The sequence below is a fragment of the Nicotiana tomentosiformis genome, chromosome 2 (assembly GCF_000390325.3).
Source record: "Nicotiana tomentosiformis chromosome 2, ASM39032v3, whole genome shotgun sequence".
NCBI classification, from domain to species: Eukaryota; Viridiplantae; Streptophyta; class Magnoliopsida; order Solanales; family Solanaceae; genus Nicotiana; species Nicotiana tomentosiformis.
In genome coordinates this window covers 54168096-54222893 of record NC_090813.1, presented here as the reverse complement: position 1 = coordinate 54222893, position 54798 = coordinate 54168096, and the positions used below count along the sequence as shown (strand labels likewise).

General features: G+C 36.1%; 5 protein-coding genes across 6 annotated transcripts; 4 read left to right on the top strand and 1 right to left on the bottom strand.

Moving 5' to 3' along the window:
• Positions 1-4626: 4626 nt before the first annotated feature.
• LOC104089813 (glycine cleavage system H protein 2, mitochondrial) lies at positions 4627-9211 on the top strand. The gene is made up of 3 exons (XM_009594797.4): positions 4627-4953; positions 7560-7819; positions 8793-9211. Exons 1-3 carry the CDS (start codon positions 4878-4880, stop codon positions 8919-8921), a joined length of 465 nt encoding a protein of 154 aa, XP_009593092.1. The 5' UTR covers positions 4627-4877; the 3' UTR covers positions 8922-9211.
• An 804-nt stretch (positions 9212-10015) lies between these two features.
• LOC104089821 (chaperonin 60 subunit alpha 2, chloroplastic) lies at positions 10016-15083 on the top strand. Of its 2 annotated transcripts, XM_009594813.3 has the most exons (9): positions 10016-10222; positions 10307-10481; positions 10859-10980; positions 11059-11266; positions 11374-11519; positions 11853-12159; positions 12702-12952; positions 13704-13904; positions 14260-15083. In XM_009594813.3, the coding sequence occupies exons 1-9, from the start codon at positions 10169-10171 to the stop codon at positions 14545-14547; spliced, it is 1752 nt and encodes a 583-aa protein (XP_009593108.1). In that variant the 5' UTR covers positions 10016-10168; the 3' UTR covers positions 14548-15083. The 2 variants fall into 2 exon arrangements, with proteins under 2 accessions (XP_009593108.1, XP_018624144.1); XM_018768628.3 differs by lacking the exon at positions 14260-15083 and having other exon boundaries at positions 12702-13014; positions 13704-13843.
• A 2481-nt stretch (positions 15084-17564) lies between these two features.
• Positions 17565-18005, top strand: LOC138904824 (uncharacterized). Its single transcript, XM_070193325.1, has one exon. The coding sequence runs from the start codon at positions 17565-17567 to the stop codon at positions 18003-18005; it is 441 nt and encodes a 146-aa protein (XP_070049426.1).
• A 7740-nt stretch (positions 18006-25745) lies between these two features.
• LOC104089827 (protein NAP1) lies at positions 25746-44279 on the top strand. Its single transcript, XM_033654470.2, has 24 exons — positions 25746-26118; positions 26684-27149; positions 27252-27326; positions 28402-28482; positions 28709-28789; positions 28917-28999; positions 29288-29372; positions 29914-30039; positions 30203-30310; positions 30768-30812; positions 30908-31050; positions 32937-33069; positions 33524-33634; positions 33751-33829; positions 34211-34404; positions 35043-35188; positions 35725-35806; positions 36077-36187; positions 40644-40769; positions 40850-40989; positions 41069-41165; positions 41446-42437; positions 42965-43177; positions 43530-44279. Exons 2-24 carry the CDS (start codon positions 26730-26732, stop codon positions 44014-44016), a joined length of 4158 nt encoding a protein of 1385 aa, XP_033510361.1. The 5' UTR covers positions 25746-26118; positions 26684-26729; the 3' UTR covers positions 44017-44279.
• A 416-nt stretch (positions 44280-44695) lies between these two features.
• On the bottom strand, positions 44696-47186 carry LOC104089833 (sulfiredoxin, chloroplastic/mitochondrial). The gene is made up of 5 exons (XM_009594833.4): positions 47028-47186; positions 45682-45836; positions 45196-45229; positions 44985-45078; positions 44696-44889 (listed from the first exon to the last, which is right to left on the bottom strand). Exons 1-5 carry the CDS (start codon positions 47098-47100, stop codon positions 44874-44876), a joined length of 372 nt encoding a protein of 123 aa, XP_009593128.1. The 5' UTR covers positions 47101-47186; the 3' UTR covers positions 44696-44873.
• Between the last annotated feature and the right edge of the window lie 7612 nt (positions 47187-54798).

Here is a 54798-nt window from a genome sequence, read left to right as displayed (position 1 = left end):
CAAAATAAATTCGATTAAGTTCGATCTATTATTTTAACTCAAATTCTATTAATTAAAAATTTAAAAAGAAAATAACAAAGTAAAATGATATTTTAAATAATTCATTCAAATTCTATTAATTAAAAATAAAAATAAAAATAAAAAGAACATAACAAATTAAAATGACATTTAAATAAGAAATTACACCCCTTCAAATATAATGTAAGTGAACCACGGTCACAAATAAGTTAAACTTTTAAACAAGCACGTCGCCCGAACAACGGTCGGGGACGGGATCTTTGGCTAAACACATAAAAAACACCCTAAAGATAACGTCAAATATCAACGTCTGAAAGCTTTGGCCGAGGGGAAAAGTGTACCTAGTCCTAGTCAGACTGACCCTAGTACCGATTCAAATCAATTTCAACCGGGAATTAACATTGTTACCGGTGGTATTTTATATTATGATCCAAGAAAAGATCGGGAAGAATTGGCAAAATTGGTAACTGTTATGTGCTTACCCTGTAGCTTTCCTTCTGACCCTCCGTTTGTACATTACATTAGAAAAAATTATAATCCTACTTACAAAGGTTTTCCTTGCACAACCGTAAAGAGCGATATTTATAAATATAAGCATGAATATGAACAATATTTGTGCTATTTATTTACTCATATAAATTATCGTGTTGCTATTACAATTGATAATGGTAGAAGTAACAACGACTGTGATTACCTTACTGTTACATGTCATTGGATTGATGATGATTGGATAATGCAAAAGCGCATAATTGCTTATAGAATAATTGTTTCACGACACGCATGGCAGTTTATTGCTAGCACAGTTACAGATATTTGCAGATATTTTTGCATTAGTGATAAAATAATTCTGGTTTCAATGGATAATGCTACTAATAACACAAATGCTATAGACTTGCTTACCACTACGCTAAATTATGCATTTAGTAATATTTTTCATGTTAGATGTATTTATCATATTTACCATTTAATTGTGGGTGATGGTAGGAGAATTTTAAATATTTAAATTGAAAGGGTTAAAATAACTGTTAACTGACTTTTTCATTCAAACAGTAGAAGTAGACTTAGAGAATATTTTAAAAGATGTGATGATTGTGCCCTAAGAGAAAGAAAGGTTCCTAAACCTTGTAACTAGATGGAATTACATGTATGAAAGTTTGGTTGTTGCATATGAATATAGAAGCCCCATAAACTCAACTTTTAATGCACATGTAAGTGATGATGATTACCTTACGAATGAGGATTGGACTAATGTTAAAAATACTTATTGATTTTTTAGAAAAAATTTATATTGTTACAAAAGAATTTTCGGGGCAATATTATCCTACTATTTCTAATTGTTTAGTTTATATTGCAGAACTTGCAAATTTGTTTGCTCATTTTTCACATGGTGGAGAAATTTATCAATTTGCTATTGATTCTATGAGAGCAAAGTTTAAAAAATATTTTTTTCATATTCCTCCTATTTATGGTGTTGCTGCTTTGTTAAATCATTGTGTGAAATTAGGAGGTCCTCAATTTTGGTATGAAACTATTTATAATGGTTTAGCACTTAAAGATGATGAGTTGCCTAAACTTTCGGAGACAATAGCCTCAATTAGAACAAATGTTGAAACTGTTTATAATGCTTATCAAGTTGCATTAAATCATTCTATACCAAATGTTCCAACTCCTTCTTCTTATAATTTTCAATCTTCTAAAAGAACTGCATGAGTAAGAAGACTTAGTGTTTGGGGGGAAAGGGGGAGGGGGGAGGGGTATAGGGGTTCTTTTAGTTGTAGTAGTAATGATTTTTCATAACTAAATGAGCTTGAAGTTTATTTGTCGCAGCAACTTGAGGGAGTGAATCCCGACGACACCTTTGATATTTTGCAATGGTGGAAGGACAAAGAAAAATACTTTCCGGTTCTTTCAAGGATGGCCCGGAATATTTTAACTATTCAAGCTTCAACAGTGGCATTAGAGAGCATTTTCAGTCAAGCAAAACTTCAAATCGGTGATCATAGACAATCCATGAGGGATAGCTTGGAAAACAATACTTTTCAGAGATTAGATCCGTTCAGAAAGAATAAATTTTGGACTTGTTGAATCACAACCAGAGGTAGACAAAGTTTACGAAGAAATGCTAGCTGAACTTGCTGAGGCTGCTGCTTCGCCCGACAATGGAAGCGGCGATGAACAAGCTACTTTTTCACTACCACAAACGGAACTTCCTCTGAACCTTGAATGATTTATGAAGTTTGTAAGAGATAATATGTAACTTGTATGAATAAAAATTAGTATGTAACTTGTATTTTGGCACTTCTTGATTAGTTCCTTTTTCTTCTCAATGGTGATATTAGCATCTTGTTGTGCTCAATTTATATGGGGAGGGGGGATGGGGGGAAGACTAAGAAAGATATTGCCATATTTTTTATTGCTATAATAAAATTACAAAGCATTATTTTGAATATTTTTTTACAATATTTTTGTCTTTAAATTTGAATTAAAAAATTAGGTCACAATTCTATAATAAAATTACAAGGCATTGCCTTAGATGTTTTTTAACATTTTTTTGTCTCTAAGTTCTATTTTTTTAAAAAAATTACTGCTTAGCTGTTGGGCTCATTTAGCCCGTTTGGATCGTGGGCCCCGACCAGTTTAGCCCGGGACCATGAGTTCGTAGGCCCGAGATCGTTTAACATGTTTACTTAGAGTCCGGGCCCGCGCCTCGCGAGACCGTCCCGTCTAGGGCCCGACCCGTTGCACTTGCCAGTTTAGGGGTATTTTGTAATTCGCTATACTGCTCAGTGTTGACACCTAGGTCGCCCCGTCAAAAAAATGGCCTAATATTAAATAGTGTGAGTAGGGGTGTGCATTTGGATCGGATATCTGAAATCCGAACCGATCCGCTCAATTTCAGATATTTGGATCGTATTTCGGATTATGTTTATTAAAATTTTGGATATCCAGATCAGGACTGTGATTGGTATAATTTTAATCCGATCCGATCCGAAATCCGAAATTATTAGGGCATGTATAAATACTAAACTTTAATTTCGGATATCTAGTACTTTCTTTACATCTTCCTCCAAGTTATTACCTTTACAATTGCTGGATTTAGTTATACTAATACCATAGTACCCTCATAATTGCAGAAACATGAATTTTTCTTACTGTATTGTCTCTTCTACAAAGAAAATATAAGTATGAGTTTTGCAACTTAGAGGCATAACAACTCGAACCTCGAGAGAAATATTTTCTTCGAGATGTAATGCTGATAAAATGGATGAAAAACAAAGAGATGTTTGTATTAGCACGGAACACAGAAGAAGCATAAGCATTAGCCGATTAGATTAGCAATAGCCTTAATAATATGTATAATCCGATCCGAAAATTTGCAATATTTATCCGATCCAAACTTTTAAATCTGATCCGATATTAATTCGGATCGGATTCGGATTGCATTTTGTAGAATCCGAAATTCAAAATGTGCTAAATCCGATCTGATCCGATCCATGCACAATCCTAAGTATCAGGGGTATTTTTGTACTTTGCTATACTGTTGGCACCTAAGTCGCATGTCGAAAAAGCGGTAATGCTAAAAATAGTGTCAGGGGTATTTTTGTAATATCGTTTTATACTAGTTGAGACTAGGGGTGTACACGAGTCTGGTTGGTTCGAATTTTTTAATTACCAAACCAAACCAATTGTATCGGGTTATTAAATCTAAATACCAAACCAATAAAAGTCAGATTTTTTAATCTCGGATTTTTTCGGATTTTCGGATTTTTTCGGTTTTTTTCCCCATAAAGTCTTCATAGTACAAAACGCAAAATTAGTGCTCCAAATATTTTTTTAATCTTAGTAAGATAGAACTATATAAGGTATTTTTCAATAAAACAATATAAATATGAGGCGAGTCATGGCATTGTACTAAAACATTCAACAATAAAGATAATAAAATCGCATAAAATAAATATTATTAATAAGTCATAATGAAAACAAACATAATTTAAAATTATGACTAATAAGTACTATTATTTTACATGACTGACCACTAAAAGAAAAACAAATTATACATTTTATTTAACTCATGAAAAAAACTAAAAAATAGATATCCAACATTATTTTCATTTATAGTACAATTGAATTGAATGTCTTTTATTAGCATTAGTATTGATTTGATTTTGGTTAAGGATTTATTTGAGTTACTAACATTTATGGACTATGAAACTTATTGGAGCATCCAAAAATTATAAGCCCAAGTTTGAAATAATACGTTAAAAGATAAAACTATAAAAAATTAATATTACGTTGAAATATTAATATTTATAAACTACACTACAATAAATATTTTTATGTATTAAATATATTTAAAACTTTTATACATATAATATCGGGTTGGTTTGGTTTCGTTTTGACTTTTTTTAGTTAAAATCAAACCAAACCAAATATGATCATTTTTTTTTTCAAACACCAAATCAAATCAAACCAAACCATAGTCGAGTTTTTTTCTCGGTTTGACTCGGATTATCGAATTGATACGGTTTATCGATTTCATTTGTGCACCCCTGCTCTCCTAGTTGAGACGCTCCTAAAAATAAAGCTAGGAAACAGGACATCTTCAATGAGGCCCTCCTCATGGAATCACAATCGGCTACCAACAAATGTTAGAAGTGACACCTACAAAGCACTCCTCAGTCCTCACCAACTTCTGCTGAATGTGTTTGTTGACACCTCGACCCACCAGCCACCACCTTTCTCTTCCCTATTTTTATTGCTTCCACTTTACCCTTCAATACACTAATTTATTTTCCACTTGAAAAGCTATTTCCCTAATACATTACACGTTTGCCACAACTCTATTGAACTGACAAAAAATGGCAACACAGTTGTGGGCTTCAAGGGCTGCTTCATATCTCAGGATCTCAACAATCCACAGAGCTTTTGCCACTGGTAATATGCTTATGCAGTTATGTTTTTATTTCTGGGATCACCCATTTGTCTTTTTCTTTAATGTTTTAATGCTTGTTTTTTATTTGGCTTTGAGTTGTGTGAATCTTGTTCATGTATTTTTTGTAAAAGAACCGGCTTGATCTGTCATTTTCTTGATTAAAGATCCGATTTTTGGAAGTGGGTTGTGAATTTTATGTGGTTCCTTAGATCAACAGAAGGTTTTTTGGGTTGTTGAGGGATTTGTACTTCATTATTTGATTTTGCACTATGTCACTTTTTGTGTTCTGAAGTGTATCAGGTAGGGCATTGTTTGTGTTCTTTTTCTTTTTTGGTAAGTAAGTATGGGATTGTGTATTTGTCAATTTGTTTACAAATGTTGATTGAGAATGATATTTTTGTTGTTTGCTCAGTGAATCTGTCCCTTAGACGCATCTGGAATTTATTATGATGGAGACTTGATAATGACCTGTGAACTTGTACTTGTGTCTGATATCATCAGCCTGATGTAGGATTGGAAGATGGTAATGCAATGAAATTTTCAGGACTAGTGTTCTTATTTTAATTGTACAACTCTAAATTTATGGACAGCTTTTAAATTTAGAGTAACTATATTAGCTACCATTAGTCTCTGAGCCGAGGGTCTCCCGGAAACAGCCTCTCTACCCCTCCCGGATAGGGGTAAGGTCTGCGTGCACTCTACCATTCCCTGACCCCACTAGTGGGATTATTACTGAGTTGTTGTTGTTGAATATTAGCTACCATTACCGTAAAATGTATCCATGTTTTTTTTTCTTTTTTATTTGCATTAATGTATTGCAAATATAAAAAGTTCTAAAGCAAAGTCTATGATGATGCTTAGTGTGTTAATCATCGTTGTTATCCTTTTTCCTTCAAGTGCCAACCTCTCTAGTAACTGGTTGTAAATTCTGCAGATTCTGTAAAGACTTCAGGAATGGTAGTTGTGCATAATTTTCTGTAACTATGTGAAATTCTCCAGTTCAGATGTCTCTTTTTTCTCTGTCGAGCCTGTCCTCTATATTTGCACTGCAAAACTGAAGGCATCTTACTAGTGCAGTACGGCTTTTGAACATTAGTATATAGAGAACATGCTAAATTCCTAATTAGGTGCACTGCTTAGTGGACTATCAGGATAGAGTTCGCAGGCTTAGTCTTTCGTTATATGACAAATGTAACACATCTTAAAGTTAATTCCCCATATTACCTTGATTTGGTTACGTTTGATCCTTATAGATGCAAGTTGTAGGGAACCTAGTTCATACTCTACAGTATCCTTCATTCCCTGAACATCAGAAATAAAACATCCAGGAAAAATGAATTTAATAATAGCGTAGTCCTATTGCTTTCTGTTGACATAGTTGTTCTGTTCAAATTAAGTTGGGCACAAAAATGTTCGTTAATTGATTTATATTTTTGATAAATTGGGCAGAAAATATTTATAGTCTAAAAAATCTCAAGGGATTGTTTCCTCGTGCAGCATATGTTTTTGTGTTATATTTTGTATACACAATTTTTGGGTGAATTTTTTTCCTATCGTGATACTTTTAGTCCGTTTTGACTTCCATGTTGTGTCTGAATCCAATGAATAATTGCCAGTGTTTTAAAAGGCGTGGGCGTAAGGCGGGGCGTTTTACATATGCCTCAGCGGGGCGTAAGCCCCGAGGCCCGGGGCGTAAGCCCCATAGATATTTAATTTTTAATATTTTATAAAATAATATAATGACAGTTAATATTTATAAACAGGTAAAATTGCATAAAAATTGAAAAAAACTATATATATGCGTGCTCCATCCCCACAAAAACTAATCAAAACAATCTATTATACGTTACTTACAAGCACAAGTAATTTGAGTCTAAAAGAATAAAATTTTCTATATGGAGGAACAAAAAGGATAATTAACCTGCAATTTGAACTTTGAATTTGCTGCTATGAAGAAAAATGTAGTTCTCTTTGTATTTATAAAAAAAATCAAATATTCGTTGCGTTTGGGAGATATTAGCAGACTAGCGGACAAGATAAAAAATTGGAAAAACCATGAATTAGGGCTTAAATCAATAAAAAAGGTCTTTACTTTTAAATTTAATACTTTTGAGTTCCTTTTTAAACTTTTTGAGTAATTACCAAACTGACTTTTGAGAATTTGGGTATTATATGAAGGACTAATTCAACAAATTTTGTTTTAATTTGAAAAAGTTTGTGGGGCTTACTCCTTACTAAAAAAACACGCCCCGAACGCCCGGGCGTACGCCCCAAATTGCGGGGCGTACGCCTCTTGAGACTTTCGCCCCACACCATTGCCTCGGGGCGTTTTTGGTACGCCTCGCCCCGGGGCTCGCCCAGAAACGCCTTTTAAAACAGAGATAATTGCCTGGACATGTAAAAGGAACAATTTTGGACTGAACCATAGATGGTTGAGCATTTGACCCCTAAAAAAAGGCTCCCATTTGAATAATGTAGCAACAACCTATGGCTATGCAACTGATCAAAAAAGAAAAACAAACAAACAAACACAATCGACGGCTACGCAGATGCATATCACTAAAACTCTCTCTAATATAACAATGGTTTGTGTTCAAATTCTTTGCAGTGGCCAAGGATTTAAAGTATGCAGAGTCTCATGAATGGGTTAGAGTTGATGGTAGTTCTGCAACAATTGGCATCACTGATCATGCTCAGGATCATTTAGGTGATGTTGTCTATGTTGAATTACCTGAAGTTGGGGCTTCTGTAAATCAATTTGGCAGTTTTGGTGCTGTTGAAAGTGTCAAGGCCACCAGTGATATCAATTCCCCTGTTTCAGGGAAGGTGGTGGAAGTTAATGAGAAGCTCGACTCCTCTCCTGCTCTGGTGAGTTATTCCCCCAAGGAAAACATTTTCCCTCATACCAAACACACCCGTAGTGTATATATTTTTGCTGTCTGCATGGATGTGATCATCTCTGTAATGCATTCCCCCTCATACATATAGTGTTGGGCTAGTAGGAGAAGAAGATGTGCTTGCTTGTGTGTATATCAATACTGCGTTGCATGCTTTCTTAGCTCTTTGACTTATATCGTGTGCAAATGATCTCTTTTTTTCCTTCTAGTTGGTTCTTTTCCAAGAATTTCTTCAGTTGATTGTAAGTTGGGAATGTAAAGGGTCCAAAATGAGTGAATGGATAGTGAAGATTCACATGACTTGACTCCAACTAGTTTGGGATTGAGATGCAGTAGTTGTTGTACCCTTGTACTACCGTCATAAAAATTTAAGAGCCAATTTGTTAGCCTGCAGAGACTAACTAATAGGTCCGAGCTCTATGAACTTATCAAATGTATTATTAAGTCAATATGTTATCATCTTAATCAAACATGTATGCCATGATATGTGTAATACTTTACCCAAAAAGAAGATGACATATGAATCTACTACTTCGTCAAATATTTCTGCTTTGCAGCGCCAAGTGTTCTATTATGTACCTCTTTGGAGTTAATAATGAATGATACTTAGCAGCGGGCTTACAGGTTTATATTTTGGTAAATACTCCAACTCTGTAGTCTTCGCAACTTCATATAATCAGACCACTGTTTCTTAGAGAATATGTGGCTCACTAGAATCTGGTCTCATCAAAACTTTTCCACTTCACCAACATATCATCAAGATATTGATGTTTGTAGCTCAACTCTACGATGCATATGCTCCACGAGACTTTTATATGGACCTTTTGCTGAATTCAATCGTCAAGTGTTCTTTATTTTAGTTCCAGCTCTATGATACTGCTTCATGTTTCATCTTTACTTGTTCGTATATGGTATGTGATCAACTTTGCGATGTGTGTATTAAGATCAATGGGAGCCCGTATCAAGAAGGATGGATTATAAAGGTGGAGATGAACAACCCTGACGAGCTCAAATCGTTGATGGACCCTGAGCAGTATTCCAATTTTTGTGATGAAGAAGACGCCAAACACTGATTGAAACCTCACAAAGCTGAGCAAGAACACACTTTCCTGCAGGATTTTTCGTAGTGCATAAAGAGGCTTTATTTCTAAGCCCCAGAAGGTGGAGTTTTAGTAGTGCTATTTGGTCTTTGATACAACATCTGTTACCGTTGCTGATCTTCTCTTTCTTTGCAAATAATTCAGTGCTCTGAACGTTGAATCTCTTCTGGGCTAAATTCTAGTTTTTTTCCTTCTGGCATTCCATTGATGAATTGATGTATTAAACTCATAAATTAAAATGTCAACCTACTTTCACCCTTTCATCTCTTTTGCTTAACCGATTTACTCGTACCTTTTCCGACAGCCTTCACAATTAAACTTCTTCAACCTATTGAAGCGGAATTGGAACCTTACAAACATTAATAATGCAAGTATAGTTGCAACTCTAATGTTGATCTGACCTGCAAAAAGAAAAAGCTCTAATTGTTGGGAGTTCTTTAGATTTTTCATATAAAATACGTTTTGGAAAAATGACTGGACCAGAAAATCTACAGTTAGAAATTCAATTACTTCTAGACTCCCCAAAAGAATCCCAATAAACTTGTTTAGTTAATTTGGTCGAGAAAATGACAGAAACGGTCTCTTATGTTTGGGGTATGTTTAAACTGTGAAAAAAGATATATTTAATAAAAAAAACCGGGAGATCCTGTCAAATCTTTAAAATTACAATACCAAAAAATGCACTAGACACTAATACACCAAAATAGCAAAAACTATCTAAAAGAATTACACCAAAGTAGCAAAAACTACAACAACAACCCAGTAGAATTTTACTAGTGGGGACCGGGGAAAGTTGCAAAAACTATCTAAAAGAATTACTAGACTGCAGAAATACATCAAAATTAGCAAAAATAGCAAAAACTATTCCTCCAAATATAACTTCACCTTAATACTTTTTTTTTCTCACAGTAGCCATTAAATTTAACCGCTCCAAGTTTGTAAAACTTAAAAGACCAAAATTGTTTAAGAGTACTCTTAAGGGACTATTTTAAATATATTCCAAAAAATAAGGGACCATTTTTGTCATTTTCTCTAACCTGACCAGAGTAAAGGTTAGCGCTGGCATGCCCTTCTTCCTCTTCGCCCCTAAAACCTCTTTGAAAAACCTCAAGGAAGAGCTCCACAATCTGCAACTGCAAAACCTCATCCCGCGCGCGCGCGCACACACACACACACACAGAGACTCTCTCTCTCTCTCTCTCTCTCCACACCATTACAAGATGTCACTATCAATAATTTCACCTTTATACTTCCCTTTAAAGCTTTCTTTCTCGGTAACTCTCACAATACAATCTATTTTAGCACCTTCTCTCTCATGTTTTTAGCTGATTTTTGCAATGTTTGGCTTGGATTTTCAGGAAGAAAAAGGAATGTGTAATTCGTGGGCGTTGGGGCAAAGCTTAGGGAAGAAGAAGATGATGGTGGCGAGAGCTGGGCCAAAGAGAATAGCTTTTGATAAAGAATGCAGAGAAGCTTTACTTTCTGGTATCAATAAGATTGCTGATGCTGTTTCTGTCACCTTAGGACCTAAAGGTATAATGGGATTGATTTTACGCTTCTTTTAAACTCTTAAACGTGCTTATATTATTTGTATTGGTCTATATTTCCATTTATAATTCCTATAAAGACCTTAGAGGAAATGGAAAATCATGCAAAAGGAGAACAAAGTTGTTAGTTAATTCAAAGTTGTGTCGCTCATGTGGGCTGACCCGACCCAGTTAGGAGGAGTTAAGAAAGAAATTTAAATAAAAGGAACCGTGTCCTTAACACTTGGCTGGAAGAAATAAGTTGGTTTATACCTTTTCTTGTCAATGAAATGTATATGAGGAGCTTGTTTTTAAACATAGTGTAGATGATATGTTGTTGGCCTGCTTGTTTTGAAATGAATGAATGTGTGACTAATTATGCAGGTCGCAATGTAGTTCTCTCTGAATCTGGTGTGCTGAAAGTAATTAATGATGGTGTTACCATAGCTCAAGCCATAGAACTTCCAGATTCAATTGAAAATGCAGGAGTGACACTTATCAAGGAGGTTATTATTTGAGCCTGAAACTGTAGTTGGATTATTGAATATTTGAGAAACTCCTAATCATTTTTATGTCTATTTCAGGTTGCAACTAAGACCAACAGTTTAGCTGGGGATGGTACAACTACTGCAATTGTTTTGGCTCGTGAGATGGTCAAAGCTGGTTTGCTAGCTGTTGCTTTTGGGGCTAACCCTGTTTCTATGAAGAAAGGAATGGAGCAGACAGTAAGAGAGCTGGTCAAAATTTTGAAGAAGAAAAGCTATCCTGTTAGAGGAAATGATGATATTAAAGGTAACTTGATTTATTCTTTATATTTATTCAACTTAGAAAATTCCTTTATTCACTTTAAAAAATTAAAGGTTTTGATCTCTCTCCCTCTCTCTTCTTACTATTTGCAGCTGTAGCTTCAATATCAGCTGGAAATGATGAGTTCATTGGCAGTTTGATTGCTGAGGCAATTAAGAAGATTGGTCCCGATGGCGTCATATGTATTGAGTCTTCCTCATCAGCTGAAACCTCAGTCATGGTTGAAGAAGGAATGAAGGTAATATCTGCTCTTCAATGTGTACTCTCTGACTTCGAATTAAAGAATTGCAATTAATCATACTGTATCGAAAAATAAGCTATCAGGTTGGTTAAAAATGATGCCTCCTTAACTTTTCCAAGCCTTTCAGGTTTGAAGCAAATTTCAAAGCTCAAACATAGTGCCATAAGAACATTATTTGCCTGATTATAGTTCTACTAAGAAATTGAATTAACCTCTAGTTATCCATTTATATTCTTTAGCTAATTTCACCATTTCATTTGTAAAGATTCTTTTTCTTCCATTTGTTTTCATTATTTTCTTGATTTGTATTCAGGCATTCTTTTCCTACAGATTGACAAGGGGTACATGTCACCCCATTTCATCAACAATCCCAACAAATCTATAGTAGAGTTTGAAAATGCCAAAGTTCTGGTAACCGATCAAAAGATATCTTCTGTCAAAGAAATTGTTCCTTTGCTAGAGAAGGCCACACAGCTGAGTGTGCCACTGCTGATTTTTGCTGAGGATATTTCAAGCCAAGTGCTAGAAACACTAGTCATTAACAAGGTGCAAGGAGTGCTTAATGTTGCTGTTGTGAAATGTCCAGGATTTGGAGCAGGAAAGAAAGCTGTATTGCAAGACATTGCCCTGTTGACAGGTGAACCAAATACTTCATTCTGTTTTGAAATAGGTTAATAAATGTATCCAAACCCCCCAAAAAGTGTCGAAATGGAATTAGTGTATAGAGTGGTCTGGCTTTCTAGCGCCACCAAGAGAGAGAGAGAGAGAGAGAGAGAGAGAGAGAGAGAGAGAGAGAGAGAGAGAGAGAGAGAGAGAGAGAGAGAGAGAGTTTATCATGTGAAGCTTGTAAACTCTTGATATTATGTGAACTTTCCCTGTGAGTGAACATTAGTTTTAACTCATTGTGAGGATAGATTTGAAGCCTGGTGATATTATCCACAGTGCATGTATACACAATTTCTTGTAATGCTTCAGCACTAAAAACATTGGTTTTTACAGTTAGCCAAATCAGTATTTTCTGTAATGTACAGTTGCTCTAGCAATGCTCATAGAAGAGGTTTGACCATTAATAGTTTTTGTATGCTATATGGGCGTCTCCAAGACATAGTGTTGCAAGTGCCAAGTATCTGCCATGATCTCCTTTACCATCACATCTAACTGACATTATATTGCAATTAGGTGCTGATTTTCTTTCTGGAGACTTAGGCCTGAATCTTGAAGGTGCAACCTCAGATCAGCTTGGTATTGCTCGGAAAATAACAATAACAAGCAATTCTACGACCATCGTGGCTGACCCCTCCACAAAAGCTGAAATACAAGCCAGAATAATGCAGATAAAGAAGGATCTTGCAGAAACAGATAGTAAATATTTGTCAGAGAAGCTTTCACAAAGAATAGCAAAACTCTCTGGTGGTGTGGCCATATTGAAAGTCTGTATTGATTAAGGCATAATTTTTCGGATCAAACATCCCTATACAACCATTTACAACATGTTTGAACCTTATCCTGCTTGTTATATCTGTTATAATCAAAGATATATTCAAGTTTATGTTCAGATCACTGCAAAATTAGAAGCGAATAAATTTTAAATGTATAATTGACTTTTTAAGCTGTTAATATGGTTCATAATATTTGGAATGACTTCCCATTATAATCAAATAAGAATAACTCATTCAGACTGTAGCTGTTGCATTTTGCTGGTAGATGTGTTTGCTCTGGGATGATGACACTAAGGGCTCGTTTGGTACGAGGGATAAGAGATAATTAATCCCGGGATTAAATTTGAGATGAGCTGTATAACTAATCCCGGGATTAGTTATCCCCGGATTGTAGTGTTATTTTTATCCGTATGGGAGGGTGGGATAACAATCTCGGGATAACTAATCTCGGGATAATTAATCCTGGGATAACTTGTTTTCGAACCAAACGAGATCTAAATGTTAACCTGTGAGCTGGCATACTGATTAAATTGAGGTAAAAATCTGATCCAACGGAAATTGATTATCCTTCATATCCAAATGGTAAAAGATTTTAGCTTTTCCTAGGGTGCCAACTTCACACTTGTTATCTTTATATTTCCAAATAAAATATTCCCTCATTTTGTAGATGTATCCTTGCACTTGTATATTTGTTTCTCTTTTCAAAAAAAATATCCTCTGATAAGATCCTTTATGGATTCAGGTAGGAGCACATACTGAAACAGAACTGGAAGACCGAAAGCTGAGAATTGAGGATGCAAAAAGTGCTACATTTGCTGCCATGGATGAAGGAATAGTGCCTGGTGGTGGTGCCACTTTTATTCATCTCTCTGAACACGTACCCTTCATAAAAGAATCGTTTCAAGATCCAGATGAGCAGATCGGTGCTGACATAATAGGAATGGTATGGCATATTGATTCCTTTTCTTTTATGCTTATTGCATTCCTCAATTTGAACATGCTTACACATTTGTTGGGTAGTTCTCTGATTGAGAAGGGGTAAGGACTAAGGAGGGATCAAATATTGGATCGCGTTTTACAAGTGGGAAAAAGAAACATCTATGTTCGTTATTGTTGTGTACAAGTCTATTTTCTCTCCGACTACTATCTTTTGCTTCTTTTCTCTTATATGTTTGCCCTTTAAAAAAGAATCTTACTAAGTCAGTATAGACGAGTGAATTTTGAAGAGACTTTCTGAATTTATACTCATGAGTAACCTTTCTAGCTTCCAGAATTCAATGGTCTACAACCTATTTCAGGCACTTCTTGCGCCAGCAAAGCTAATAGCCGCAAATGCAGGAGTGGATGGAGATATAGTTGTGGAAGAAGTTAGAGGTTGTGACTGGCAAATGGGGTATAATGCCATGACTGGAAGATATGAAGACCTTCTTGCTTCTGGGGTTATTGACCCTTGCCGTGTTTCAAGGTGTGCCCTTCAGAATGCTGTCTCTGTTGCTGGTATAGTCCTAACTACTCAAGCAATAATGGTAGAGAAAACCAAGGAGCCCAAACCGCTTGTCCCTCAGATTCCTGGTATAACTCCTTAAAAGGATAAAAGATAAACCCTGGTTGAAGCACCTTGACAAGGAGAGGGTCAAATTCATGATGTTGTCATAGTAAAAGGCAAGCTCTACTCTGCCGTTTTGAATTGGCTGAGACATTGGAAAGAGTTGAGAATTTTGGTCCATGTTGATACTACTGATTGTGTCATTGTAGATAAAATTATATCCAAGCACAAGCATTTTCTATTGTTGATTCTTGGTAGGGAAATATGGATATCCTCGAGTATATGGGAACTGGTTTGATCCCAGCAGCACAGAGCCTTCTTGTTTTAGTGGTACTTGTTCCTGCAGGAGGAGCATCATCATTTTCAGGTTTCTATAAGTAGTCCGTCCAGTAGATTTCGGGTACCAAATGTTTAAGAACAAAAAGTAAGGAAAAAACAGCTGCATATTGCTGACAGGTTTCAGATGAATGGTATGAAAATGAAAATCCTATGTTAATAAAATGGCTAAATAGCTGTTTTACTTTGTAAACCCTGACCCCCTCTTTCTTTAAAATCATTTTTGTTCTATTTCTATTCTGTTTCATTTTGCATGTATTTGGGTTCATTCTGGACTTCATGGTGTGTAGCCGTAGTTTCATAGCTCACACTAATTGAAGTTTTCAATTGTGAGCTGGGAGAATGTTTATGTTTAGCAAAGCTAAGAAGAGTTTAACATTTAAATCAAAGTTATTTCTACAAAAGATATGGCACTAGAGTTTATATTGTAATGCAAAATGAACTTGGAAGCAGGTTCCAAATAATAGTTTTGTTTGTAGATATTCTTGTTGCAGGCCCTCCATTTAATAGTCATGGTGTCACCAACTTTTCAAATATCAAAGAACATCTGGATTCATTTAGTTTTAACAGCAGGATATAGTGAGATGGATGGGATCTTTAACTATAGGTTTCGAGTTGGACTCTTAGGAATAGAGAAATTCCTAGTTGGGAACGTTGTTCCCTTGAGTGGATCAAACGCAACATGAATCTTGATTAGTCAGGCCAGCGAATTTCAGGTACTAGATGGGTTACTTGGAATTGTACAAATTGATGAATTTGTCACAAGTGAAAATTTGAGCTCTTCAGTTGCTCAAGTAGAAATGTGACCCTAGGGCTAAATACTTACACAAAAATAAGCAAAAAATTTACAGTCAATTCTCTAATGATTAATTATTTACAAGTTAATATGCCATATTAATAAATCTTAGGAATTCGACTTCATTCTAAGTAGTAGATTTTTATTGAAAATTTAATATTTTAGAATAATCTAACAAAATCCCTTCTAATTTTTAAACATTAGATTAGAATTTTAAATGGATTTATTATGCAATAGAAGAATGTTTATTCTTCCATTCAAATTATAAATCGTCACAAAATATCATTTCCTCATGTAAAAGTAGGGTATGACAATTGACATGGATTAGGTGTTTGGCAAGTTCTTAAGTAAGCACTTCTCTTTTAGCTATTAGCAGATCAAGGGGTCTATAACCCTATATACCTATTACATAATGACATCTTTATTAAATCTATGACCTCTTATGAATCATTGTTCTTTGACATCATATGGCAAGACTATTATGATTTACACTTAAAATTGTATTTTTTCGCACTGTGTAAAAGAAGATATGACCGGTGAAAAAATAACGATAATTTTCTTTGTTCATGTTTTCATTTGTAATGTTTTCAAATATACAATAGGACCAAAGTTATCTGTTATGGTAAAGGAATGTAACGAGCAAATAAATACTGAATAAAACAAATGATTTACAGATTATTTCTGGGAATGCTGGTATATAAATCACAGTAGAAGAATTAAGCAGTTGTTTGGTTCAGCGATTACATATATGATATATGCATGGAAATTTTTATTATAAGATGAATAATAATGCAGCAATTGTTACATATTAAATGGAAATAATGAGATTGCTATACATCATTTTTGTATATTACCATTTGAACACTTATCCAGTAATGTAACATACACAAATTTTTGTTCCATTTTTGTGTCTTGCATAAAGTAATACACAATAAACAAATTCCTACATAAATTATGTTAAACTGAACAATGTAGAGTTTAATACTGGAAATCATACATTGCATTAGTTGTGTAGAGTTTATACTGAAAATCAACATTATTATTAATTATTCAATGTTGAGTATTGAAATTTTGATGATTAACAAAGTGTGACTAACTGCTCAAAGAACCAGGTCCTCAATGTAGCTGCTTAACTGTTGTGAAGAACCAACTCCTCACGTTAAAGGATCAACTACTCATGATTGATACTTGTACGTATGTACAAGACAATAACTTTGTCTTAAAGTTACCCGAGTCCGAGTTTGGTGGCTATAAGTGATAAGGGTCGTTGCTCAAGAAGATACGGATAATTCAGTCAAAGACAAAAGTACCAAAGCTTGTGGAATCCTTGGAACAGTATGAGTCCTATCAAAGAGGAAGCTGACTATGAATATGACTCCTAGAAGATCTCAAGTCGTGTTTAAATAGGATTGACTTTGGACTTCTGAACTATCCTTTTACACATCAATTAAAGTATCATAAGTTGTTTTTACTTGTGTTGAGTACTTGCTTTGTACTCTTCCGAGTCAGTCTAGTGAATGTGTTTTAGGAAATTGAGTTGTAATCAAACGTCATAAACAGTTAGTGAGTTGGAGTGAATATTTTGCTTTACAAGTTAGAGTAACTTGTGAATCAAATAGGAGTAGTATGAGTACTGGTGAGTATTGAATTACAGTCTTGTAATTGATATATTTTGGCTCATTGTTTTAGTGGAGTTAGAGTTGAAAATCTTACGTGGTAGGTCGTGGTTTTGCACCTTTTGAGCCGGGTAATTTTTTACGTAAAAATCGATGTGTTTATTTTATTGCTTATTTACTTTACGCTTAAGGAATACGGTAAAGAACCAAGTTCTTTAGTAATCCATACGGGCACTCAAACTAACAATTGGTATGAGAGCAGGTTCTCTCATTTACACGGCTAATACCTAGAGAGATATTGGAAGATAGATGAGTGCTCCACATGGAATTAATGAAGGACAATTAACTACGAGACCACCCTTGTTCAATGTAAAATATTACTATTGGCGGAAAGCAAAAATGGAAGATTTCTTGACAGCTGAAGACTATGAACTATGGACCATAGTAAACCAAAGTCCTTTGATTCCTACTAAACAAAATGCACAAAGTGAAACAGTTCCTAAGGACCCTTCCGAATTTGTGGCAGCAGATTTCAGAAAGATGAAGAAGAATGCAAAGGCTAAGAAAATCCTTATCTGTGTACTTGGTCATGATGAGTATAATAGAATTTTTGTGTGCTCTAATGCGAAGCAGATATGGGATGCACTCCAAACTGCTCATGAAGGAACATATCAAGTAAAGAGATCAAGGATTGAACTACTCATGAGAAACTATGAGCTTTTCTCCTTGAAGGAGTCTAAGTCCATCTAGGATATGATGACTAGGTTCAGTATATAACCAATGAACTGAAATCACTTGGAAAGGTGTTTACCTCTGAAGAGTTGGTTAGCAAAGTTTTAAGAATCCTTCCAGCTTCATGAGAATCAAAAGTCACTGCAATCAAGAAAGTCAAGGAATTAGATAAAATCTCACTCGATGAGTTGTTTGGAAACTTAAAAACTCATGAGATGAGAGAGATAGAATTGCACCAAGAAGAACCAAAGAAGGATAAAGCCTTGGTTCTTAAAGCATCTGAGGATGATGAATCTGACTATGATGATCCTGATCTAGCAATGTTTTCCAAGTTCAAGAGGTTCATGAAGAATTCCAAAAGTACATCCAAGTGAGAGACCAGTAGGAAGCACAAGCAAATCGACAAAGCTAACTATGATGGGTGCTACAAGTGTGACAAGATAGATCACATGGTAAAGGGCTTCCCAATGTAGGGAATCAAGTGGAGGAAAGAATTAGCTGAAAAGGAGAAACGCGAGAAGATGAGAGAAAAAGGTTCTAACAAAGGAAAAATCCAGGCAAAAGATTTACTGAATCAATGAAATAGGCATTCTTGGCAGCATATGAGGATAGTGGGAGTGATCAAGAGGAAGATAAGGAGGATGAGGCTATAAGTCTATATGTTGTGATTGATGAAAACTAAGTTGTAAAGACAGAGCCCCAAGTATAGCTAGGAATGCACATTGAAAGACCTCCGTTGTTTGATGAACACCACTATGATGAATGTAAGCTACGTATAGAAATATTTTTCCAGGCTACCGACTTTGACCTATGGGTAATTTTCAGTCATGGACCAATTCTCCCAACCAAATTGGATGGTAAAGGTAACAAGTACAACAAAAGAGAAGAGGAATACGATGAGGAAGATTGTCAGCTAGTTCAGAAAAATGCTAAAGCAAAGAACTTGCTCTACAGAAGTCTGTCTAAAAATACCCTCCTCAAAGTGTCCTCTTGCATATCTTCTCATGATATATGGAGGACCTTGGAAACTGACTTTGAAAATTAAAATATCGAAGTGGCTCTGATGGCGATTAAAGAATCAAAAACAGAGGAAGAAGTGATAGGAATGATGGCCATGAGTGATTCAGAAACTGAAGATGAGGCAAACCAGGTAAGTACATCTGACTTGAAAGAAAATATTCATGCTATGTCCCAAAAGCAACTGATGGCCATAATTGTGACCTTAATGAATGAAATAGATAAAATGAGTAATGAAAATGATCAGCTAATCAGCAACCTTTCTTGTATCAAACTTGAAATCAAAGAGCTTGAATCTGACAAAGCTAGTTTAGAGAAACATGTCAAAGACCTTAAGAACCAGGTTCTTGAACTTACTTCTGAGAATGAAAAGTCTCTTAATACACACGGATGATCTGCAGGATAAGCTTGAAAAGGAATTAAAAATTGCTAATGATAATCTTTGTGATATTGAATGTAGAAATAAAGTCCTGCATGAAAACCTAGAAAAGGCTAATTATGAACTCTCTAGACTAAGCAATTGGCATAGATCTTGTGATGCCTTGAATTGGCTAAATGAAAACTGTAGCTCTAACAAATATGGAATTGGCTACAGAAAATCTGTCCCTAAGTTTGACCCAAAGTATGTAGGAATTTCTGATAATAACATGTGCACTCATTGTGGAAGAGTATGACACTTTAGAGACACTTGTCCTGCGTTAATTCATGCTCAGTTTAGAAACACCTTTTGGTATTGCTAAAAATATAAAGAAAGAAGAGGAGCCAAAGGTTAATCCTCTTGTCCATACTAGGTGGATTAAGGTTAACAAGAAAATAGCTTCTAATCCTCTCCCATTATGGGCAAGAAGGGATCTGATTCATCCTTTTTCCAACAAAAAGGGACCCAAGCTAGTATGAGTTCCCAAAACTAACTTGTAAATTTTGGTGTAGGATAAGGTGAGAGAAAACAATCAGGACTGGTATCTAGACAGTGGATGCTCAAGACATATGACTAGAGAAAAGAAAAAACTTTCTCTCACTGACAACCTTCCAATGAGGGAGTGTGTCATTTGGAAACAGAAAAAAGGGCTAGATAACAGGTATTGGCAAGGTTGGTAAGTCACTCTCTTATGCTATAGAAGATGTGTATTATATGGTAGGTCTTAAACACAATCTTCTTAGCATCTCTCAAATGTGCGATAAAGGAAATGAGGTAAAATTTAATTCAAAAATTTGCACTGTTACTGAACTTGATACTGATGAAATTGTGCTAAAGGATAAGAGACATAACAATATCTACAAGATATCGATTATGTCACTTCCCCATAGTGAGCACACATGCTTGAGTGTAGTGGAAGATGATCCACCACTATGGCATAGAAGATTGGGACATGTCAGTCTCTCTCAACTGAACAAGTTAGCAGCAAAGGACTTGGTCCTTGGGCTACCTAAAATTGAGTTCACTTCTAACAAGGTATATGATGCATGTGTTAGACGGAAACATGTTAGGTCATCCTTTAGATCTAAGAAGTTTGTAAGTACTTCTAAACCTCTGGAACTCCTTCACATGGATCTATGTAGACCAATGAGAATAAGGAGCATAAGAGGTAAGAGGTATGTATTTGTGATTGTTGATGACTTCTCCAGGTATACCTGGACTTTGTTTTTGGGATCCAAAGATGAAACCTTTAATGTTTTCTGTGTATTTGTCAGAATGATTCAACAAAATCTAGGATGTAATGTTTTAAGTATAAGAACTGACCATGGAACTGAATTTGAAAATTTAAAATTTCTTGAATTTTGTGGTTCACATGGCATTGACCATAGTTTCTTTTCACTTAGAACTCCACAATAAAATGGGATTATAGAAAGAAAGAATAGATCCTTAGAAGACATGGGGATGACCATGTTGATTTCTAGTGGTCTGCCTAAGAAATTCTAGGCCGAGGCAATCAGTACTGCTTGCTATATGCTAAATAGATGCATGATCAAATCATTCTTGAGAAAACTCCCTATGAGTTACTCCGAGGAATAAAACCCAACATCACTCACTTGAGAGCCTTTGGGTGCAAATATTTTGTACATAATAATGGGAAAGAAGCTCTAGGTAAGTTTGATGACAGAAGTGATGAAGGAATTTTCTTGGGTTACTCTCCACACAGTAAGGCTTATAAGGTTTTTAATAAAAAAAACTATATGTGTGGAAGAAAATATTAATGTTATTTTCAATGAATCTAACAATTTGGCTGAAAAAGGTGTGCATGATGAAGATTATGACATAGGATTCACTGGTGATGGAGATACAAAGGAATCTGATGAAGATGGATCTGCTATAAGTAATAAGGGTCGTTGCTCAAGAAGATACGGATAATTCAGTCAGAGACAAAAGTCCCAAAGTTTATGGAATCCTTGGAACAGTAGGAGTCCTATCAAAGAGGAAGCTGACTATGAATAGGACTCCTAGAAGATCTCAAGTCGTGTTTAAATAGGATTGATTTTGGACTTTTGAACTATCCTTTTACACATCAACTAAAGTGTCATAAGTTATTTTTACTTGTGTTGAGCACTTGCTTTGTACTCTTTTGAGTCAGTCTAGTGAATATGTTTTAGGAAATTGAGTTATAATCAAACGTCATAAACAGTTAGTGAGTTGGAGTGAATATTTTGCTTTCCAAGTTAGAGTAACTTGTGAATCAAATAGGAGTAGTAGGAGTACTAGCGAGTATTGAATTACAGTTTTGTAATTGATACATTTTGGCTCATTGTTCTATTGGAGTCGGAGTTAAAAATCCTACGTAGTAGGTCGTGTTTTTTTGTACCTTTTGAGTCGGGTGATTTTCCACGTAAAAATTGTTGTGTTCATTTTATTGCTTATTTACTTTACGCTTAAGAAACACGGTAAAGAACCAAGTTCTTTAGTGATCCATACGGGCACCCAAACTAATATTCAAACATTATAACATTGCAACGTTTCTTGGTGCAATCCAAATCCTATATTAATTATGCAAGAATTTATGTTGTAATTATTTTTTTCTTATACTTTAAATCCAGCAAACCCGAAACGTATGACCTTGGAGTTTTTGGAGCACTAACGTAGCTAAATTATACTGGAAATTTAGCCATCACATTCAAGAAAACCATTTTTATATAAATGGTATTCCTATTTTAGTTCAAGAAAACCATTTTTACAAAGAAGTTAAAGAGTGATTATACAGCAAAGCCGGTTCATATCTTTTCATAGTATATTCCTAACTTTTTCTTTTGAATTATTGTTACTATTAAAAATTCCCAGTTTTTTTTTTTTTTCTTCTTTTTAATATATTCGTTTTCTTCTTTTCAAATTGATCTTGCGCATTTGTGAATTAAGGAATTGTTATGCTTAAATTCCTGATCAAACTTTTGATTCTCTTGAGTTGTAGTTTTCAAAATAAATTTAATCTTTAAGGTAAAATGGCATTAACAATTAAATCATGAGAAAATCAACTTATGCCATAATGTGACCCTTGTTTTATTTTTAAAACAAAAACCATGGCTGTAGTGGGAACAACAGTAAAAAGGGATAAGAAAAAAGGGAAATGGAAATGGAAATGGAAATGATGCAAGCTTAATGTCAAAGTTAAGTATGTCTTCCACAAATGGATTTTATGAAACCAAAACTTCTAAAATACGCAGAGATATGTTGCATCCCACATTTTACAATAATATTTCCTTTGAATTTATTACATCATATCCTTGTAATAGTTAGCTATGTGTCCCTTTTTCTTTTCCTCTCTCTTTTTTTCTTAACCAAAAGTAAAGGATGATAATCACTTGCATTCTTAATTTATTAGATTTGAAAATAGAACTTAAGTATCCAATTTCGTTGATGTTAATGTAATAGCTTTTATTTAGTTATCACTACACACACCCCCTTTTGCTTTTGTGTGAAAATTAATAATAAATAAAAAGAATTTTCTTTAAGCTAAAAATGCGTACAAACAACTCAACACTTGGTTAAATAGTAAATACTAATATTCTAGTAACGGGTTCGAGCCATGAAATCAATCACTGATACCTGTATCAGGGTAGATTGTCTACATCATACCCCTTGGGGTGCGTTCCTTCCCGGATCCTACGTGAACGCGGGATGCTTTATGTATCAGGATTCAGGATGCCCTTTATTCTTATAACATAATAAAATTTGTTCCCCTTACAACACAAGTTCGTAAAAATATAATTTAATTAAATATATCTTACTAATAATAGGATCAAAGACATGCGATTTATAAAAGTTGTGTGTTTTTCCCTTAACGTTCAAATTATTGTATATAACAAGAAATTAGTGTTTACTATTAATATTGTATTACAGCTTCAAGTAGAATTTACTTATCAATCAATTATATGAAAAGAATAGATCCATTTGTGGCTTTTTAGCACATGGTTTAATCAACGCTTTCTACAAATATATGTTAAATGTACAGTTAATCGTTAATCATAGTACTCTGGATTATGAAATTATAACTACCATTATGTTGTCAGATTGATTAGATAATTATGTAGGCAAATATATATAATGAAAGCCACCTTTAATAGTTATAACAACTTGCTCGTGAAATAGATTATTTGGTTAGTTATCTAACTCTTAAATATCACATTCACGTTTTATTTTCACCCAAAAAAAAAATGTGCCTGACAATTACGCAATTCAACATATCTAAGTTAATGGTGCCAAAGAAAAAAAAATGTCAAAAATACTTGATTTTACTAGAACAATTAATATACTTGTGCCAATTTAATTTCAAAGCCATAACAGAATAAATTATTTTAATTCAAATTATTATTTCAAAAAAAATCACAAATTTTAAATTTGGAAGATATTTATGTGCATCCGGTTCATGCACCAAAGTAATAAGTGAATGATATAGTATATTTTTCACACGATTTATTACTTAATTATAATTAATTGATATGTATTCTTATTTAAAATTAATATTTAACTATGATAAATCAACATAACTTGATATATAGTACTCTGGATCCAATTAGGTTCTCCCTATTCCTTGTAAAAATTGCCCCCTTTTAACTTATACCCGTTTTGTTTTTCCGTTTACATCCGTACCCATTTTTTGTTGTTAAAAGCGTTTTAAAAAGACGACTTTGCCCTTCAGGACTATTGACAAAACTGTAGACTGCAGGATTTCAGCATGTTTTGGCATGAATTTTTAGCAAATGAACTAAATAACTTAAGCATGTGTTAGTCTGAAATTTTAGCAAATTAACTAAATAACTTAAGCATGATAAGTTTGAAATTTTAGCAAATGAACTAAATAACTTAAGCATGTTTAGTCTGAAGTTTTAGCAAATGAACTAAATAACTTCAGCATGTATTAGCAAAAACTCATTAGAAAATTACATATTGCAAGACAAAAACTTAAGCATGTTTAGTCTGAAATTTTTGCAAATGAACTAAATAACTTCAGCATGTTTAGTCTGAAGTTTTAGCAAATGAACTAAATAACTTAAGTATGTTTAGTCTGAAGTTTTAGCAAATGAACTAAATAACTTAAGCATGTTTAGTCTAAAGTTTTAGCAAATGAACTAAATAACTTCAGCATGCATTAGCAAAAACGCATTAGAAAATTACATATTGCAAGACAAAAACTTAAGCATGTTTAGTCGTAAGTTTTCGAAAATGAACTAAATAACTTCAGCATGTTTAAACTGAAATTTTAGCAAATGAACTAAATAACTTCAGCATGTTTAGTCTGAAATTTTAGCAAATGAACTAAATAACTTCAGCATGTTTAGACTGAAGTTTTGGATAAAACTCATGACAAAAATATTGACTGCAGGATAAATAACTTCAACATGCATTAGCATGAAGTTTTAGTTTCAATGTAAAACAACTTCAGCTGCTACTGTAATTGGCTGAAGTTTTACACCATCTCGCATGCTAATGAATAACCCCTTGTACTGTAAAACAACGTAATCTCCAAACGTTAGCATGCTGCTATGTTTATCAGAACTTGTTTTACAGTATGCTAATGCGAATGAGGTCATCACCAAAGTAGCATGCTAATGCTAATACTATCAGGGGTGTAATTGTCATATTATTACGGATTTTTTGTCAACCGACTACCAAATTAATAATTTTTAAAAATAGGGTACATGTTAAAAAGTGGCACAAATATAGGGTATGGCTGCAAATCCCCCTATTCCTTTGTGTCTTTTGCACAAGATTTATCGATTAACTATAATCAATTACTATGCATTCTTATATTATTTTATTATTTAACTATGGCAATTAACATGATTTAATACATACATCGCTTTTAAATTTTACCCATTTCTCATGTATTTATTTCTCTCTATCATGATATTTCATTTGTGCCATCCCATCATACATATATCGTAAAATTATTAAAGATTGCTACTTCCAGATATTGGAATGTATTATCGAAAAAAATAGAATGGAATGTGGTAAGAAAAAAAATATTAAAATATATAAAAAGGAAACATCTTAGTATTTAGAAATTGCCTAAATTTTAGCTTAAAAAATAAATCAATCTATATTCAATTCATTTTAAGAAAATGGTAAAATCTTACATAGATATGATAATTATATATATCCTCTCTGTATCATTAATATTTAAATAAATATTTATAATCTAATGTAAGTATTGTTGTCCTAAAACAAAAACAAAATAAGGAAGAGAAAGAAAAATAAAAGAAAAAGGCAACAGAACGAAGATCGTGCAGAGCTGGTTTTTTTCTCTTTCTCCTAGTGCTTCTCTTCCTCTTATTGCGTCAATTTCTCTCAAACATAGAAAGGAAGGGAAAAAAAAACAGAAAAGAAATTGACTTGAAAAAGGCAAATAAGAAGAGGGTCCTTCTTTTCTTTGTCTTAATATAACCACCAAAGCCAGCAAACTAGTCTCCACTATAATTACTGTCTCTCTTAAACCCCTTTCAACTTTTTTCAAGACTTAGAAATCTTTTTTTGTTAAATAAGTACCTCACATTACTACTACTCGATTACCCTTTTTTATGTTGTTTTTAGAGTATACCCAGATCTGAATTTGTAACTTCTTGAATCATGTACGCCATTTTCAGCTACACTATGGTCTCTTGCTAACTCAAATTCCCTTTGATTCTGGTATATTTTTCTCTTTTTATTGTCTTTTTGTTGCCCCTTTCAATTTTTGTAGTACTTGAGTAGGTGTAAGTTTTCTTTTTGTGGTCAAAATTGTTAGTGTGATTTCATGCTTATGATCAGAATTAAGTTGACAATTACAGACATTTAGCTTAAAGTTGGTGCATTTATGTAAAATTGTTTGCTTCCATTTTTTTTTTATAGCTTTGATAGTCTCTAGCTATATCCCTTTTAACGCTGGTACTTATTCTCTTGTTTTCTTGGTTACTTGTTGGACCATTTCAGTTTTTAAAGTTTTAGGTTTCGTTTTATACTCAAGTTGATGTATTTTCTTGAAGATTCTTGCAGTTAATTTTCTCTTTGTAAAAATAAGTTGAGCATTATAGACATTTTAGCAGTGTATGTTGCATTGGAGGAGAAATGCTGATGTTGGGAAGAATTTGTGGTTTTTATTTTGTTGCTAACTCCTACGGTTATCGTGAGGGATTCTTGAACTAATTGGTAGTTTGTTAAGTTCGAATCTGGAGTTTCAGGTGAGAATTTACAAAATCTTCTGTCTTGTATGCAGTAAAAGGAGCTATACTCGGGGTGAGGATTTCCTTTGGGTGCTCACAATGGCTAAATCGAGGCAGCAGTTTCAAGCAGAAGATGTGTTGTCAACATCGCCAACTGCAGTGCGCTCAAGAGAATGGGAAGGACCAGGCAGGTGGACGGAGTACTTGGGTCCTGATATTTCTCCAACTATAGGTCATAAGGCTTCTAGAAATGGTAGCTCTGATGGTACTGCCCATAGCTCAGGGGGGTCGACTAATAAAGGGTTGAACATGCAATGGGTAAACCAACTTACTCAAGTAGCTGAAGGGCTGATGGCAAAAATGTATAGGTTTAATCAGATATTAGATTACCCCGATGTCAGTGGACATGGATTCTCTGAAGCATTTTGGAAGTCTGGTGTGTTTCCAAATTATCCAAAAATTTGTATTTTACTATCAAAGAAGTTTCCGGAGCACCACAGCAAGTTACAGCTCGAAAGAGTGAGAAAATATGGCCGTCCTTTTATAGACTTTAGTTTTGTTATTCCTGATGGAAAGTATATTCTTTTGTTTGTGTGATTTATACTGTGAATGCTGATGTAGATTGATAAGTTTGCTTTGGATGCTATGAATGACGGTGCTGAAGTCCATTTGCAAAGCTTGGAACCATGGATTCAAGTAAGTTAGCTCTGCTTTGTTCTCTTCTTCTTTCTTTGCCCTCCATATTCCAGTCCTGTGCTTTGGATGATATTTTAGATGCAGTATAACTGCATAATTCGATGATACTGAAACTACCAAAAAGCTTTAAAGTATTTCTGAAGCATCAAATTTGTTTGGGTAGGACTGAATTGTAAGGCACATATTGAGTTAAAGGCCCATAACTTGTCAAGAAATTCCTTTATCAAAAACTTGTCAAGAAATTAACTAGATTTACCACCAGGGAATATTGGCACCTGAGAGCAGATGAGAAGTAAAGCAAGCATGACAATCTAAACTATAAAGAAAATGTTGAGGCTGTATGCCTTTTGGATATCGGGATTCACTTATGGAGTATGTTATTACTATCTGATAGGACAAGTTAAGAACAACATTCAACTTTGGCTATATAGAAAGGACGATAGTTTATATCTTTTATCCCATTTATTTTTTTTCCTGAATGCCGAGTAGTAAGATGGAGTTAGTAAATTTTAGGCACTTTCTACCAAATAGTTTTTGAGCAGCGTTAAGAGGTTCTATTTGTTTTTAAGAAGTATTGGTTAGACTTGGAAAAGAGCCATTAATAACCAACATTTCATAGGAGAAAAGAGTTGATTTCAACAGAATTACTTTTCCAGTGTACCAGTTCAAAAAAAGAAAAAGAATTACTTTTCCAATGGATGACCCCGACTTACTAGCCCCTGTTTGTCTTGCATAATTCATAATAAGTTTATAATTGATACTTGCACGAAATATAATAGGGTAAAAAGGGAGTGGGAGAGGTATATTGGTGCGTCAATTTGTTAGTAGGTTGGACTGCAACAACAATTTTGAAGTGAAAAAAGTGTAGGAAATCAAATACAGGAAAAGATTGTGTTAAGGGTTGAATTTTGTTATCAGTTCTGGAATTTGGTGCAAAATTTGTCCAGGATATCACCTGTTGGGTGTTTTCTCTATCATAGTTTTGATACTTATTTGTGGATAAAAGGATTATTTGTTATCAAAAGTTGATATAAAGAGTATGTGCACTTAATTCAAATTTTCTTGTCTTGATCAGCTGCTTCTTGACCTGATGGCGTTTCGAGAACATGCCTTGCGTCTTATATTGGATCTAAGCAGTACAGTGATTACCTTGTTGGTGAGTGATGATATCAACTTTTTACCTCCAACTAAAGTTTTTCTTGATACAACCTTTGGTCTTTGATTCAGCAGAAAAGAGCAACTTTATAGCTTAACTTACTCTTTTTAAATAAAAAAAGGGATGTTATAGCCTAAATGGTTTATGTCTTGGCTAATAGGGTAATGCTGAATCTTTTGTTATAACGATATTGTATGTGATATTTTACATGCCTTTTTTGCTGCAGCCTCACCAGAACTCTCTCATACTGCATGCATTTATGGACCTTTTTTGTGCTTTTGTTCGTGTAAATATATTCTCAGAAAAGGCAAGTATACGAATGATTATCTGTTCATTATTTTCTGCTCTATATATGGTTGATTGGAACTTTTATGGTGTTATTTATAGTGTATTAATTCCTTTGTAAACTGTGCTTCTCTTTACTTCCACCACAGATACCAAGGAAAATGATGCTGCAAACATACAATTTGCTTCATGCCATGGCAAGAAATGACAGAGACTGCGATTTTTATCATAGGTCAGATTTCTTATGGGGGCTCGTTCTCATTTCTCTTCTCTTTGGGTTTAGAGGTTGGCGTCAGAGGTCTACGAGAATTTATGTCTACATTGTATTTATTGTGTAAATTAAATGTTGTACATGACATAGATAACCCGATAAATTGACAGTTCCCTACAGTCAATTATGATGAGATAATTCTGTGACTTTGTATCTTCCGACCACTGTACTATGAATAAAAGTGATTCTATATAATACAAAGCATTAAAAGAAGTTCCGCTGAATTTCTTTCTTGTTTTCCTTTTCCAGGTTAATCCAGTTTGTCGATTCCTACGATCCACCCTTGAAGGGTCTGCATGAAGACCTGAATTTTGTCAGCCCTCGTATTGGAGAGGTCTTTTCTCCTGAATACGACAATCTTGTGGAGAAGTTAAATTGTTCATTTACAATGTCAAAAGGAGTTCTTGTGTCTAGCTTGCGCTGCTATTGCACATTAAAATAAAAAAGAAACAGAAAAATATATTTTATTGATAAGTTACTTTCTCGATATATATTCTATACTTTAACCTATTTCAGCTAGATGTAGGTATCTAGGAAAGAAAAAAAAAGGGGTTTTCAATTTTCAATAATTTGAGATCCTTTTAAACGGCTTCTTGTAGTTAACTACCAGGGGATGAAATCCAGTCCAAAAAATTAAACAAGAAACACAAAATCTTCCAATTCCCAGTTACAGGAAAACTAAATCAGCTCTCAGTCATTATTGCACTTCATTATTGCTATGGGTTTCCGTTGTTGCAAATGGCGTTTGCATTAAATTGTGGTTACATTCTACGAGTACATTAGAGTCTCCACATTGAACTTCATTTGCCTTAAGCATGAATAGTAGGCACTGCTTTATGTGAGATCTTGCTCTAAAGGTTTTTTTGTTCTTTTAGGTTTTAGAGGCTGTAGGTCCCATTATATTCTTATCAACTGATACAAGGAAGCTGAGAAATGAGGGGTTTTTAAGTCCTTTCCATCCTCGATACCCTGATATACTCACAAATTCAGCTCATCCAATGGTAGGTATCTTCTATTGCTGTATATTCAGGCACTGCAACTTGTCGTCTCATGAACATATGACAATCAAAGCAAAATTTACTCTCTAAATACCTACTTTTTTATAGAATGATTTACGGATTTCACAGTTCCACTCACATTTTGTGATCCTTTTCTTATTTGCAGAGAGCCCAAGATCTAGCAAATGTTACATCTTATCGAGAGTGGGTGTTATTTGGTTATCTTGTCTGTCCTGACGAGCTTCTCAGGGTCACCAGCATCGATATTGCTTCGGTACCTTCCAAAGACAATTGTTTTATATTATGTGTATCCTGTTGAAGCTCAGACTGCTGGTAATATCAAAGAACATGATAAAGAAAGAGGGCATTTTCTAGCTAAGATAGGGGAAAGATGTTGAGTCTCTGGAAGAATATGGCCATGTTTATTAAACTGGTGATGCATTTAATCAAAGAATAAAGAATTTAAATGGTGCATTAATCTGCTGCGTAGTTGCAATATTGATTTTGGATAAACACTGTCCCATATTTACTAGCCAATGCTTAGGATCTGGTATATATATTTTTGCAGTGTTATGTCTTACATCTCCTTACCTTACTTGCATACGAGCAACTAGCTTTCTGCTTTTGACCAGTGTGGTCTTTTTTTGACATTTTGAAGTCGGTTGCAAGTTGCCCATAATTAAACCTAGCTAGTAATATTCTTAACCTTTATTTTGTTTTATTCCTTGCAGATTGTGCTCAAGGAAAATCTAGTCCTTCCTTTGTTCAGGGATGAGGTGGGTTATTCACATAGTTGCAGGTTATCTATGCCAGTAGTGTAAACATGCTTTCATCTGGACTGGTGTAACATAATTGTATTTTCCATGCACAGTATATATTGTTGCATGAGGATTATCAGTTATATGTCTTACCACGAATACTGGAGTCAAAGAAGATGGCAAAATCTGGACGGACGAAACAAAAAGAAGCGGATCTAGAGTATAGTGTAGCCAAGCAGGTTGAGAAAATGATAAGGTACTGACGTGAGATTGGACACTAAAAATGACAGGTTTCTCTTCTGCTTTTTATTTGTTAAAGTATTATTGTATAAATTTGCTTAATTAGTGAATATGAAGGAACTGTGTAACCAAGCGGCATAACTTTGGTTATCTGGGTTAAGAAAAACAGTGGAATAGGTATGTGAAAAAGCAAGGACAAGTGATGTTGTAGGAAAGATAAGGGAAGGATAGCCTAGCGGAAGGGTCTTCTACCTCCGACCATGAGGTTGCTGGTTCGAGTTACCAAGGAAGCAAGGGTCTTCTACCTCCGACCATGAGGTTGTTGGTTCGAGTTACCAAGGGGGCAAAGTAGAAAAATCCACTGTTGGGGTTCTTCCTAGTGGAGTTTTGGGGTGGGGTGCGGGTGAGGTTTACCGTTTACCATATAAAAAAATGATCTTATAGGAAAAGAAATGCTTTAACTTCCTATGACGTAAAGCCGGGTCATGATTGGGGAGAGATCCATGATGCAATTTGAATTGAAGAAAAGGCTTGTCAAATTTAGGAAAAAGCAGTTAGTAACTGATGCTGCTTCTATATATCAGCAGTGATTTATTGGTAGAGTAAATCTCTCCATGGCACTGAAAATTGTAAGTGCATTTGGAGTTTGAAAATCTCTCCGGTAGTCACCCTTTTATTTGGCTAGTTAGTTGTGATATACCGATCAAAAATCCCTAATAGGAAGAACAATTCAAAGTGAGGTTCTATGGTACTTTCAACATGTACTTCTAGTGGCGGAGCTCCAAGCTATTCAAGCATTCCACTTGCATGGCTACGGGGATGAGAAAGTAGATGTCGCTGCATCTCCAAGACTTCAATTATTCTAAGTTTAAGGGGATTTGAAATGGAAACTAAGCTGAGTTATACACTTAGATAAGGCTATCATAGTTCAGACTTTTTGGCAAGACCTTTTAGTTTCTCTTCTCGCAGGAACCACTCTGCTATATAAATCGTACATAAAGCAATCAACTCATCTGTTATATACTTACTTTGGTAATTGTAGGCCTTGGGACCTAAAACCACACCAAGAAATAAGGTGATATTGCACACTAAAGAATCAAGTATAATGAAGACACCAAATGACAATCATTGTCATCCTTTTTATTTAAAAAAGGCCTAATGCACTTGGATCCATGGATGACTGTTTAGATCTACTTTGATATGGTGGAGTCCCACATCGACAATGAAGGGGATGGGTGGTTTCCTTATATGGACTTGGGCAATCCTCACCTCTTGAGCTAGCTTTTGGGGTTGAGTTAGGCCCAAAGTCCATTTATCATGGTATTAGAGCCAAGCCCATCCCAATTATTGTTACCGATGTTGGGCCCCTATTTATGTTTGTCCACTCTCCATTTTTCAGGCCTGGGCGTGGGGGGGGGGGGGGGTGTTGAGTTATCCCACATCGGTGGGATTTGAGGTCCTTGGTCTCCTTATATGGTCTTGGGCAATCCTCATCTCATAAACTAGTTTTTGGGGTTGAGTTAGGCCCAAGATCCATTTACTACCCATCCCCTTCATTGTCGATGTGGGACTCAATACCCCCTCTCACGCCTAGGACTGAGGATTGCCCAAGACCATATAAGGAGACCAATCACCTCAAATCCCACCTATGTGGGATAATTCAACAAATATCCTGTTTTACTTTTCTTTATGCTTGTCTAAAATATTTCTGTGCACCTTGGCTGTTGATAACTATCTAGTCATCTAACTCTTTTCCGTTCACTTCCCTTCTTAATTTGTGGATTAACCTAAAATTTAGGTCAATTACTGCCTTTAGATATTAACAGATTGTTGCATTGTTTCCTTCATGTTCTTTGAGGCAGAGCCATTGAATTTACTCAGTGACTTCTTTAATGATTGTAGTGAAGTGCATGACCAAGCATTATTTTCCTGTGATGCCATACACCGTGAAAGAAGGATATTCTTAAAACAGGAGATTGGAAGAATGGTACTTTTTTTCTCTGACCAGCCCAGTTTGTTGGCACCTAATATCCAGGTATGTTGTGCCATAAATCACACTAATCTTCGTGTTTCAGATTCAGCTTGTTGGCATGGGCCCTGCCTTTGCCTGTCCACCCACCACCCCTAACCCTGTTCATTTACCAGCCTTGCTTTTCTTTATTCAGGGCCATATTCGAGATCACTTGCCACCAACCATTCTCCATCTTCTACACAGTTTACTAAGATGGAACCTTATTTTGTACCTGGCTCATTTTGTTGATTCATTAATTGTTTAGGTCATGCATATAGGATGCTTTTTTTTATGCTTCTATCTTCGGTTTATATCATATGCATATCTTGTAGTGAGTATTTTATTTATGAGTAAAGCACTGCTTCTGTATCCATTGTCTGTGCTTGGATGACAAAATTGTATTATTTGCACAATTCTAGATGTGCTTATGTAGCCAAATTATGTTACTCTCCACATTCATTTCTGAATGCTTCCGCAGATGGTATTTTCGGCCTTGGCCTTCGCTCAAAGTGAGGTGCTATGGTATTTCCAACATGTAGGAATAGCTTCATCAAAGTCAAGAGCGGCTAGAATGATTCCAGTTGAAATAGTAAGAGATCTTCATGTCGGCTTTTTGTGCGTAAAACTGATACATTATTATGCACTGTCTTCTTTTACTGTTTGCTCTTATGGGTGTTTGATTAGATTTCTTTTATATTGGTGCAGGATCCAAGTGATCCAACCATTGGCTTCTTGTTGGATGGAATGGATCGCCTTTGTTGCCTAGTGCGCAAGTATATTGCAGGTTAGGCTTAATTTTTATAAAAATATTATATAAGCATGCTGTAATGACATAGATCAAATACTTGAGGTCTCATAATATCTTGGCCTTATAATGAAACCAGATGACTGATATTGTTTGGATTGGGCTCTATATTAACTGAAAATAATGCAGCAAAATTCTCCCTGCTATAAATAATACTGAGAAATGAGATGATGAACTTCATGTAGCTTTTTTTTTCTTTGATAACTGTGGTGCCTGGGCCAGCTTGCGCACGCCTTGACTAATTCCACGGGGTACCTGCATCCTATTATCTTTTATTCGTTGATTTTGCTATAATATTATCCATTAATTTCCTTCTGGTAGGCGGTAGCTAAGCTGCAAAACCTCTTATTTCTTCTTCAGCTATTAGAGGATACGCTCTATCATATCTATTATCCTGTGCTGGTAGAATCCGATTTTTGTTGGGCACGCCTGGCATGGTGGCTCTCGACCTGGATGCAACTCTGAAAGGACTTTTCCAGAAGATAGTTCAATATCTTGAGAATATACCCAAGCCACAGGGTGAAAATATTTCTGCCATCACATGTGATTTATCGGTAAGCAGCTCATCATATTTGAATTTTTCCATGCAGTCTTCTGTTTGATTGTTCAACGACAGCTAGTTTGTAGTTCCATATTTCAGTTTTGAAGAACTATCAATCACAGCTTCAATAGTTTTGACTTCAGATGGAAGCCATGTTTTCAATAATCCTTTGTCAAAAAAGAGAAATTTCCTTTTTTTATTTAATTCAGTTTTTATTGAGTTAAGCTAATATATACTATTGAAGTGTGTGACCATCTCATCTAAAAGCTTAAACTGTTAGAGAGAACACACCTTTATTTATTAATTATGTCTTCAATACGCCCCCTCACGTGCGTGCTTTATTCTTTTGATGAGCCAAGCACATGGAATTTTTTTGTGTGATATTGGGTGGCGGTGAGAGTCGAACCCAGGACTTCTGCCTGCCCCGATACCATATTGAAGTGTGTGACCATCTCATCTAAAAGCTTAAGCTGTTAGAGAGAACACATATTTATTTACTTAATTATGTCTTCAACATATACATTGTGAACATTCATGAATAAAGCACGTATGAGCTAATGTATGTTTCATGTTTCGTTCTTACATGCATTACTGCATTTACTCTGTTTCTGCGTCTTCTTCTGACAACAAGGCATGTTTTTTGTCTATCAGGAGTTACGCAAAGATTGGTTATCTATTTTGATGATTGTTACTTCTGCTCGTTCGTCTATAAACATCCGACATTTGGAAAAGGCTACAGTGTCTACTGGAAAGGAAGGCCTACTATCAGAAGGAAATTCTGCATACAACTGGTCCAGGTTCTTGCTTTTACCTTGAAATCGTGGCTTAAAATTAAGTTAACTGCATGATATTTTTCAATGATGAAATCACTTTTGCTTATCCCGTGACCTTAAAGTTATCTCATCCAAAGGTACATGTGGCGTGGATAGGAATTTTGCCCTTGAACTTGATTATTGGTGTCTAGGAGAATGACGATCCTTCTTGATGTAACATACATATTATTAGGTTTCTCATTTTTTAAGTTACTTGACTTGCTGGGAATAATTGCATTTGTTTGTCCATTTAGTTAGATGGTGAATTCTGGATACTATATTAGTTTATGATATCCAAAAGCCAAAAGTACTTGGCGCCAAGGAACTAAATTTCTTTTACTTTTAAAATTGATGACTTTTTCCTTGCTTTTTCATCTACACTTAGTTACCAAACTTGAAAAAATGATTTTTTCCTTGTAAAATTGTCTGGAATCTGGATATAGACAGCACTTATTTCAGATGACCTATGTGCATGATTGTGCAATACATGTGTGAAATGACTTTTGTCTGTGTCAGGGCAGGTGTGTTGATGAGCTTGAATACCTGTTATCTAAACATGGGAGTCTAAAGAAGCTTTACTTCTATCACCAACACCTTACAACAGTAAGTTATGCTCTGCAAAAGAGATTGAAGAGCTTGTGCCGTTCATCCACTCTTTTGTTCCATAATTTTAGGAGTGTTGATGAATATCTCTTGCCGACCTTCTGCAGTCTTTGACTTTGCTCTTTCTCCCTCTTTCTTCAAGCGCCTCTGAGTGCTTTGACTTAAATAGATATTCTTTCTGACTTTATCAATCAAAAAAGAGTTAATTCATGCGTAAGTTCTTGCCATTTGAAATTGTGTTTTTTAATTTGAGTTTCAACTGTATTACAGGTTTTCCGTAATACCATGTTTGGTCCAGAAGGTCGTCCACAACATTGCTGTGCATGGCTTGGTGTCGCTAGTAGTTTTCCTGAATGCGCTTCTTCAATAGTCCCTGAAGAGGTATTGTGGTAACTTGAATTTTTAAGGTGCTTGTAAATGTTTTACTCAACTCACTGGGGGCATGATTAGTTTCATCAGAAGGATTACAGCACATGTAGTTTGATGCTTCTAATCCTTTTGTGGGTTAACCATGACCTAATTCGTTATATTTATCTTTCCACTTTGCGGTATCACTGTTTTAAATTATGTTCAACTTCTTAATACATGATTCCTCCAATATCAAACTGTTAGATGTGAGTGAGTGGACGGGTTTAGATGTAGGCTAACCTTCTTCAACCTAACGCTTCTGCTCAACCTCTTAATTCTCGAACCTGCCATTGACAGTTGACATTGGATGCTCTAGCATGCGTTTAAGAAGTCAATCTGACAAAAATTGAGAGAGGAGGAGAGAAAAACTAGGAGAAGTTCATTAAGTGTTTAGAGTGAAATGTCAATCCGTGAAGAGATCACTAATGCTTAAGACTGTCTGAGTTCTTTGCTGCCCATGACTTCTTGATTATTTCGATAGCATCATCAACATGTTCATTTTCATGTATGGATGGTAATGGATCGTGATATTCTGGGTTCTAAACTGGCCAACAGCCTGGAGAGCTTTCAGGTGATAGCTTATGTTAAGTTGTCCCACATCGGAGGGATTTGAGGTCCTTGGTCTCCTTATATGGCTTGGGCAATCCTCACCTCATAAGCTAGCTTTTGGGGTTGAGTTAGGCCCAAGGTCCATTTATCAGCTTATCTTAGTGGCCCTCTTCTGTAACATCATTAAGAGATTGTTTGTTCTCTCCCAACTGTGTTCGTGATGGATCTCTTTCTTAGTTCGGCAAAAGTACAATTACAGAGGAAAAAGTAAAAGAATTATGGGGTAATAGATGAGTGAAATTTGCACAATTAGAGGCTAGTGGGACTAGAAGGGGTATTGTAGAGTTTTCAAATTTCATTGAAGATATGGAGCTGGTAGACATCCAATTATCAGGGAGTGAGTACACGTGGAGAAAAGGTGACAGACATGTAATAGCAGCAAGACTGGATAGATTCTTGATCTCTACTGAATGGAATGAAGACTTTAGAAACATAAAACAATCTATGCTTCATAGAGTAACCTCAGACCACTCCCCACTGATGCTTCAATGTGGCAGTTGGGATCCAATCAAATCATATTTTAAGTTTGAGAACTGGTGGCTGCAGACAGAAGGATTCAAAGACAGAGTGCAAGAATGGTGGAACTCTTTCACATGTGAAGGAAGGCTTGATCTCATTCTAGTGTCTAAACTTAAGGCACTGAAGGCAAAGCTTAAAGAATGGAGCAAAACTTTACAAGGCAACTTAGCATTGCAGAAAACAAATATTCTCAGCCAACTGGCAGAGCTGGAAGAGATACATGACCAAAGGAGCTTGACAGAAGAGGAAATATTCACAAAAACTTCATTGACCATGGAGTTTGAGGAGATTGCAAGCCATGAAGAAGTAGCATGGAGGCAGAGATCTAGGGCCCTCTGGTTAAAAGAGGGAGACAGGAACACAAAATTCTTCCACAGAACAGCTAATGCTCACAGGAGATATAACAACATCGACCAGTTGATAGTGGAAGGGGAATCTATTCAGAATCCTGAAGATATCAAGAGGGAGGTGATCAATTTCTACCAAAAGCTCTACAAAGAAGAAGAAGAATGGAGGCCACCAGGCTCCATCAGAAACAACCAGATGATTACACCAGAAGAAAACTTAATGTTACAGAGTCCATTTGAAGAACAGGAGATATGGGATAGTGTGAAGGCATGTGCTGGAGACAAAGCACCTGGCCCAGATGGATTCTCAGTGGCCTTTTTCATCAACTGCTGGGATGTGGTTAAAAAGGAAGTGGTAGCTGCTGTTCAGAATTTTCATGAACAAGGAGTGTTTGAAAGGAGCCTCAATGCTACTTTTGTGGCTTTGATTCCTAAGAAGGTGGGGGCAAAAGAACTGAGTGATTTCAGGCCTATCAGTTTGATAGGCAGTATATACAAGATCATCTCCAAATTATTGACTGAGAGCCTCAAGAAAGTGGTCAACAAAATGATAGATACTCAACAGATGGCATTCGTTAGGGGAAGACAGATTATGGATGCAGCCCTAATCGCAAATGAATGCATTGATACTAGGAAAACAAGCAAGGAACCTGGGTTACTTTGCAAGCTGGACATAGAGAAAGCCTATGACCACCTGAACTTGAACTTTCTTCTGGAAACTCTTGGGCTTTGGAGGAAGATGGATAAATTGGATAAAATACTGCATATCTACTGTGAAATTTTCAGTACTCATCAATGGAGCACCAGTTGGCTTCTTCCCTTCTCGGAGGGGTTTGAGGCAAGGGGATCCCCTGTCCCCTTTTCTATTCATCATTGCTATGGAAGGACTGAACGTTATGCTAAAAAGAGCTCAAACAAATAATTGGATCAGTGGATTCAAGGTGAACTCTAGGGCTGATAGCAACATGAGGATCTCCCACTTGCAGTACGCTGATGACACTCTGGTATTTTGCGAAGCTGATAGAGAACAACTGAAAATGCTAAGGGTGATCTTCATTCTCTTTGAAGCCACCTCTGGACTACACATTAACTGGCACAAAAGCTTCATTTATCCAGTTAATGAGGTCTTGGAGATTCAAAGACTTGCTGAGATTCTTGGAGGGAAGGTAGGTGAATTACCTACTGTCTATTTGGGGATGCCGCTGGGAGCCAAGAACAAGTCAAAAGGAATTTGGAATGGTATGCTGGAGAAGTGTGAAAAGAAGTTAGCAAACTGGAAGAACCAATACCTATCGATGGGGGGGAGGCTAATCTTGATAAACTTTGTTTTTGATGGCATGCCTACCTATATGATGTCTCTATTTCCAATGCCAATTAATGTAGTAAAGAGAATAGATGCATTAAGAAAGAAATTTCCTATGGGAAGGCAACAGTGACAAGAAGAAGCTCCATTTGGTCAAATGGAACTCTCTTACCACTAGCAAGAAGACAGGGGGATTAGGAATCAAAGATCTGAGAATCCAGAACCAGAGTCTGTTGATGAAGTGGCTATGGAGATTTGTGGCTGAGGAGCAAACACTGTGGAGAGAGGTAGTTAGGGAGAAATATGGAATGGAAGGAGAATGGACAACCAAACTAGTGAGAAGTCCATATGGTGTCAGTGTATGAAAGTCAATTAGGAACTTATGGCCAAAAGTGAGGGACAAGGCAAAGTTTAAAGTTGGGAATGGTAGGAAAATTTCCTTGTGGGAAGAAAATTGGCTAGGCCAAGGCCCTTTGAAGCTACTCTTTCCTGACATATACACCTTGAACCAACAACAAGCAACTTTAGATGAGGTATGGACTAATCAAGGTTGAAACCTTACATTCAGAAGACTTCTAAATGATTGGGAAATTGATAGAGTAATTGAGTTTTACAAGACCCCGGAGCTATTCACCAGAACCAACTCTAATCAAGATCTCATCATATGGCAAGGGAACATGCATGGGAAATTTTCTGTTAAGTCTGCATATAAGGAATTCAACCTATCAAACAACCAGGTTGGTTGTTGGCCATGGAAGATGATATGGAAAGTGAAAATCTCCTATAAGGTTGCTTGCTTTTCATGGCTACTAGCAAAGGAAGCGGTTCTAACTCGGGATAATCTAAGTAAAAGAGGTTTCACTTGTGTTCTAGATGTTACTTGTGTGGCGAGGAGGCAAAGACAATTAGTCATCTCTTTTTGCATTGCAAAATCACTGTACAAATATGGAAAAATTTTATTAGCTTAAAAGGAATCGTATGGGCAATGCCAGGAAGAATTCTTGATGTTCTAGCATGCTGGAATAAAGAGGGCAACTCTTCTAGCCATAAAGAGAGATGGAGCAGTGTCCCAGCCTGCATTTGGTGGACAATCTGGGAAGAGAGAAATCGGAGATGTTTTGAAGACAAGTCCAGTAACATCCAGAAGATAAAGATGAAGTGTCTAGCTCTTTTCTATTTTTGGTGTAAAAGAAATTCTTTAGAGGATCATGAATCCATTTTTGATGTCCTAGATTCCTTGTGAGAAGACCAAGGATCATAGGTGCTTTCCCATTTTTTTTTTTTTTTTTGGGGCACTCCTATGCAATTATGGGTGTCTTCACAAATTTCGTGAAGACTATATATCAATATACAAATATGTTACCTTCTCAAAAAAAAAAAAAATTACAGAATGAAAGTTTCGAAAAAATTGAGCATAATTTTATTGTTTCTTGCTCAGATGTGGCAGTGATTTTTTTGCAGTTTCAGTTGCCTTTTCTTCCGCCACAATGTCATCCTGTGTATTAGTAACTAATAAGGGTACACCAAAAGATAATTCCATGCTGCCATTTTACATTTTATAGTAATATAAAATTCTTTAATCGTTAAATGTTGATCTGGAATGTTTTGAGTTGAAGAGTCACTGAAATGATAGCTACTTTGTTGATTGCAGGTAACTAAAATTGGTCGTGATGCAGTTCTCTATGTTGAATCCCTCATTGAGTCTATCATGGGAGGTTTGGAAGGGTTAATAAATATTCTTGACTCGGAAGGGGGATTTGGCTCTTTAGAGATGCAGGTTAGTATCCTTTATCATGTTCTCAACACATTGAAAGACTGATGTTTTTCTTTTCAAGACTAATTCAAGTGAAATTTCAGCTTTTTCCAGAGCAGGCAGCACATCTCATGAATTTGACTTCCAGAATTTCTGTTCCTTCTGGGAAATCCCCAAGAGCCATGTCTGGTTATCATTTACCAGGCTATGAGAGCTACCCTGAAAATGATAATTCCATTAAAATGTAAGTCATATTAATCTTACATTAGATCTATCTTTCTTACAATTTTGCTTCTTGACTTCCTTGTACTTTGTAATGATAGGTTAGAGGCTGCAATGCAGAGGTTGACCAACCTTTGCTCAGTTTTAAACGACATGGAGCCTATCTGTGTTCTAAACCACGTTTTTGTTCTGAGGGAGGTAAGAAACCTCTCATCTTTCCATCCTTGAAATGATTGTGTCAGAGATGTCTAGATCTCGATCATTATTGTGTCTAGATCTCGATCATTATTGTGTCTTACTCCCTCCGTTTCATTGGACACGGAGTTCAAGAAAGAAAGGGAGACTTTCTGATTAATAAACTGAGACTAAATATTCTTGAATCAGGTTTTTCTTTAGTCCATGGAGACGAACTTTAAGTTAACCCTCTCTAAAAAATTTCTTACTAATATTTCATACTGAAAAATAATTTATGCTGCAGTACATGAGAGAATGTATCCTAGGGAACTTCAGAAGGAGACTGCTTGCTGTTCTGAAAAGTGATAATGATCTTCAGCGTCCTACTGTCTTGGAATCACTGATACGCAGACATACAGCTATTGTTCATCTCGCAGAACAACACATTAGCATGGACCTGACGCAAGGTATCCGAGAGATATTACTTATGGAGACATTCTGTGGTCCAGTTTCATCTTTACACTTGTTTGAGAAAGCTGCAGAGCAGTATACAGGATCAGCTACTGAAACTGTATGTAATTGGTACATTGAAAACGTGGTCAAGGACGTCTCAGGCGCAGGTATCCTCTTTGCGCCTCGGCACAGATGCTTCAAGAGCACGAGGCCAGTGGGCGGATATTTTGCTGAGTCAGTGACAGATCTCAGGGAGTTGAAAGCCTTTGTTCGTGTTTTTGGTGGTTATGGAGTCGACAGGTTAGACAGAATGATGAAAGAGCACACAGCTGCACTCTTGAACTGTATTGACACATCATTACGGGCAAACAGAGAGAATCTGGAGGCTGTTGCTGGACGCATGCATTGTGGTGACCGGATAGACAGAGACACAAATATCAAGCAAATTGTTGATTTGGACACTATGGTCGGGTTCTGTATTCAGGCTGGACAGGCCATTGCTTTTGACCGCCTTCTTGCAGAAGCTGGTACGGCTGTGCTTGAAGAAGGTGCTCCTTTGATACATTCATTACTGACAGCGGCTGCTAAGCATTTACCTGATGAAATACCTGAGAAAAAGGAGATTAGAAGGTTGAAAAGAGTAGCAAACAATTTTAATATAGCTGGTGACCATGACGCTGAGTGGGTCAGATCCATACTAGAAGAGGTTGGAGGTGCAAATGATGCTTCCTGGAGCTTGTTGCCGTATTTGTTTGCGACTCTAATGACATCTAACATATGGAACAGTAGTGGCTTCAATGTTGACACTGGGAGCTTCAACAACAACATCTATTGCTTGGCAAGGTTCATTTCTTGCTTAAAATCTCGTGTGTTAAGTTATAAGGAAGTTTGGCTCCTCCATCTTTCTACAGTTTTTTCTTAGTTATGCTGGTTTCTTTCCTTTCTCTTTTTGCTGTGCATCCCTTGATCCCCGTTTTTCAGTCTTGTGATCATATGTTGCACGCTTTATATAATACCTTTGGCAGTTTTTGCTGTCTATGGTGCTAAACCTTTTTCTGTTTCAAGGAGTAATTTGATTTGGGTTCTTTTGGAGTCAGAGAAGAAAAAAGAAATTTAACTGTCTCAATGTGACTTATTTGGTAAACTCTAGTTTTATGCCTATATCAAGTTAACTAACAGTTGTTTCTTGAAATCCAGTCATGGATGGCAAGGTAGATCATCATGTGACTAGTACTGGGCAATGCTTGCGTATGCTTAAAAACCTTTGTTTTTCTTTCATGAAGTATGCTTAAAAACATTTCAAAAGTTAAGTGCTTTGGCTTTCTGGTTATCCATTATTCTCATTCTGTAACTTGGTTTTATTCTGGCAGGTGCATTTCAGCAGTAATTGCAGGAAGTGAATTTGTTAGACTTGAAAGAGAGCATCAGATGAAACAATCCTTTTCAAATGGCCATGTTGGCGAGACATTGGATCCTGAAACACACAACCGATTAACTGTTGAGACAAACATAAAATCCACAATGCAGCTCTTTGTGAAGTTCTCATCTGGAATTATACTCGACTCTTGGGGTGAGAACATCAGGTATGTTCATGTCTCTAAAGTGTCTACATAAGGTCATCGTAAAATTGTGAAAATCGAAAACTACTCCCTTCTTTTTTGTTCACTCGAGTGTTAGAAATACTGCTAATAAAATCATATAGATAGCCTGTGCAAAGTTGAAAATAACTAAAGGCCAATTAAGTCGCACCACACCTCTATTGGCAATTTATTAACCATTGGTTGGTCTAGTTTTGAACTTGATGAGCACTAAGAGACAATCCTATATTAACTGACTTGTTTCTTTCATATAGCATCATGCATTGACATGGGTTGATTTCTAACTTGTCTTATAATGTTCAAGAATCTGAAATGTGTGTATACCTCTTCTGCTCAGATCCCATCTCGTGTCAAAGCTCATTTTCCTGGACCAGTTTTGTGAGATCTCTCCTTACCTACCAAGGAGCACACTGGACGCCTATGTTCCTTACTCCATTATCCGCTCAATATACAGTCAATACTATGGAAGTTCATCTCCAGCGCCACTTGCATTACTTAGTGGCTCACCCCGCCATTCTCCGGCTGTATCGCTGGCACATTCATCCCCTGCAATGAGGCAGCCTCGCGGTGATTCCATTCCTCAGTCAAATTCTAATGATTCAGGTTATTTCAAGCCATCCTCAAGCCATGCCCAGGATCAACTATATGATACAGAAAGTGGAACCATTGAAAATAAACCTCGAAATATTAGGCGATCTGGACCATTGGAATATAGTGCAACTCGCAAATTAAAACATGTGGACAGCTCAACCTCGGCAAGCACAGGCCCCAGTCCATTGCCAAGGTTTGCAATGTCTAGGTCGGGTCCTATATCTTATAAATGAAAAAATACAGAACTTTTGAAATATGTAAATTTCCGTCTTCCTGTCACCTATTAGTCAGTAGTGGACTGCCTTCGATGTTCATACAAAATTTTGGTGTATTTATACATAAAATTCCTCTGTTTATTCCTTGACGGTTAGCAGTAGAAGCTGTAGGAAACGAATAATCAGGCTGTGAGAAGCTAATTATGAAATATTTCAATTTGCATTTGTTGTGTAATGAACTCGGACATAGCGATATTATGTAATCCCAGTCCTCCCATGTAGCATCCTTGAGTTCTAAGTTTCACCATTGCACTAGTGTCTTCGCCTTGGCACAATTACCTTCCTTGACTATTCTGCTCTATAAATGGAATTGAAAGATTGGGGGGGGGGGGGGGGGGGGACTTCCTATATCCAGCCTCTGCCAATTCAATGATCGACACCCTCAACCAAACCAACATGGTCTGGAGAGATGTCACTGGTTCTTATCCTTTTGAAGAACTGCAATATGTTGCTTGAGCCTTTATTTTAAGTTTTTCTTACCATGAGAGAAACATGAGGTATTTTTACCAAATAGTAGCCCATAGCAGAGGGGAAGAACAAGAAACCGACAAAAAGAAGATGAAAATCCCTTCCAGGGAAAGCTAAACAACAGTTGTGCAACGTTGCTTTGGGTTACTGGTATAGTTATGGCCTGGGATTTGTAGCAACTCATAAACTCATTATCTTCTTTTGCATCATCAATCAAGTCTAATGTACAAACTCCAACTTTAGGTACGTTGGCAAATTTTGTATGCATATACATTACATATATATCATCAGTATTGGAAGACGATCTATTATCATGTATCTCCCATTTAGAGTAATTTAGCAAGATCTTATCGAAGATGGTGCCTGCAAAGATGGTACGACATCAGTGGAGAAAACTAAAAGCTAGAATGATATTAGAAATTAAAACAAAGAAGATAGAGAAAGAAAAGGGGAGGCACCTTAAAGTTTCTTTTGTTCCACGACGAACTTTGCAACGAATAGTTGGAAGGCCAAGCTGCTGATGAGCTTCATAGCGATGACAACCAGAAAACCCTGGACAAGACAAGAGACCGTATTTTAATTCTCTTTAGCAATTAAAGATCAAGTATCAGTTGAAAGATCACAATGAATAGCTTAATGCTTAGGCAAGAAGTTGAAAAGAAGACATACCGTAGTAAACTCCATCCACCTCAAGCACATCAATCTGCATAAGATATAAAACTGTCTCTGAGTCTAATATTCACCCGCAGACGGGTTAACATGAACTAAGGCAAAACTTCTATTGGTAAGTACTTTAACCGTGCATATACAAAAAGGAATTGAAGTGTCAAAAGCGACTTTCCCATAATTAACTAATAAAGGACAATGTTTTGAGATGTCAATCTGTTAGCAAGGGATTGCTGGAAACTTAGTTCAAGCTGGGGCATAAGATCTATGGCTTACGCCCTACAAGAAATTTTAGGACTTGATTATTTTCTTGAGGTTATAGGTCATCAGATAGGAAATTAGGAAGTGGGAGTTGAATAAGTCATGAATCTAAGGACAAACAAATTCATTCACAACGACGCGAGTACATTCTCATCTCCACTTATGTTTGAAGACAAAATAATATCAAATCATGTGAAAAGTAAATGACAGCAAAGGATTTGTAATTACAGGTACTTGAAGCCCGATTTCCTTAATACTATCCATCAGTTCCATCACTTTTTGCTGGTCATTAGCTCTGGTACGCATGAGTGGCCGTCGGATTTTATCAAGGGGAAGTTCAAGAATCACTGGCCCTGCTGATTGAGGCACACCAGGAGTCGACCCTGAAACCATATTATAAGAAGAATAACTTTAAGAAACAGTTAAAAGCATTAAGAACTCGAAGATGTTCTTTCACTCGCAACAAGTCTACATGACCAACACAAGCACACACAACTGATAGGTTTAGGAGTAAAGTCTTTGCATTTCAAAGAAAACATTGAAAACCCAACTTGGTATATATAGGCTCACTGAACATTTAGTATGAACAGGAGAGAAAACCGGATTCATTAACTACATGATTCCTGTAATTATGCTTTCAGTTTCGGTTTCCTGGTTTGCAGCTGGGGATTGTTGCAAATTTGCAATGAGAGAAACTAGGGGTGATCTCCTAATTCTCTGAAGTAGGTATGTTTCATTCTTTATGGCTATTTTGCTCGGACTTTTCAAAGTTGCTACCGGGTGCGTGTCGGATCCGCCAAAAGTAGTGCATTTCTAGAGGACCCAACATGGGCACGGCAGCATCTTTGGAGAGTCTGAGCAACATAGCTTTATGGTATTCGCCTGCAAAAAAACGATGCATTTTCCTCCGTATGTTGTACAATGATATAAAGATTAAAATTCTATTACCATTATTTTTCTCTGCTTTTATTTACTTATGCAACAATTAACAATTTTGAGCAAGAACCCAGAAATGCCTATGCTAAGCTCAACTCAAAGAGCACAGCCTTTAACCAATTTGACTATTATGGATACACTAATTGTTTGTATTACGCAGAGTCCATAACTGGTTATGCCAGAATAACCAATATATAATGTCTATACCAAGAAAATATTCCCAGCATAAATCTCTACAACACTATTAAATCCAAACAAAGACATGAAGCAAGATATGTATCATTAAAATAACTCAATTATGAGGCAATTCAATCAGAACAAATTTGGTTGATAGGGGTTCATGCTAAAGAACAACACAAACAAACAAACAAAAGCACACATCTTTGGCAATTTTAGAAGCAACGAAATAGCATTTCATAATATAAAAAAAGAATCTTTGATAACCCAAATTGGTTTTTATCTAAATTGTGCTCACATAACAGTTATATATACTACAATCACTTGATTTGAGCAGAAACCCATAATTATTATTTTGGGCTAAACTCTACTAAAAGAACAGATAAATCTTTTCTTTAAGTACAGATTTTTAGCAGAAATTCTCAACAACAATGTAATATTGTAGGAAGGCACAAGGATACCATTAAAGGAGGATGAGACAGTGCAGCTCCGCAAACGCAGGTTATTTGGAAGTTGCAATACAAAATTCGCCATTTTCTCTCTTTAACTTCTTGAATCTTACAGAATCTGATGATATGAATATGAAGGGACCTCTTGTGTTTGAAGCTGACATGACTGTCATAAATATTTGACGAATTATTCTACACTTTGAAAAAAAAAAAAAAAAAAAAGTGGTTAGATACTTTTGTAGACTCAAACGTGTTTTTTGTGGATTAGAAATTAGAATCCACAATTTTTATACAAAAAAAGAAAGGAGCACGGTCCTTCATTGATTAATTTATCTTTTTGGACAAACATTACTTAAATTAAATTGTGATCGTACTTGTTTGAACAAATTAGATCATATTGATTTAATAAATTTTAATTATCATCTTATTTGTCAATGTGATATAACCAATAATAAAATCGCTATTAAATTAAAAAGACTTATATAGTCGTTGAATAACTTTTTTGTTCTATATTTTTCTTTATTCTATTATCCAATATTTAATATTTTTACATTGTTAATAGAAATTTTTATTAGAATATTACTTTATTTAATATTTTTGTCTACTCGCTTTCTTCTTGTAATATAAGAGAAGATATATATATTTTATTAATTTTGAAATATTTTTTTTTAATTTTATTCTGTTGTTTTCAATAATGTTATCTGAATTTTAATGAATAAAATTTCTATTAAATTAAAGGGACTTATAGTCATCGAATAACTTTTTTGTTATGTATTTTTTTAATTATATTATCCAATATCTATTATAATTGTATTGTTAATAAAAAAATTTATTAGCATATTACTTTGTTTAATATTTTTGTCTACCACTTTCTTTTTGCAATATAATAGAAGATATATATTTTATTACTCTTGAAATATTTTTTTATTTTAAATTTTATCCTATTGTTCTCAATAATATTAATTAAAATTTATTAAATAAAATCTCTATTAAATCAAGAGAGTTATATAGTCGTTGAATAACCTTTTTATTGTGTATTTTTCTTTATTATATTATCAAATATTTAATATTATTGCATTGTTAATAGAAACTTTTATTAGCATATTACTTTGTTTAATATTTTTTGTCTACTACTTTCTTTTTATAATATAATAGAAGATATATATTTTATTATTCTTGAAATATTTTTTATTTTAAATTTTATCCTATTGTTCTCAATAATATTATCCGACATTAATGAATAAAATCTCTATTAAATTAATGAGACTTATATAGGCATCGAATAACTTTTTTTGTATTTTTTTTATTATATTATCCAATATTTAATATTATTGCATTATTAATAGAAACTTTTATTAGCATATTATTTTATTTAAAATTTTGTATGCTACTTTCTTTTTATAATATAACAGAAGATACATATTTTTTTTATATTTTATTCTATTATTCTCAATAATATTTTCTCAATATATAAATAAAATTTAAAAGAAAAACAAAAATTATTAAAACAATAAAGAAAATTTAAATTGGCAGCTTTTATTTTTAAAATTTGTTTTTTATTTTAAAATAATTTAAAAACTCCAACTTGATACTAATTTCCAATTTGAATAGATAATTTTTTTTAAATTTTATTCAATATATAGTATTATTGCATTGTTAATAGAATTTTTTATCAGCATATTACTTTATTTACATTTTTGTATGCTACTTTATTTTTATAATATAATAGAGGATAGATATTTTTTTTTTATTTTATTGTATTATTCTCAATAATATTTCTGAATAAATAAACCTTTTTTAAAGTAAGACAAAAATTATTAAAATAACAAAGACATTTTAAATTGACAATGTTTTATTTTTTGTAAATTTAGTTTTTTATTTTAAAATAATTTAAAAACTCCAACTTGATACTACTTTCCAATTTGAATGGATAGTTTTTTTAATTTCATTTTTTATTGTAAAATATTTTATCTTATTATTTTATTGATATTTAAATTCAAAAATAATAACCAATAACTAATTATTAACTAAATAACTAATTATTAATTGCTTATGTCATGTGGCTTTTTTCGAGGCTGCCACTTGGCCTGAGGAGATGGCATTTTTCTCTCCTTTTAATAATATATAAATAGATTTTAATTTTTGTTTTTTATTATAATATATTTTATTTTATTATTAACTACTTATGGCCTGAGAAAATTCTCTGGAGATGCCTGGAGGTAAAAGGTGTGTCGGTTCCCTATATTATGGCGATTAAGGACATGTATGATGGGGCTAAGGCTCGGGTTAGGGCAGTAGGAGGCGACTCTGAGCATTTTCCGGTTGTAATGGGGTTACACCAAGGTTCTGCGCTCAGTCCGTTCTTATTCTCCCTGGTGATGGACGCGTTAACACACCATATTCAAGGGGATGTGCCATGGTGCATGCTATTCGCCGATGACATAGTTCTGATTGATGAGTCGCGAGCCGGTGTTAACGAGAGGCTGAAGGTTTGGAGACAGGCTCTTGAGTCTAAGGGTTTCAAGCTGAGCAGGACGAAGACAGAATACCTGAAGTGTAAGTTCAGCGCTGAGCCAGGGGAAGATGGCGTGGATGTGAGGCTTGATTCGCAGGTCATCCCAAGTAGAGACAGCTTCAAGTACCTTAGTTCGGTTATCCAGGGGGGAGGGGAGATCGACGAGGATGTCACACACCGTATTGGGATAGGATGGATGAAGTGGAGGTTAGCATCTGAAGTCCTGTGTGACAAGAGAGTGCCACCGATACTCAAAGGTAAGTTTTATAAAGCGGTGGTTAGATCGGCCATGATGTATGGGGCTGAGTGTTGGCCCGTCAAGAACTCACATATCCAGAAGATGAAAGTGGCAGAAATGAGGATGTTGCGGTGGATGTGCGGGCACACTAGGATAGATAAGATTAGGAATGATGACATCCGGGAGAAGGTGCATGTGGCTCCCATTGATGACAAGATACGGGAAGCGAGGCTTAGATGGTTCTGACATATTCAGAGGAGAAGCCCAGATGCTCCAGTACGGAGGTGTGAGTAACTGGTTGTGGATGGCACGAGAAGAGGTAGAGGGCGACCTTAAAAGTATTGGGGAGAGGTGATCAGGCAGGATATGGCAAGGTTCCAGATTTCCGAGGACATGACACTTGATAGGAAGATGTGGAGGTCGAGTATTAGGGTTGTAGGTTAGGAGGTAGTTGAGTCATGCCTTACTTCGTACCATTGTGGGACTAGCCATGTAGGGTTTTTGTCTAAGATAACTATTGGCAATGTTGTGGCTTACTATTTCGCTTTTCAATGCATGTCCTATTTACTAGCTATCGCTTTTGCTTTGCATCTTTCTTCTAGATTTCATGGTGTTCCTATTTTTTTTATGATTGTTGTGGTGATACTAATATTTACTAATATTGTCTCCCTTTGCTTTGCATCTTTCTTCTCGATTTCATGGTGTTCCTATTTATCTTATGATTGTTGTTGTGATACTAATATTGTTTCCTTTTTGTCTTTTTGTCATTTTGTCATTTTGTCTTTTTTTTTCTTTTTTTTTTTGAGCCGAGGGTCTTTCGGAAACAGCCTCTCTACTCCTTCGGGGTAGGGGTAAAGTCTGCGTACACACTACCCTCCCCAGACCCCATTAGTGGAATTTTACTGGGTTGTTGTTGTTGTTGTTGTTGTTGTTGTTATACTTATGTCATGTGTTCTTTTTCTAAGCTGTCACTTGGCTTAAGGAGAGGATTTTTTCCTCTGCTTTTAATAATATATATATAATATTATTACTTCCTTGTTCATGTTTGACATTATTTTTTTATTAGTCTATTTAAAAAAATTAATATATTTTTTTTAATGAAAAGCTTTTGTTGGTTTAAAATCACAAATTTCAAAAGTCTTATAGTCACATAAATGTTACTTCTACTAGTATCTATGAACGTGCATTGCACGTTAATAATGACATGTGATGATTTAAACATTTATTTATATGAATGAACAATAAAATTTAATTATTGAGAGAAATTTATGTATAATAATACAACAATCATCTGAATGCCGAAAAATATTATTACATCAGTATAGTACGTGAATTCATAATGATAGGACATTATTTGAACTTACACAAATGATAAATTTAGTCATGTTAGTTAGATAATTATGTATTACAGTTTGAAAGTATTTAACGTAATGGTATCTTAACAAACACTTCTTTGTAGACGATGTTTTGGTATATGTTTCCTTTTAATTCTTTAGTTGATCTGCCATAACCATCACTTTTGTTGTCGATATTGATATCCCTCTTGAAACAACAACAACAACAACAACCCAGTAAAATCCCACTAATGGGGTCTGGGGAGGGTAGTGTATACGCAGACCTTACCCCTACCCCGAAGGAGTAGAGAGGTTGTTTCCGAAAGATCCTCGGCTCAAAAAAATAAAAAGACAAATTGACAAAAAGGAGACAATATTAGTATCACAACAACAATCATGGGATAAATAGGAACACCATGAAATCCAGAAGAAAGATGCAAAGCAAAGGGAGACAATATTAGTAAATATTAGTATCACCACAACAATCATAAGAAAAATAGGAACACCATGAAATCTAGAAGAAAGATGCAAAGCAAAAGCGATAGCTAGTAAATAGGACATGCACTGAAAAGCGAAATAGTAAGCCACAACATTGCCAATAGCTATCTTAGACAAAAACCCTACATGGCTAGTCCCACAATGGTACGAAGTAAGGCACGACTCAACTACCTCCTAACCTACAACCCTAATACTCGACCTCCACATCTTCCTATCAAGTGTCATGTCCTCGGAAATCTGGAGCCTCGCCATATACTGCCTCATCACCTCTCCCCAATACTTCTTAGGCCGCCCTCTTTCTCTTCTCGTGCCATCCACAACCAGCTACTCACACCTCCGTACTGGAGCATCTGGGCTTCTCCTCTGAACATGTCCGAACCATCTAAGCCTCGCTTCCCGTATCTTGTCATCAATGGGAGCCACATGCACCTTCTCCCGGATATCATCATTCCTAATCTTATCTATCCTAGTGTGCCCACACATCCACCGCAACATCCTCATTTCTGCTACTTTTATCTTCTGGATATGTGGGTTCTTAACGGGCCAACACTCAGCCCCATACATCATGGCCGGTCTAACCACCGCTTTATAAAACTTACCTTTGAGTATCGGTGGCACTCTCTTGTCACACAGGACTCCAGATGCTAACCTCCACTTCATCCATCCTACCCCAATACGGTGTGTGACATCCTCGTCGATCTCCCCTCCCCCTGGATAACCGAACCAAGGTACTTGAAGCTGCCTCTACTCGGGATGACCTGCGAATCAAGCCTCACATCCACGTCCTCTTCCCCTGGCTCAGCGTTGAACTTACACTCCAGGTATTCTGTCTTCATCCTACTCAGCTTGAAACCCTTAGACTCAAGAGCCTATCTCCAAACCTCCAGCCTCTCGTTAATACCGGCTCGCGACTCATCAATCAGAACTATGTCATCGGCGAATAGCATGCACCATGGCACATCCCCTTGAATATGGTGTGTTAACGCGTCAATTACCAGGGCGAATAAGAACGGACTGAGTGCAGAACCTTGGTGTAACCCCATTACAACCGGAAAATGCTCAGAGTCGCCTCCTACTGTCCTAACCCGAGTCTTAGCCCCATCATACATGTCCTTAATCGCCATAATGTAGGGAACTGACATACCTTTTGCCTCCAGACATATCCAGAGAATTTCTCTTGGAACCTTTTCATACGCTTTCTCTAGGTCAATAAATACCACGTGCAGATCCTTCTTCCTCTCTCTGTATAGTTCCACCAACCTTCTAACAAGGTGTATAGCTTCTGTAGTCGAACGACCCGGTATGAACCCGAACTGGTTGTCGGATACAGACACTGTCATCATCACCCTCGCTTCAACCACCCTCTCCCACACTTTCATGGTATAACTTAGTAATTTGATACCCCTATAATTGTTACAACTCTGTATATCACCTTTGTTCTTATACAATGGAACCACCGTACTCCACCTCCACTCATCTGGCATCCTCTTCCCCTTAAAAATAATATTAAACAACCTAGTCAACCACTCCAAACCTGCTCTCCCCACACACTTCCAAAATTCCACCGGAATCTCGTCTGGCCCGGTCGCTCTGCCCCTACTCATCTTATGCATAGCTCCCACGACCTCCTCAACCTCGATACGCCTACAGTACTCCAAAGTCACGGTGACTCTCGGAATGCTCCAATTCGCTTAGCACAATATCTCGATCCCTTTCTTCATTCAGAAGTTTATGAAAGTAAGTCTGCCATCTCCTCTTAATCTGGGCATCTTCCATCAATACTCTACCATCTTCGTGCTTGATGCATTTCACTTGGTCCAAATCCCGAGCCTTTCTCTCTTTCAACTTGGCCAGCCGGAATAACTTCTTCTCCCCACCTTTTTTCCCCAATTCCTCGTACATACGACCATAAGCCGCAGTCTTAGCCTCTGTGACCGCTAAATTAGCCTCCTTCCTAGCTGCCTTATACCTCTCCATGCACATTCGCCTCTCCTCCTCACTTATCCTCCCCACTAACTTCAGGTACACCGCCTTCTTTGCTTCCACTTTACCTTGGACCACTTCATTCCACCATCAGTCTCCTTTGTGCTCACCAGATACGCCCGTCGAGACTCTTAACACCTCTCTCGCAACCTCCCTAATATAGTCTTCTGTCGCTGACCACAGAGTTCTCGCGTCACCACTGCTCCTCCAAGCTCCCATAGCCGACAACCGCCCCTCCAACACTTGGGCTTTATCCTTAGTTAAGGCTCCCCACCTGATTCTCGGTCTTCCTCGAGTAGACCTTTTCCTCCTCTTTAACATAATACCAACGTCCATCACCAAGAGCCTATGCTGCGTCGCGAGTATCTTACTCGGAATCACCTTGCAATCCTTGTACAACCCTCTGTCACACCTCCTGAGGAGGAGATAGTCAATCTGGGTCTTCGCCACCACATTTTGAAAAGTAACCAAATGCCCCTCCCTCTTCCGAAATCTAGAGTTCGCAATCACCAACCCAAAAGCCTTAGCGAAGTCCAACAATGATGTACCTCCTCCGTTCCTCTCCCCAAAACCGAAGCCTCCATGCACCTCGCCATAACCACCTGCAGTCGACCCAATATGCCCGTTGAAATCCCCTCCTATGAATAGCTTCTCAGCAGGCGGAACCTGGCGCACTATCTCATCTAACCCTTCCCAGAAGTGCCGTTTAACCTCCTCATCTAGGCCCACATGCGGCGCATAGGCGCTAACGATGTTTAGGGTGCACTCTCCAACCACTAACTTAATAATCATCAATCTATCATTCACTTGTTTAACCTCAACTACAGACTCTCTGAGTTCCCTATCCACCAAGATGCCCCTCCATTCTTACCTTTCTGGACTCTTGAGTACCAAAGTTTATACCCGTCCACGTCCCTCCTCTTCTGGACCCTACCCACCTTGTCTCCCGGACACACGCGATATTGACTCCTCTTCTGGAGGATCTTCACCAACTTTATAGATTTACCTGTCAATGTACCTACGTTCCATGACCCAATTCTCAACCTACAGATACCCTTGTTCCCTTCACCTCCCTTGCCTCCCGCCCCACACCCTAAACCCTGCCCTACCTCCCGCCCCACCCCCCGAGGACATGACCTCACTCGACTATCCCAGACCACAGCCACTATACCTAGGGCAGAGTAAGGGGAATCACTATCACACAAGGCAACCGAC

What these genes read in the sequence shown, in the direction of transcription:
- LOC104089827 (XM_033654470.2), top strand. Translation starts at nt 26,730, where the DNA reads ATGGCTAAATCGAGGCAGCAGTTTCAAGCAGAAGATGTGTTGTCAACA. An exon ending in GCTTGGAACCATGGATTCAA is followed by an intron (nt 27,327 to 28,401) that starts GTAAGTTAGCTC and finishes TGTCTTGATCAG; the next exon opens with CTGCTTCTTGACCTGATGGC. An exon ending in TTCCTTTGTTCAGGGATGAG is followed by an intron (nt 30,813 to 30,907) that starts GTGGGTTATTCA and finishes TTCCATGCACAG; the next exon opens with TATATATTGTTGCATGAGGA.
- LOC138904824 (XM_070193325.1), top strand. Translation starts at nt 17,565, where the DNA reads ATGAGTGCTCCACATGGAATTAATGAAGGACAATTAACTACGAGACCA.
- LOC104089813 (XM_009594797.4), top strand. Translation starts at nt 4,878, where the DNA reads ATGGCAACACAGTTGTGGGCTTCAAGGGCTGCTTCATATCTCAGGATC. An exon ending in CCACAGAGCTTTTGCCACTG is followed by an intron (nt 4,954 to 7,559) that starts GTAATATGCTTA and finishes AATTCTTTGCAG; the next exon opens with TGGCCAAGGATTTAAAGTAT. An exon ending in TCGACTCCTCTCCTGCTCTG is followed by an intron (nt 7,820 to 8,792) that starts GTGAGTTATTCC and finishes GTGTGTATTAAG; the next exon opens with ATCAATGGGAGCCCGTATCA.
- LOC104089821 (XM_009594813.3), top strand. Translation starts at nt 10,169, where the DNA reads ATGTCACTATCAATAATTTCACCTTTATACTTCCCTTTAAAGCTTTCT. An exon ending in GAGTGACACTTATCAAGGAG is followed by an intron (nt 10,981 to 11,058) that starts GTTATTATTTGA and finishes TGTCTATTTCAG; the next exon opens with GTTGCAACTAAGACCAACAG. An exon ending in AGACATTGCCCTGTTGACAG is followed by an intron (nt 12,160 to 12,701) that starts GTGAACCAAATA and finishes TATTGCAATTAG; the next exon opens with GTGCTGATTTTCTTTCTGGA.
- LOC104089833 (XM_009594833.4), bottom strand. Translation starts at nt 47,100, where the DNA reads ATGGCGAATTTTGTATTGCAACTTCCAAATAACCTGCGTTTGCGGAGC. An exon ending in AAATCGGGCTTCAAGTACCT is followed by an intron (nt 45,230 to 45,681) that starts GTAATTACAAAT and finishes TATCTTATGCAG; the next exon opens with ATTGATGTGCTTGAGGTGGA. An exon ending in GGTGGATGGAGTTTACTACG is followed by an intron (nt 45,079 to 45,195) that starts GTATGTCTTCTT and finishes TGTCTTGTCCAG; the next exon opens with GGTTTTCTGGTTGTCATCGC.